Genomic DNA, 72,089 nt, shown 5'->3' on the forward strand with positions numbered 1-72,089 from the left:
GTCATTAGGAGGCCCTGATCGTTACAATTCACTATCAGTTTTTCGTCCGATTCGAAAATCTTTGAGTCACAGCAGGCCTGCCATAAGGTGCCCGAGGCAAAAATAGACCCATGGAGAAAAGTCTGCTGGAGGACGATGTATTGAATCGGGACGCAATTTGAGTGATTCATCGTCATTAGGTGGCCCTGAACGTTACAATTCACTATCAGTTTTTCATCCCATTCTATAATCTAGACTCACAGCAGTACGGCCATAAGGTGCCCGAGGCAGCAATAGTCCCATGGAGTCAAGTCGGCTAGTGGACGATGTACTGAATCGGGACGCAATTTGAGTGATCCATCGTCATTAGGTGGCCCTGAAAGTTACAATTCACTATCAGTTTTTCGTCCGATTCGAAAATCTTTGACTCACAGCAGAACGGCCATAAGGTGCCCGAGGCAGCAATCGACCCATGGAGACAAGTCTGCTGGAGGACGATGTATTGAATCGGGACGCAATTTGAGTGATCCATCGTCATTAGGTGGCCCTGAAAGTTACAATTCACTATCAGTTTTTCGTCCGATTCGAAAATCTTTGAGTCACAGCAGGCCTGCCATAAGGTGCCCGAGGCAGCAATAGACCCATGGAGACAAGTCTGCTGGAGGACGATGTATTGAATCGGGACGCAATTTGAGTGATCCATCGTCATTAGGTGGCCCTGAACGTTACAATTCACTATCAGTTTTTCGTCCCATTCGATAATCTAGACTCACAGCAGAACGGCCATAAGGTGCCCGAGGCAGCAATAGACCCATGGAGTCAAGTCGGCTGGAGGACGATGTATTGAATCGGGACGCAATTTGAGTGATCCATCGTCATTAGGTGGCCCTGAACGTTACAATTCACTATCAGTTTTTCGTCCCATTCGATAATCTAGACTCACAGCAGAACGGCCATAAGGTGCCCGAGGCAGCAATAGACCCATGGAGACAAGTCTGCTGGAGGACGATGTATTGAATCGGGACGCAATTTGAGTGATCCATCGTCATTAGGAGGACCTGAACGTTACAATTCACTATCAGTTTTTTGTCCCATTCGATAATATAGACTCACAGCAGAACGGCCATAAGGTGCCCGAGGCAGCAATAGACCCAAGGAGTCAAGTCGGCTGGAAGACGATGTATTGAATCGGGACGCAATTTGAGTGATCCATCGTCATTAGGTGGCCCTGAACGTTACAATTCACTATCAGTTTTTCGTCCGATTCGAAAATCTTTGAGTCACAGCAGGACTGCCATAAGGAGCCCGAGGCAGCAATAGACGCATGGAGACAAGTCTGCTGGAGGACGATGTATTGAATCGGGACGCAATTTGAGTGATCCATCGTCATTAGGAGGACCTGAACGTTACAATTCACTAAAAGTTTTTTGTCACATTCGATAATCTAGACTCACAGCAGAACGGCCATAAGGTGCCCGAGGCAGCAATAGACCCATGGAGACAAGTCTGCTGGAGGACGATGTATTGAATCGGGACGTAATTTGAGTGATCCATCGTCATTAGGTGGCCCTGAACGTTACAATTCACTATCAGTTTTTCATCCCATTCTATAATCTAGACTCACAGCAGAACGGCCATAAGGTGCCCGAGGCAGCAATAGTCCCATGGAGTCATGTCGGCTAATGGACGATGTACTGAATCGGGACGCAATTTTTGTGGTCCATCGTCATTAGGTGGCCCTGAATGTTACAAATAACTATCAGTTTTTCGTCCGATTCGAAAATCTTTGACTCACAGCAGAACGGCCATAAGGTGCCCGAGGCAGCAATCGACCCATGGAGACAAGTCTGCTGGAGGACGATGTATTGAATCGGGACGCAATTTGAGTGATCCATCGTCATTAGGTGGCCCTGAGAGTTACAATTCACTATCAGTTTTTCGTCCGATTCGAAAATCTTTGACTCACAGCAGAACGGCCATAAGGTGCCCGAGGCAGCAATAGACGCATGGAGACAAGTCTGCTGGAGGACGATGTATTGAATCGGGACGCAATATGAGTGTTCCATCGTCATTAGGAGGCCCTGAACGTTACAATTCACTATCAGTTTTTCGTCCGATTCGAAAATCTTTGAGTCACAGCAGGCCTTCCTTAAGGTGCCCGAGGCAGCAATAGACCCATGGAGACAAGTCTGCTGGAGGACGATGTATTGAATCGGGACGCAATTTGAGTGATCCATCGTCATTAGGTGGCCCTGAACGTTACAATTCACTATCAGTTTTTCATCCCATTCTATAATCTAGACTCACAGCAGAACGGCCATAAGGTGCCCGAGGCAGCAATAGTCCCATGGAGTCAAGTCGGCTAGTGGACGATGTACTGAATCGGGACGCAATTTGTGTGGTCCATCGTCATTAGGTGGCCCTGAATGTTACAAATCACTATAAGTTTTTCGTCCGATTCGAAAATCTTTGACTCACAGCAGAACGGCCATAAGGTGCCCGAGGCAGCAATCGACCCATGGAGACAAGTCTGCTGGAGGACGATGTATTGGATCGGGACGCAATTTGAGTGATCCATCGTCATTAGGTGGCCCTGAAAGTTACAATTCACTATCAGTTTTTCGTCCGATTCGAAAATCTTTGACTCACAGCAGAACGGCCATTAGGTGCCCGAGGCAGCAATCGACCCATGGAGACAAGTCTGCTGGAGGACGATGTATTGAATCGGGACGCAATTTGAGTGATCCATCGTCATTAGGTGGCCCTGAGAGTTACAATTCACTATCAGTTTTTGTCCGATTCGAAAATCTTTGACTCACAGCAGAACGGCCATAAGGTGCCCGAGGCAGCAATAGACGCATGGAGACAAGTCTGCTGGAGGACGATGTATTGAATCGGGACGCAATTTGAGTCTTCCATCGTCATTAGGAGGCCCTGAACGTTACAATTCACTATCAGTTTTTCGTCCGATTCGAAAATCTTTGAGTCACAGCGGGCCTGCCATAAGGTGCCCGAGGCAAAAATAGACCCATGGAGAAAAGTCTGCTGGAGGACCATGTATTGAATCGGGACGCAATTTGAGTGATTCATCGTCATTAGGTGGCCCTGAACGTTACAATTCACTATCAGTTTTTCATCCCATTCTATAATCTAGACTCACAGCAGTACGGCCATAAGGTGCCCGAGGCAGCAATAGTCCCATGGAGTCAAGTCGGCTAGTGGACGATGTACTGAATCGGGACGCAATTTGTGTGGTCCATCGTCATTAGGTGGCCCTGAATGTTACAAATCACTATCAGTTTTTCGTCCGATTCGAAAATCTTTGACTCACAGCAGAACGGCCATAAGGTGCCCGAGGCAGCAATCGACCCATGGAGACAAGTCTGCTGGAGGACGATGTATTGAATCGGGACGCAATTTGAGTGATCCATCGTCATTAGGTGGCCCTGAAAGTTACAATTCACTATCAGTTTTTCGTCCGATTCGAAAATCTTTGACTCACAGCAGAACGGCCATAAGGTGCCCGAGGCAGCAATCGACCCATGGAGACAAGTCTGCTGGAGGACGATGTATTGAATCGGGACGCAATTTGAGTGATCCATCGTCATTAGGTGGCCCTGAGAGTTACAATTCACTATCAGTTTTTCGTCCGATTCGAAAATCTCTGACTCACAGCAGAACGGCCATAAGGTGCCCGAGGCAGCAATAGACGCATGGAGACAAGTCTGCTGGAGGACGATGTATTGAATCGGGACGCAATTTGAGTGTTCCATCGTCATTAGGAGGCCCTGAACGTTACAATTCACTATCAGTTTTTCGTCCGATTCGAAAATCTTTGAGTCACAGCAGGCCTGCCATAAGGTGCCCGAGGCAAAAATAGACCCATGGAGAAAAGTCTGCTGGAGGACGATGTATTGAATCGGGACGCAATTTGAGTGATTCATCGTCATTAGGTGGCCCTGAACGTTACAATTCACTATCAGTTTTTCATCCCATTCTATAATCTAGACTCACAGCAGTACGGCCATAAGGTGCCCGAGGCAGCAATAGTCCTATGGAGTCAAGTCGGCTAGTGGACGATGTACTGAATCGGGACGCAGTTTGTGTGGTCCATCGTCATTAGGTGGCCCTGAATGTTACAAATCACTATCAGTTTTTCGTCCGATTCGAAAATCTTTGACTCACAGCAGAACGGCCATAAGGTGCCCGAGGCAGCAATCGACCCATGGAGACAAGTCTGCTGGAGGACGATGTATTGAATCGGGACGCAATTTGAGTGATCCATCGTCATTAGGTGGCCCTGAAAGTTACAATTCACTATCAGTTTTTCGTCCGATTCGAAAATCTTTGACTCACAGCAGAACGGCCATAAGGTGCCCGAGGCAGCAATCGACCCATGGAGACAAGTCTGCTGGAGGACGATGTATTGAATCGGGACGCAATTTGAGTGATCCATCGTCATTAGGTGGCCCTGAAAGTTACAATTCACTATCAGTCTTTCGTCCGATTCGAAAATCTTTGAGTCACAGCAGGCCTGCCATAAGGTGCCCGCGGCAGCAATAGACCCATGGAGACAAGTCTGCTGGAGGACGATGTATTGAATCGGGACGCAATTTGAGTGATCCATCGTCATTAGGTGGCCCTGAACGTTACAATTCACTATCAGTTTTTCGTCCCATTCGATAATCTAGACTCACAGCAGAACGGCCATAAGGTGCCCGAGGCAGCAATAGACCCATGGAGTCAAGTCGGCTGGAGGACGATGTATTGAATCGGGACGCAATTTGAGTGATCCATCGTCATTAGTTGGCCCTGAACGTTACAATTCACTATCAGTTTTTCGTCCCATTCGATAATCTAGACTCACAGCAGAACGGCCATAAGGTGCCCGAGGCAGCAATAGACCCATGGAGACAAGTCTGCTGGAGGACGATGTATTGAATCGGGACGCAATTTGAGTGATCCATCGTCATTAGGAGGACCTGAACGTTACAATTCACTAACAGTTTTTTGTCCCATTCGATAATCTAGACTCACAGCAGAACGGCCATAAGGTGCCCGAGGCAGCAATAGACCCATGGAGTCAAGTCGGCTGGAGGACGATGTATTGAATCGGGACGCAATTTGAGTGATCCATCGTCATTAGGTGGCCCTGAACGTTACAATTCACTATCATTTTTTCGTCCCATTCGATAATCTAGACTCACAGCAGAACGGCCATAAGGTGCCCGAGGCAGCAATAGACCCATGGAGACAAGTCTGCTGGAGGACGAGGTATTGAATCGGGACTCAATTTGAGTGAACCATCGTCATTAGGAGGACCTGAACGTTACAATTCACTATCAGTTTTTTGTCCCATTCGATAATATAGACTCACAGCAGAACGGCCATAAGGTGCCCGAGGCAGCAATAGACCCATGGAGTCAAGTCGGCTGGAAGACGATGTATTGAATCGGGACGCAATTTGAGTGATCCATCGTCATAAGGTGGCCCTGAACGTTACAATTCACTATCAGTTTTTCGTCGGATTTGAAAATCTTTGAGTCACAGCAGGACTGCCATAATGAGCCCGAGGCAGCAATAGACCCATGGAGACAAGTCTGCTGGAGGACGATGTATTGAATCGGGACGTAATTTGAGTGATCCATCGTCATTAGGTGGCCCTGAACGTTACAATTCACTATCAGTTTTTCGTCCAATTCGAAAATCTTTGAGTCACAGCAGGCCTGCCATAAGGTGCCCGAGGCAGCAATAGACCCATGGAGACAAGTCTGCTGGAGGACGATGTATTGAATCGGGACGCAATTTGAGTGATCCATCGTCATTAGGTGGCCCTGAACGTTACAATTCACTATCAGTTTTTCATCCCATTCTATAATCTAGACTCACAGCAGAACGGCCATAAGGTGCCCGAGGCAGCAATAGTCCCATGGAGTCAAGTCGGCTAGTGGACGATGTACTGAATCGGGACGCAATTTGTGTGGTCCATCGTCATTAGGTGGCCCTGAAAGTTACAATTCACTATCAGTTTTTCGTCCCATTCGATAATCTAGACTCACAGCAGAACGGCCATAAGGTGCCCGAGGCAGCAATAGACCCATGGAGACAAGTCGGCGGAGGAGGATGTATTGAATCGGGACGCAATTTGAGTGATCCATAGTCATTAGGTGGCCCTGAACGTTACAATTCACTACAAGTTTTTCGTCCCATTCGATAATCTAGATTCACAGCAGAACGGCCATAAGGGGCCCGAGGCAGCAATCGACCCATGGAGACAAGTCTGCTGGAGGACGATGTATTGAATCGGGACGCAATTTGAGTGATCCATCGTCATTAGGTGGCCCTGAGAGTTACAATTCACTATCAGTTTTTCGTCCGATTCGAAAATCTTTGACTCACAGCAGAACGGCCATAAGGTGCCCGAGGCAGCAATAGACGCATGGAGACAAGTCTGCTGGAGGACGATGTATTGAATCGGGACGCAATTTGAGTGTTCCATCGTCATTAGGAGGCCCTGAACGTTACAATTCACTATCAGTTTTTCGTCCGATTCGAAAATCTTTGAGTCACAGCAGGCCTGCCATAAGGTGCCCGAGGCAAAAATAGACCCATGGAGAAAAGTCTGCTGGAGGACGATGTATTGAATCGGGACGCAATTTGAGTGATTCATCGTCATTAGGTGGCCCTGAACGTTACAATTCACTATCAGTTTTTCATCCCATTCTATAATCTAGACTCACAGCAGTACGGCCATAAGGTGCCCGAGGCAGCAATAGTCCCATGGAGTCAAGTCGGCTAGTGGACGATGTACTGAATCGGGACGCAATTTGTGTGGTCCATCGTCATTAGGTGGCCCTGAATGTTACAAATCACTATCAGTTTTTCGTCCGATTCGAAAATCTTTGACTCACAGCAGAACGGCCATAAGGTGCCCGAGGCAGCAATCGACCCATGGAGACAAGTCTGCTGGAGGACGATGTATTGAATCGGGACGCAATTTGAGTGATCCATCGTCATTAGGTGGCCCTGAAAGTTACAATTCACTATCAGTTTTTCGTCCGATTCGAAAATCTTTGACTCACAGCAGAACGGCCATAAGGTGCCCGAGGCAGCAATCGACCCATGGAGACAAGTCTGCTGGAGGACGATGTATTGAATCGGGACGCAATTTGAGTGATCCATCGTCATTAGGTGGCCCTGAAAGTTACAATTCACTATCAGTTTTTCGTCCGATTCGAAAATCTTTGAGTCACAGCAGGCCTGCCATAAGGTGCCCGAGGCAGCAATAGACCCATGGAGACAAGTCTGCTGGAGGACGATGTATTGAATCGGGACGCAATTTGAGTGATCCATCGTCATTAGGTGGCCCTGAACGTTACAATTCACCATCAGTTTTTCGTCCCATTCGATAATCTAGACTCACAGCAGAACGGCCATAAGGTACCCGAGGCAGCAATAGACCCATGGAGTCAAGTCGGCTGGAGGACGATGTATTGAATCGGGACGCAATTTGAGTGATCCATCGTCATTAGGTGGCCCTGAACGTTACAATTCACTATCAGTTTTTCGTCCCATTCGATAATCTAGACTCACAGCAGTACGGCCATAAGGTGCCCGAGGCAGCAATAGACCCATGGAGACAAGTCTGCTGGAGGACGATGTATTGAATCGGGACGCAATTTGAGTGATCCATCGTCATTAGGAGGACCTGACCGTTACAATTCACTAACAGTTTTTTGTCCCATTCGATAATCTAGACTCACAGCAGAACGGCCATAAGGTGCCCGAGGCAGCAATAGACCCATGGAGTCAAGTCGGCTGGAGGACGATGTATTGAATCGGGACGCAATTTGAGTGATCCATCGTCATTAGGTGGCCCTGAACGTTACAATTCACTATCATTTTTTCGTCCCATTCGATAATCTAGACTCACAGCAGAACGGCCATAAGGTGCCCGAGGCAGCAATAGACCCATGGAGACAAGTCTGCTGGAGGACGAGGTATTGAATCGGGACTCAATTTGAGTGAACCATCGTCATTAGGAGGACCTTAACGTTACAATTCACTATCAGTTTTTTGTCCCATTCGATAATATAGACTCACAGCAGAACGGCCATAAGGTGCCCGAGGCAGCAATAGACCCATGGAGTCAAGTCGGCTGGAAGACGATGTATTGAATCGGGACGCAATTTGAGTGATCCATCGTCATTAGGTGGCCCTGAACGTTACAATTCACTATCAGTTTTTCGTCCGATTCGAAAATCTTTGAGTCACAGCAGGACTGCCATAAGGAGCCCGAGGCAGCAATAGACCCATGGAGACAAGTCTGCTGGAGGACGATGTATTGAATCGGGACGTAATTTGAGTGATCCATCGTCATTAGGTGGCCCTGAACGTTACAATTCACTATCAGTTTTTCGTCCAATTCGAAAATCTTTGAGTCACAGCAGGCCTGCCATAAGGTGCCCGAGGCAGCAATAGACCCATGGAGACAAGTCTGCTGGAGGACGATGTATTGAATCGGGACGCAATTTGAGTGATCCATCGTCATTAGGTGGCCCTGAACGTTACAATTCACTATCAGTTTTTCATCCCATTCTATAATCTAGACTCACAGCAGAACGGCCATAAGGTGCCCGAGGCAGCAATAGTCCCATGGAGTCAAGTCGGCTAGTGGACGATGTACTGAATCGGGACGCAATTTGTGTGGTCCATCGTCATTAGGTGGCCCTGAATGTTACAAATCACTATAAGTTTTTCGTCCGATTCGAAAATCTTTGACTCACAGCAGAACGGCCATAAGGTGCCCGAGGCAGCAATCGACCCATGGAGACAAGTCTGCTGGAGGACGATGTATTGGATCGGGACGCAATTTGAGTGATCCATCGTCATTAGGTGGCCCTGAAAGTTACAATTCACTATCAGTTTTTCGTCCGATTCGAAAATCTTTGACTCACAGCAGAACGGCCATAAGGTGCCCGTGGCAGCAATCGACCCATGGAGACAAGTCTGCTGGAGGACGATGTTTTGAATCGGGACGCAATTTGTGTGGTCCATCGTCATTAGGTGGCCCTGAATGTTACAAATCACTATCAGTTTTTCGTCCGATTCGAAAATCTTTGACTCACAGCAGAACGGCCATAAGGTGCCCGAGGCAGCAATCGACCCATGGAGACAAGTCTGCTGGAGGACGATGTATTGAATCGGGACGCAATTTGAGTGTTCCATCGTCATTAGGTGGCCCTGAAAGTTACAATTCACTATCAGTTTTTCGTCCCATTCGATAATCTAGACTCACAGCAGAACGGCCTTAAGGTGCCCGAGGCAGCAATAGACCCATGGAGTCAAGTCGGCTGGAGGACGATGTATTGAATCGGGACGCAATTTGAGTGATCCATCGTCATTAGGTGGCCCTGAACGTTACAATTCACCATCAGTTTTTCGTCCCATTCGATAATCTAGACTCACAGCAGTACGGCCATAAGGTGCCCGAGGCAGCAATAGACCCATGGAGACAAGTCTGCTGGAGGACGATGTATTGAATCGGGACGCAATTTGAGTGATCCATCGTCATTAGGAGGACCTGACCGTTACAATTCACTAACAGTTTTTTGTCCCATTCGATAATCTAGACTCACAGCAGAACGGCCATAAGGTGCCCGAGGCAGCAATAGACCCATGGAGTCAAGTCGGCTGGAGGACGATGTATTGAATCGGGACGCAATTTGAGTGATCCATCGTCATTAGGTGGCCCTGAACGTTACAATTCACTATCATTTTTTCGTCCCATTCGATAATCTAGACTCACAGCAGAACGGCCATAAGGTGCCCGAGGCAGCAATAGACCCATGGAGACAAGTCTGCTGGAGGACGAGGTATTGAATCGGGACTCAATTTGAGTGAACCATCGTCATTAGGAGGACCTTAACGTTACAATTCACTATCAGTTTTTTGTCCCATTCGATAATATAGACTCACAGCAGAACGGCCATAAGGTGCCCGAGGCAGCAATAGACCCATGGAGTCAAGTCGGCTGGAAGACGATGTATTGAATCGGGACGCAATTTGAGTGATCCATCGTCATTAGGTGGCCCTGAACGTTACAATTCACTATCAGTTTTTCGTCCGATTCGAAAATCTTTGAGTCACAGCAGGACTGCCATAAGGAGCCCGAGGCAGCAATAGACCCATGGAGACAAGTCTGCTGGAGGACGATGTATTGAATCGGGACGTAATTTGAGTGATCCATCGTCATTAGGTGGCCCTGAACGTTACAATTCACTATCAGTTTTTCGTCCAATTCGAAAATCTTTGAGTCACAGCAGGCCTGCCATAAGGTGCCCGAGGCAGCAATAGACCCATGGAGACAAGTCTGCTGGAGGACGATGTATTGAATCGGGACGCAATTTGAGTGATCCATCGTCATTAGGTGGCCCTGAACGTTACAATTCACTATCAGTTTTTCATCCCATTCTATAATCTAGACTCACAGCAGAACGGCCATAAGGTGCCCGAGGCAGCAATAGTCCCATGGAGTCAAGTCGGCTAGTGGACGATGTACTGAATCGGGACGCAATTTGTGTGGTCCATCGTCATTAGGTGGCCCTGAATGTTACAAATCACTATAAGTTTTTCGTCCGATTCGAAAATCTTTGACTCACAGCAGAACGGCCATAAGGTGCCCGAGGCAGCAATCGACCCATGGAGACAAGTCTGCTGGAGGACGATGTATTGGATCGGGACGCAATTTGAGTGATCCATCGTCATTAGGTGGCCCTGAAAGTTACAATTCACTATCAGTTTTTCGTCCGATTCGAAAATCTTTGACTCACAGCAGAACGGCCATAAGGTGCCCGTGGCAGCAATCGACCCATGGAGACAAGTCTGCTGGAGGACGATGTTTTGAATCGGGACGCAATTTGTGTGGTCCATCGTCATTAGGTGGCCCTGAATGTTACAAATCACTATCAGTTTTTCGTCCGATTCGAAAATCTTTGACTCACAGCAGAACGGCCATAAGGTGCCCGAGGCAGCAATCGACCCATGGAGACAAGTCTGCTGGAGGACGATGTATTGAATCGGGACGCAATTTGAGTGTTCCATCGTCATTAGGTGGCCCTGAAAGTTACAATTCACTATCAGTTTTTCGTCCCATTCGATAATCTAGACTCACAGCAGAACGGCCTTAAGGTGCCCGAGGCAGCAATAGACCCATGGAGACAAGTCGGCGGAGGAGGTTGTATTGAATCGGGACGCAATTTGAGTGATCCATAGTCATTAGGTGGCCCTGAACGTTACAATTCACTACAAGTTTTTCGTCCCATTCGATAATCTAGATTCACAGCAGAACGGCCATAAGGGGCCCGAGGCAGCAAATGACCCATGGAGACAAGTCTGCTGGAGGACGATGTATTGAATCGGGACGCAATTTGAGTGATCCATCGTCATTAGGTGGCCCTGAGAGTTACAATTCACTATCAGTTTTTCGTCCGATTCGAAAATCTTTGACTCACAGCAGAACGGCCATAAGGTGCCCGAGGCAGCAATAGACGCATGGAGACAAGTCTGCTGGAGGACGATGTATTGAATCGGGACGCAATTTGAGTGATTCATCGTCATTAGGTGGCCCTGAACGTTACAATTCACTATCAGTTTTTCATCCCATTCTATAATCTAGACTCACAGCAGTACGGCCATAAGGTGCCCGAGGCAGCAATAGTCCCATGGAGTCAAGTCGGCTAGTGGACGATGTACTGAATCGGGACGCTATTTGTGTGGTCCATCGTCATTAGGTGGCCCTGAATGTTACAAATCACTATCAGTTTTTCGTCCGATTCGAAAATCTTTGACTCACAGCAGAACGGCCATAAGGTGCCCGAGGCAGCAATCGACCCATGGAGACAAGTCTGCTGGAGGACGATGTATTGAATCGGGACGCAATTTGAGTGATCCATCGTCATTAGGTGGCCCTGAAAGTTACAATTCACTATCAGTTTTTCGTCCGATTCGAAAATCTTTGACTCACAGCAGAACGGCCATAAGGTGCCCGAGGCAGCAATCGACCCATGGAGACAAGTCTGCTGGAGGACGATGTATAGAATCGGGACGCAATTTGAGTGATCCATCGTCATTAGGTGGCCCTGAAAGTTACAATTCACTATCAGTTTTTCGTCCGATTCGAAAATCTTTGAGTCACAGCAGGCCTGCCATAAGGTGCCCGAGGCAGCAATAGACCCATGGAGACAAGTCTGCTGGAGGACGATGTATTGAATCGGGACGCAATTTGAGTGATCCATCGTCATTAGGTGGCCCTGAACGTTACAATTCACTATCAGTTTTTCGTCCCATTCGATAATCTAGACTCACAGCAGAACGGCCATAAGGTGCCCGAGGCAGCAATAGACCCATGGAGTCAAGTCGGCTGGAGGACGATGTATTGAATCGGGACGCAATTTGAGTGATCCATCGTCATTAGGTGGCCCTGAACGTTACAATTCACTATCATTTTTTCGTCCAATTCGAAAATCTTTGAGTCACAGCAGGCCTGCCATAAGGTGCCCGAGGCAGCAATAGACCCATGGAGACAAGTCTGCTGGAGGACGATGTATTGAATCGGGACGCAATTTGAGTGATCCATCGTCATTAGGTGGCCCTGAACGTTACAATTCACTATCAGTTTTTCATCCCATTCTATAATCTAGACTCACAGCAGAACGGCCATAAGGTGCCCGAGGCAGCAATAGTCCCATGGAGTCAAGTCGGCTAGTGGACGATGTACTGAATCGGGACGCAATTTGTGTGGTCCATCGTCATTAGGTGGCCCTGAATGTTACAAATCACTATAAGTTTTTCGTCCGATTCGAAAATCTTTGACTCACAGCAGAACGGCCATAAGGTGCCCGAGGCAGCAATCGACCCATGGAGACAAGTCTGCTGGAGGACGATGTATTGGATCGGGACGCAATTTGAGTGATCCATCGTCATTAGGTGGCCCTGAAAGTTACAATTCACTATCAGTTTTTCGTCCGATTCGAAAATCTTTGACTCACAGCAGAACGGCCATTAGGTGCCCGAGGCAGCAATCGACCCATGGAGACAAGTCGGCGGAGGAGGTTGTATTGAATCGGGACGCAATTTGAGTGATCCATAGTCATTAGGTGGCCCTGAACGTTACAATTCACTACAAGTTTTTCGTCCCATTCGATAATCTAGATTCACAGCAGAACGGCCATAAGGGGCCCGAGGCAGCAATCGACCCATGGAGACAAGTCTGCTGGAGGACGATGTATTGAATCGGGACGCAATTTGAGTGATCCATCGTCATTAGGTGGCCCTGAGAGTTACAATTCACTATCAGTTTTTCGTCCGATTCGAAAATCTTTGACTCACAGCAGAACGGCCATAAGGTGCCCGAGGCAGCAATAGACGCATGGAGACAAGTCTGCTGGAGGACGATGTATTGAATCGGGACGCAATTTGAGTGTTCCATCGTCATTAGGAGGCCCTGAACGTTACAATTCACTATCAGTTTTTCGTCCGATTCGAAAATCTTTGAGTCACAGCAGGCCTGCCATAAGGTGCCCGAGGCAAAAATAGACCCATGGAGAAAAGTCTGCTGGAGGACGATGTATTGAATCGGGACGCAATTTGAGTGATTCATCGTCATTAGGTGGCCCTGAACGTTACAATTCACTATCAGTTTTTCATCCCATTCTATAATCTAGACTCACAGCAGTACGGCCATAAGGTGCCCGAGGCAGCAATAGTCCCATGGAGTCAAGTCGGCTAGTGGACGATGTACTGAATCGGGACGCAATTTGTGTGGTCCATCGTCATTAGGTGGCCCTGAATGTTACAAATCACTATCAGTTTTTCGTCCGATTCGAAAATCTTTGACTCACAGCAGAACGGCCATAAGGTGCCCGAGGCAGCAATCGACCCATGGAGACAAGTCTGCTGGAGGACGATGTATTGAATCGGGACGCAATTTGAGTGATCCATCGTCATTAGGTGGCCCTGAAAGTTACAATTCACTATCAGTTTTTCGTCCGATTCGAAAATCTTTGACTCACAGCAGAACGGCCATAAGGTGCCCGAGGCAGCAATCGACCCATGGAGACAAGTCTGCTGGAGGACGATGTATTGAATCGGGACGCAATTTGAGTGATCCATCGTCATTAGGTGGCCCTGAAAGTTACAATTCACTATCAGTTTTTCGTCCGATTCGAAAATCTTTGAGTCACAGCAGGCCTGCCATAAGGTGCCCGAGGCAGCAATAGACCCATGGAGACAAGTCTGCTGGAGGACGATGTATTGAATCGGGACGCAATTTGAGTGATCCATCGTCATTAGGTGGCCCTGAACGTTACAATTCACTATCAGTTTTTCGTCCCATTCGATAATCTAGACTCACAGCAGAACGGCCATAAAGTGCCCGAGGCAGCAATAGACCCATGGAGTCAAGTCGGCTGGAGGACGATGTATTGAATCGGGACGCAATTTGAGTGATCCATCGTCATTAGGTGGCCCTGAACGTTACAATTCACTATCAGTTTTTCGTCCCATTCGATAATCTAGACTCACAGCAGAACGGCCATAAGGTGCCCGAGGCAACAATAGACCCATGGAGACAAGTCTGCTGGAGGACGATGTATTGAATCGGGACGCAATTTGAGTGATCCATCGTCATTAGGAGGACCTGAACGTTACAATTCACTAACAGTTTTTTGTCCCATTCGATAATCTAGACTCACAGCAGAACGGCCATAATGTGCCCGAGGCAGCAATAGACCCATGGAGTCAAGTCGGCTGGAGGACGATGTATTGAATCGGGACGCAATTTGAGTGATCCATCGTCATTAGGTGGCCCTGAACGTTACAATTCACTATCATTATTTCGTCCCATTCGATAATCTAGACTCACAGCAGAACGGCCATAAGGTGCCCGAGGCAGCAATAGACCCATGGAGACAAGTCTGCTGGAGGACGAGGTATTGAATCGGGACTCAATTTGAGTGAACCATCGTCATTAGGAGGACCTGAACGTTACAATTCACTATCAGTTTTTTGTCCCATTCGATAATATAGACTCACAGCAGAACGGCCATAAGGTGCCCGAGGCAGCAATAGACCCATGGAGTCAAGTCGGCTGGAAGACGAGGTATTGAATCGGGACGCAATTTGAGTGATCCATCGTCATTAGGTGGCCCTGAACGTTACAATTCACTATCAGTTTTTCGTCCGATTCGAAAATCTTTGAGTCACAGCAGGACTGCCATAAGGAGCCCGAGGCAGCAATAGACCCATGGAGACAAGTCTGCTGGAGGACGATGTATTGAATCGGGACGTAATTTGAGTGATCCATCGTCATTAGGTGGCCCTGAACGTTACAATTCACTATCAGTTTTTCATCCCATTCTATAATCTAGACTCACAGCAGAACGGCCATAAGGTGCCCGAGGCAGCAATAGTCCCATGGAGTCATGTCGGCTAATGGACGATGTACTGAATCGGGACGCAATTTGTGTGGTCCATCGTCATTAGGTGGCCCTGAATGTTACAAATAACTATCAGTTTTTCGTCCGATTCGAAAATCTTTGACTCACAGCAGAACGGCCATAAGGTGCCCGAGGCAGCAATCGACCCATGGAGACAAGTCTGCTGGAGGACGATGTATTGAATCGGGACGCAATTTGAGTGATCCATCGTCATTAGGTGGCCCTGAGAGTTACAATTCACTATCAGTTTTTCGTCCGATTCGAAAATCTTTGACTCACAGCAGAACGGCCATAAGGTGCCCGAGGCAGCAATCGACGCATGGAGACAAGTCTGCTGGAGGACGATGTATTGAATCGGGACGCAATTTGAGTGTTCCATCGTCATTAGGAGGCCCTGAACGTTACAATTCACTATCAGTTTTTCGTCCGATTCGAAAATCTTTGAGTCACAGCAGGCCTGCCTTAAGGTGCCCGAGGCAGCAATAGACCCATGGAGACAAGTCTGCTGGAGGACGATGTATTGAATCGGGACGCAATTTGAGTGATCCATCGTCATTAGGTGGCCCTGAACGTTACAATTCACTATCAGTTTTTCATCCCATTCTATAATCTAGACTCACAGCAGAACGGCCATAAGGTGCCCGAGGCAGCAATAGTCCCATGGAGTCAAGTCGGCTAGTGGACGATGTACTGAATCGGGACGCAATTTGTGTGGTCCATCGTCATTAGGTGGCCCTGAATGTTACAAATCACTATAAGTTTTTCGTCCGATTCGAAAATCTTTGACTCACAGCAGAACGGCCATAAGGTGCCCGAGGCAGCAATCGACCCATGGAGACAAGTCTGCTGGGGGACGATGTATTGGATCGGGACGCAATTTGAGTGATCCATCGTCATTAGGTGGCCCTGAAAGTTACAATTCACTATCAGTTTTTCGTCCGATTCGAAAATCTTTGACTCACAGCAGAACGGCCATTAGGTGCCCGAGGCAGCAATCGACCCATGGAGACAAGTCTGCTGGAGGACGATGTATTGAATCGGGACGCAATTTGAATGATCCATCGTCATTAGGTGGCCCTGAGAGTTACAATTCACTATCAGTTTTTCGTCCGATTCGAAAATCTTTGACTCACAGCAGAACGGCCATAAGGTGCCCGAGGCAGCAATAGTTGCATGGAGACAAGTCTGCTGGAGGACGATGTATTGAATCGGGACGCAATTTGAGTCTTCCATCGTCATTAGGAGGCCCTGAACGTTACAATTCACTATCAGTTTTTCATCCCATTCTATAATCTAGACTCACAGCAGAACGGCCATAAGGTGCCCGAGGCAGCAATAGTCCCATGGAGTCAAGTCGGCTAGTGGACGATGTACTGAATCGGGACGCAATTTGTGTGGTCCATCGTCATTAGGTTGCCCAGAATGTTACAAATCACTATCAGTTTTTCGTCCAATTCGAAAATCTTTGACTCACAGCAGAACGGCCATAAGGTGCCCGAGGCAGCAATCGACCCATGGAGACAAGTCTGCTGGAGGACGATGTATTGAATCGGGACGCAATTTGAGTGTTCCATCGTCATTAGGAGGCCCTGAACGTTACAATTCACTATCAGTTTTTCGTCCGATTCGATAATCTTTGAGTCATTGCAGGCCTGCCATAAGGTGCCCGAGGCAGCAATAGACCCATGGAGACAAGTCTGCTGGAGGACGACGTATTGGATCGGGTCGCAATTTGAGTGATCCATCGTCATTAGGTGGCCCTGAAAGTTACAATTCACTATCAGTTTTTCGTCCGATTCGAAAATCTTTGAATCACAGCAGAACGGCCATTAGGTGCCCGAGGCAGCAATCGACCCATGGAGACAAGTCTGCTGGAGGACGATGTATTGAATCGGGACGCAATTTGAGTGATCCATCGTCATTAGGAGGCCCTGAACGTTACAATTCACTATCAGTTTTTCGTCCCATTCGATAATCTAGACTCACAGCAGAACGGCCATAAGGTGCCCGAGGCAGCAATAGACCCATGGAGTCAAGTCGGCTGGAGGACGATGTATTGAATCGGGACGCAATTTGAGTGATCCATCGTCATTAGGTGGCCCTGAACGTTACAATTCACTATCAGTTTTCGTCCCATTCGATAATCTAGACTCACAGCAGAACGGCCATAAGGTGCCCGAGGCAGCAATAGACCCATGGAGACAAGTCTGCTGGAGGACGATGTATTGAATCGGGACGCAATTTGAGTGATCCATCGTCATTAGGAGGACCTGAACGTTACAATTCACTAACAGTTTTTTGTCCCATTCGATAAACTAGACTCACAGCAGAACGGCCATAAGGTGCCCGAGGCAGCAATAGACCCATGGAGTCAAGTCGGCTGGACGACGATGTATTGAATCGGGACGCAATTTGAGTGATCCATCGTCATTAGGTGGCCCTGAACGTTACAATTCACTATCATTTTTTCGTCCCATTCGATAATCTAGACTCACAGCAGAACGGCCATAAGGTGCCCGAGGCTGCAATAGACCCATGGAGACAAGTCTGCTGGAGGACGATGTATTGAATCGGGATACAATTTGAGTGAACCATCGTCATTAGGAGGACCTGAACGTTACAATTCACTATCAGTTTTTTGTCCAATTCGATAATATAGACTCACAGCAGAACGGCCATAAGGTGCCCGAGGCAGCAATAGACCCATGGAGTCAAGTCGGCTGGAGGACGATGTATTGAATCGGGACGCAATTTGAGTGATCCATCGTCATTAGGTGGCCCTGAACGTTACAATTCACTATCAGTTTTTCGTCCAATTCGAAAATCTTTGAGTCACAGCAGGACTGCCATAAGGAGCCCGAGGCAGCAATAGACCCATGGAGACAACTTTGCTGGAGGACGATGTATTGAATCGGGACGCAATTTGAGGGATCCAACGTCATTAGGTGGCCCTGAACGTTACAATTCACTATCAGTTTTCCTCCCATTCTATAATCTAGACTCACAGCAGAACGGCCATAAGGTGCCCGAGGCAGCAATAGTCCCATGGAGTCATGTCGGCTAATGGACGATGTACTGAATCGGGACGCAATTTTTGTGGTCCATCGTCATTAGGTGGCCCTGAATGTTACAAATAACTATCAGTTTTTCGACCGATTCGAAAATCTTTGACTCACAGCAGAACGGCCATAAGGTGCCCGAGGCAGCAATCGACCCATGGAGACAAGTCTGCTGGAGGACGATGTATTGAATCGGGACGCAATTTGAGTGATCCATCGTCATTAGGTGGCCCTGAGAGTTACAATTCACTATCAGTTTTTCGTCCGATTCGAAAATCTTTGACTCACAGCAGAACGGCCATAAGGTGCCCGAGGCAGCAATAGACGCATGGAGACAAGTCTGCTGGAGGACGATGTATTGAATCGGGACGCAATTTGAGTGTTCCATCGTCATTAGGAGGCCCTGAACGTTACAATTCACTATCAGTTTTTCGTCCGATTCGAAAATCTTTGAGTCACAGCAGGCCTGCCATAAGGTGCCCGAAGCAGCAATAGACCCATGGAGACAAGTCTGCTGGAGGACGATGTATTGAATCGGGACGAAATTTGAGTGATCCATCGTCATTAGGTGGCCCTGAACGTTACAATTCACTATCAGTTTTTCATCCCATTCTATAATCTAGACTCACAGCAGAACGGCCATAAGGTGCCCGAGGCAGCAATAGTCCCATGGAGTCAAGTCGGCTAGTGGACGATGTACTGAATCGGGACGCAATTTGTGTGGTCCATCGTCATTAGGTGGCCCTGAATGTTACAAATCACTATAAGTTTTTCGTCCGATTCGAAAATCTTTGACTCACAGCAGAACGGCCATAAGGTGCCCGAGGCAGCAATCGACCCATGGAGACAAGTCTGCTGGAGGACGATGTATTGGATCGGGACGCAATTTGAGTGATCCATCGTCATTAGGTGGACCTGAAAGTTACAATTCACTATCAGTTTTTCGTCCGATTCGAAAATCTTTGACTCACAGCAGAACGGCCATTAGGTGCCCGAGGCAGCAATCGACCCATGGAGACAAGTCTGCTGGAGGACGATGTATTGAATCGGGACGCAATTTGAGTCTTCCATCGTCATTAGGAGGCCCTGAACGTTACAATTCACTATCAGTTTTTCATCCCATTCTATAATCTAGACTCACAGCAGAACGGCCATAAGGTGCCCGAGGCAGCAATAGTCCCATGGAGTCAAGTCGGCTAGTGGACGATGTACTGAATCGGGACGCAATTTGTGTGGTCCATCGTCATTAGGTTGCCCAGAATGTTACAAATCACTATCAGTTTTCGTCCAATTCAAAAATCTTTGACTCACAGCAGAACGGCCATAAGGTGCCCGAGGCAGCAATCGACCCATGGAGACAAGTCTGCTGGAGGACGATGTATTGAATCGGGACGCAATTTGAGTGATCCATCGTCATAAGGTGGCCCTGAAAGTTACAATTCTCTATCAGTTTTTCGTCCGATTCGAAAATCTTTGACTCACAGCAGAACGGCCATAAGGTGCCCGAGGCATCAATAGACGCATGGAGACAAGTCTGCTGGAGGACGATGTATTGAATCGGGACGCAATTTGAGTGTTCCATCGTCATTAGGAGGCCCTGAACGTTACAATTCACTATCAGTTTTTCGTCCGATTCGAAAATCTTTGAGTCACAGCAGGCCTGCCATAAGGTGCCCGAGGCAAAAATAGACCCATGGTGAAAAGTCTGCTGGAGGACGATGTATTGAATCGGGACGCAATTTGAGTGATTCATCGTCATTAGGTGGCCCTGAACGTTACAATTCACTATCAGTTTTTCATCCCATTCTATAATCTAGACTCACAGCAGTACGGCCATAAGGTGCCCGAGGCAGCAATAGTCCCATGGAGTCAAGTCGGCTAGTGGACGATGTACTGAATCGGGACGCAATTTGTGTGGTCCATCGTCATTAGGTGGCCCTGAATGTTACAAATCACTATCAGTTTTTCGTCCGATTCGAAAATCTTTGACTCACAGCAGAACGGCCATAAGGTGCCCGAGGCAGCAATCGACCCATGGAGACAAGTCTGCTGGAGGACGATGTATTGAATCGGGACGCAATTTGAGTGATCCATCGTCATTAGGTGGCCCTGAAAGTTACAATTCACTATCAGTTTTTCGTCCGATTCGAAAATCTTTGACTCACAGCAGAACGGCCGTAAGGTGCCCGAGGCAGTAATCGACCCATGGAGACAAGTCTGCTGGAGGACGATGTATTGAATCGGGACGCAATTTGAGTGATACATCGTCATTAGGTGGCCCTGAAAGTTACAATTCACTATCAGTTTTTCGTCCGATTCGAAAATCTTTGAGTCACAGCAGGCCTGCCATAAGGTGCCCGAGGCAGCAATAGACCCATGGAGACAAGTCTGCTGGAGGACGATGTATTGAATCGGGACGCAATTTGAGTGATCCATCGTCATTAGGTGGCCCTGAACGTTACAATTCACTATCATTATTTCGTCCCATTCGATAATCTAGACTCACAGCAGAACGGCCATAAGGTGCCCGAGGCAGCAATAGACCCATGGAGACAAGTCTGCTGGAGGACGAGGTATTGAATCGGGACTCAATTTGAGTGAACCATCGTCATTAGGAGGACCTGAACGTTACAATTCACTATCAGTTTTTTGTCCCATTCGATAATATAGACTCACAGCAGAACGGCCATAAGGTGCCCGAGGCAGCAATAGACCCATGGAGTCAAGTCGGCTGGAAGACGATGTATTGAATCGGGACGCAATTTGAGTGATCCATCGTCATTAGGTGGCCCTGAACGTTACAATTCACTATCAGTTTTTCGTCCGATTCGAAAATCTTTGAGTCACAGCAGGACTGCCATAAGGAGCCCGAGGCAGCAATAGACCCATGGAGACAAGTCTGCTGGAGGACGATGTATTGAATCGGGACGTAATTTGAGTGATCCATCGTCATTAGGTGGCCCTGAACGTTACAATTCACTATCAGTTTTTCATCCCATTCTATAATCTAGACTCACAGCAGAACGGCCATAAGGTGCCCGAGGCAGCAATCGACCCATGGAGACAAGTCTGCTGGAGGACGATGTATTGAATCGGGACGCAATTTGAGTGATCCATCGTCATTAGGTGGCCCTGAGAGTTACAATTCACTATCAGTTTTTCGTCCGATTCGAAAATCTTTTACTCACAGCAGAACGGCCATAAGGTGCCCGAGGCAGCAGTCGACGCATGGAGACAAGTCTGCTGGAGGACGATGTATTGAATCGGGACGCAATTTGAGTGTTCCATCGTCATTAGGAGGCCCTGAACGTTACAATTCACTATCAGTTTTTCGTCCGATTCGAAAATCTTTGAGTCACAGCAGGCCTGCCTTAAGGTGCCCGAGGCAGCAATAGACCCATGGAGACAAGTCTGCTGGAGGACGATGTATTGAATCGGGACGCAATTTGAGTGATCCATCGTCATTAGGTGGCCCTGAACGTTACAATTCACTATCAGTTTTTCATCCCATTCTATAATCTAGACTCACAGCAGAACGGCCATAAGGTGCCCGAGGCAGCAATAGTCCCATGGAGTCAAGTCGGCTAGTGGACGATGTACTGAATCGGGACGCAATTTGTGTGGTCCATCGTCATTAGGTGGCCCTGAATGTTACAAATCACTATAAGTTTTTCGTCCGATTCGAAAATCTTTGACTCACAGCAGAACGGCCATAAGGTGCCCGAGGCAGCAATCGACCCATGGAGACAAGTCTGCTGGAGGACGATGTATTGGATCGGGACGCAATTTGAGTGATCCATCGTCATTAGGTGGCCCTGAAAGTTACAATTCACTATCAGTTTTTCGTCCGATTCGAAAATCTTTGACTCACAGCAGAACGGCCATTAGGTGCCCGATGCAGCAATCGACCCATGGAGACAAGTCTGCTGGAGGACGATGTATTGAATCGGGACGCAATTTGAATGATCCATCGTCATTAGGTGGCCCTGAGAGTTACAATTCACTATCAGTTTTTCGTCCGATTCGAAAATCTTTGACTCACAGGAGAACGGCCATAAGGTGCCCGAGGCAGCAATAGTTGCATGGAGACAAGTCTGCTGGAGGACGATGTATTGAATCGGGACGCAATTTGAGTCTTCCATCGTCATTAGGAGGCCCTGAACGTTACAATTCACTATCAGTTTTTCATCCCATTCTATAATCTAGACTCACAGCAGAACGGCCATAAGGTGCCCGAGGCAGCAATAGTCCCATGGAGTCAAGTCGGCTAGTGGACGATGTACTGAATCGGGACGCAATTTGTGTGGTCCATCGTCATTAGGTTGCCCAGAATGTTACAAATCACTATCAGTTTTTCGTCCAATTCGAAAATCTTTGACTCACAGCAGAACGGCCATAAGGTGCCCGAGGCAGCAATCGACCCATGGAGACAAGTCTGCTGGAGGACGATGTATTGAATCGGGACGCAATTTGAGTGATCCATCGTCATAAGGTGGCCCTGAAAGTTACAATTCTCTATCAGTTTTTCGTCCGATTCGAAAATCTTTGACTCACAGCAGAACGGCCATAAGGTGCCCGAGGCAGCAATAGACGCATGGAGACAAGTCTGCTGGAGGACGATGTATTGAATCGGGACGCAATTTGAGTGTTCCATCGTCATTAGGAGGCCCTGAACGTTACAATTCACTATCAGTTTTTCGTCCGATTCGATAATCTTTGAGTCATTGCAGGCCTGCCATAAAGTGCCCGAGGCAGCAATAGACCCATGGAGACAAGTCTGCTGGAGGACGATGTATTGGATCGGGTCGCAATTTGAGTGATCCATCGTCATTAGGTGGCCCTGAAAGTTACAATTCACTATCAGTTTTTCGTCCGATTCGAAAATCTTTGACTCACAGCAGAACGGCCATTAGGTGCCCGAGGCAGCAATCGACCCATGGAGACAAGTCTGCTGGAGGACGATGTATTGAATCGGGACGCAATTTGAGTGATCCATCGTCATTAGGAGGCCCTGAACGTTACAATTCACTATCAGTTTTTCGTCCCATTCGATAATCTAGACTCACAGCAGAACGGCCATAAGGTGCCCGAGGCAGCAATAGACCCATGGAGTCAAGTCGGCTGGAGGACGATGTATTGAATCGGGACGCAATTTGAGTGATCCATCGTCATTAGGTGGCCCTGAACGTTACAATTCACTATCAGTTTTCGTCCCATTCGATAATCTAGACTCACAGCAGAACGGCCATAAGGTGCCCGAGGCAGCAATAGACCCATGGAGACAAGTCTGCTGGAGGACGATGTATTGAATCGGGACGCTATTTCAGTGATCCATCGTCATTAGGAGGACCTGAACGTTACAATTCACTAACAGTTTTTTGTCCCATTCGATAATCTAGACTCACAGCAGAACGGCCATAAGGTGCCCGAGGCAGCAATAGACCCATGGAGTCAAGTCGGCTGGACGACGATGTATTGAATCGGGACGCAATTTGAGTGATCCATCGTCATTAGGTGGCCCTGAACGTTACAATTCACTATCATTTTTTCGTCCCATTCGATAATCTAGACTCACAGCAGAACGGCCATAAGGTGCCCGAGGCTGCAATAGACCCATGGAGACAAGTCTGCTGGAGGACGATGTATTGAATCGGGACTCAATTTGAGTGAACCATCGTCATTAGGAGGACCTGAACGTTACAATTCACTATCAGTTTTTTGTCCCATTCGATAATATAGACTCACAGCAGAACGGCCATAAGGTGCCCGAGGCAGCAATAGACCCATGGAGTCAAGTCGGCTGGAGGACGATGTATTGAATCGGGACGCAATTTGAGTGATCCATCGTCATTAGGTGGCCCTGAAGGTTACAATTCACTATCAGTTTTTCGTCCGATTCGAAAATCTTTGAGTCACAGCAGGACTGCCATAAGGAGCCCGAGGCAGCAATAGACCCATGGAGACAAGTTTGCTGGAGGACGATGTATTGAATCGGGACGCAATTTGAGGGATCCAACGTCATTAGGTGGCCCTGAACGTTACAATTCACTATCGGTTTTCCTCCCATTCTATAATCTAGACTCACAGCAGAACGGCCATAAGGTGCCCGAGGCAGCAATAGTCTCATGGAGTCATGTCGGCTAATGGACGATGTACTGAATCGGGACGCAATTTTTGTGGTCCATCGTCATTAGGTGGCCCTGAATGTTACAAATAACTATCAGTTTTTCGTCCGATTCGAAAATCTTTGACTCACAGCAGAACGGCCATAAGGTGCCCGAGGCAGCAATCGACCCATGGAGACAAGTCTGCTGGAGGACGATGTATTGAATCGGGACGCAATTTGAGTGATCCATCGTCATTAGGTGGCCCTGAGAGTTACAATTCACTATCAGTTTTTCGTCCGATTCGAAAATCTTTGACTCACAGCAGAACGGCCATTAGGTGCCCGAGGCAGCAATCGACCCATGGAGACAAGTCTGCTGGAGGACGATGTATTGAATCGGGACGCAATTTGAGTCTTCCATCGTCATTAGGAGGCCCTGAACGTTACAATTCACTATCAGTTTTTCATCCCATTCTATAATCTAGACTCACAGCAGAACGGCCATAAGGTGCCCGAGGCAGCAATAGTCCCATGGAGTCAAGTCGGCTAGTGGACGATGTACTGAATCGGGACGCAATTTGTGTGGTCCATCGTCATTAGGTTGCCCAGAATGTTACAAATCACTATCAGTTTTCGTCCAATTCGAAAATCTTTGACTCACAGCAGAACGGCCATAAGGTGCCCGAGGCAGCAATCGACCCATGGAGACAAGTCTGCTGGAGGACGATGTATTGAATCGGGACGCAATTTGAGTGATCCATCGTCATAAGGTGGCCCTGAAAGTTACAATTCTCTATCAGTTTTTCGTCCGATTCGAAAATCTTTGACTCACAGCAGAACGGCCATAAGGTGCCCGAGGCAGCAATAGACGCATGGAGACAAGTCTGCTGGAGGACGATGTATTGAATCGGGACGCAATTTGAGTGTTCCATCGTCATTAGGAGGCCCTGAACGTTACAATTCACTATCAGTTTTTCGTCCGATTCGAAAATCTTTGAGTCACAGCAGGCCTGCCATAAGGTGCCCGAGGCAGCAATAGACCCATGGAGACAAGTCTGCTGGAAGACGATGTATTGAATCAGGACGCAATTTGAGTGACCCATCGTCATTAGGTGGCCCTGAACGTTACAATTCACTATCAGTTTTTCATCCCATTCTATAATCTAGACTCACAGCAGAACGGCAATAAGGTGCCCGAGGCAGCAATTGTCCCATGGAGTCAAGTCGGCTAGTGGACGATGTACTGAATCGGGACGCAATTTGTGTGGTCCATCGTCATTAGGTGTCCCTGAATGTTACAAATCACTATCAGTTTTTCGTCCGATTCGAAAATCTTTGACTCACAGCAGAACGGCCATAAGGTGCCCGAGGCAGCAATAGACGCATGGAGACAAGTCTGCTGGAGGACGATGTATTGAATCGGGACGCAATTTGAGTGTTCCATCGTCATTAGGAGGCCCTGAACGTTACAATTCACTATCAGTTTTTCGTCCGATTCGATAATCTTTGAGTCATTGCAGGCCTGCCATAAGGTGCCCGAGGCAGCAATAGACCCATGGAGACAAGTCTGCTGGAGGACGATGTATTGGATCGGGTCGCAATTTGAGTGATCCATCGTCATTAGGTGGCCCTGAAAGTTACAATTCACTATCAGTTTTTCGTCCGATTCGAAAATCTTTGACTCACAGCAGAACGGCCATTAGGTGCCCGAGGCAGCAATCGACCAATGGAGACAAGTCTGCTGGAGGACGATGTATTGAATCGGGACGCAATTTGAGTGATCCATCGTCATTAGGAGGCCCTGAACGTTACAAATCACTATCAGTTTTTCGTCCCATTCGATAATCTAGACTCACAGCAGAACGGCCATAAGGTGCCCGAGGCAGCAATAGACCCATGGAGTCAAGTCGGCTGGAGGACGATGTATTGAATCGGGACGCAATTTGAGTGATCCATCGTCATTAGGTGGCCCTGAAGGTTACAATTCACTATCAGTTTTTCGTCCGATTCGAAAATCTTTGAGTCACAGCAGGACTGCCATAAGGAGCCCGAGGCAGCAATAGACCCATGGAGACAAGTTTGCTGGAGGACGATGTATTGAATCGGGACGCAATTTGAGGGATCCAACGTCATTAGGTGGCCCTGAACGATACAATTCACTATCAGTTTTCCTCCCATTCTATAATCTAGACTCACAGCAGAACGGCCATAAGGTGCCCGAGGCAGCAATAGTCCCATGGAGTCATGTCGGCTAATGGACGATGTACTGAATCGGGACGCAATTTTTGTGGTCCATCGTCATTAGGTGGCCCTGAATGTTACAAATAACTATCAGTTTTTCGTCCGATTCGAAAATCTTTGACTCACAGCAGAACGGCCATAAGGTGCCCGAGGCAGCAATCGACCCATGGAGACAAGTCTGCTGGAGGACGATGTATTGAATCGGGACGCAATTTGAGTGATCCATCGTCATTAGGTGGCCCTGAGAGTTACAATTCACTATCAGTTTTTCGTCCGATTCGAAAATCTTTGACTCACAGCAGAACGGCCATTAGGTGCCCGAGGCAGCAATCGACCCATGGAGACAAGTCTGCTGGAGGACGATGTATTGAATCGGGACGCAATTTGAGTCTTCCATCGTCATTAGGAGGCCCTGAACGTTACAATTCACTATCAGTTTTTCATCCCATTCTATAATCTAGACTCACAGCAGAACGGCCATAAGGTGCCCGAGGCAGCAATAGTCCCATGGAGTCAAGTCGGCTAGTGGACGATGTACTGAATCGGGACGCAATTTGTGTGGTCCATCGTCATTAGGTTGCCCAGAATGTTACAAATCACTATCAGTTTTCGTCCAATTCGAAAATCTTTGACTCACAGCAGAACGGCCATAAGGTGCCCGAGGCAGCAATCGACCCATGGAGACAAGTCTGCTGGAGGACGATGTATTGAATCGGGACGCAATTTGAGTGATCCATCGTCATAAGGTGGCCCTGAAAGTTACATTTCTCTATCAGTTTTTCGTCCGATTCGAAAATCTTTGACTCACAGCAGAACGGCCATAAGGTGCCCGAGGCAGCAATAGACGCATGGAGACAAGTCTGCTGGAGGACGATGTATTGAATCGGGACGCAATTTGAGTGTTCCATCGTCATTAGGAGGCCCTGAACGTTACAATTCACTATCAGTTTTTCGTCCGATTCGAAAATCTTTGAGTCACAGCAGGCCTGCCATAAGGTGCCCGAGGCAGCAATAGACCCATGGAGACAAGTCTGCTGGAAGACGATGTATTGAATCAGGACGCAATTTGAGTGACCCATCGTCATTAGGTGGCCCTGAACGTTACAATTCACTATCAGTTTTTCATCCCATTCTATAATCTAGACTCACAGCAGAACGGCAATAAGGTGCCCGAGGCAGCAATTGTCCCATGGAGTCAAGTCGGCTAGTGGACGATGTACTGAATCGGGACGCAATTTGTGTGGTCCATCGTCATTAGGTGTCCCTGAATGTTACAAATCACTATCAGTTTTTCGTCCGATTCGAAAATCTTTGACTCACAGCAGAACGGCCATAAGGTGCCCGAGGCAGCAATAGACGCATGGAGACAAGTCTGCTGGAGGACGATGTATTGAATCGGGACGCAATTTGAGTGTTCCATCGTCATTAGGAGGCCCTGAACGTTACAATTCACTATCAGTTTTTCGTCCGATTCGATAATCTTTGGGTCATTGCAGGCCTGCCATAAGGTGCCCGAGGCAGCAATAGACCCATGGAGACAAGTCTGCTGGAGGACGATGTATTGGATCGGGTCGCAATTTGAGTGATCCATCGTCATTAGGTGGCCCTGAAAGTTACAATTCACTATCAGTTTTTCGTCCGATTCGAAAATCTTTGACTCACAGCAGAACGGCCATTAGGTGCCCGAGGCAGCAATCGACCAATGGAGACAAGTCTGCTGGAGGACGATGTATTGAATCGGGACGCAATTTGAGTGATCCATCGTCATTAGGAGGCCCTGAACGTTACAAATCACTATCAGTTTTTCGTCCCATTCGATAATCTAGACTCACAGCAGAACGGCCATAAGGTGCCCGAGGCAGCAATAGACCCATGGAGTCAAGTCGGCTGGAGGACGATGTATTGAATCGGGACGCAATTTGAGTGATCCATCGTCATTAGGTGGCCCTGAACGTTACAATTCACTATCAGTTTTCGTCCCATTCGATAATCTAGACTCACAGCAGAACGGCCATAAGGTGCCCGAGGCAGCAATAGACCCATGGAGACAAGTCTGCTGGAGGACGATGTATTGAATCGGGACGCAATTTGAGTGATCCATCGTCATTAGGAGGACCTGAACGTTACAATTCACTAACAGTTTTTTGTCCCATTCGATAATCTAGACTCACAGCAGAACGGCCATAAGGTGCCCGAGGCAGCAATAGACCCATGGAGTCAAGTCGGCTGGACGACGATGTATTGAATCGGGACGCATTTTGAGTGATCCATCGTCATTAGGTGGCCCTGAACGTTACAATTCACTATCATTTTTTCGTCCCATTCGATAATCTAGACTCACAGCAGAACGGCCATAAGGTGCCCGAGGCTGCAATAGACCCATGGAGACAAGTCTGCTGGAGGACGATGTATTGAATCGGGACTCAATTTGAGTGGACCATCGTCATTAGGAGGACCTGAACGTTACAATTCACTATCAGTTTTTTGTCCCATTCGATAATATAGACTCACAGCAGAACGGCCATAAGGTGCCCGAGGCAGCAATAGACCCATGGAGTCAAGTCGGCTGGAGGACGATGTATTGAATCGGGACGCAATTTGAGTGTTCCATCGTCATTAGGAGGCCCTGAACGTTACAATTCACTATCAGTTTTTCGTCCGATTCGAAAATCTTTGAGTCACAGCAGGCCTGCCATAAGGTGCCCGGGGCAAAAATAGACCCATGGAGAAAAGTCTGCTGGAGGACGATGTATTGAATCGGGACGCAATTTGAGTGATACATCGTCATTAGGTGGCCCTGAACGTTACAATTCACTATCAGTTTTTCATCCCATTCTATAATCTAGACTCACAGCAGTACGGCCATAAGGTGCCCGAGGCAGCAATAGTCCCATGGAGTCAAGTCGGCTAGTGGACGATGTACTGAATCGGGACGCAATTTGTGTGGTCCATCGTCATTAGGTGGCCCTGAATGTTACAAATCACTATCAGTTTTTCGTCCGATTCGAAAATCTTTGACTCTCAGCAGAACGGCCATAAGGTGCCCGAGGCAGCAATCGACCCATGGAGACAAGTCTGCTGGAGGACGATGTATTGAATCGGGACGCAATTTGAGTGATCCATCGTCATTAGGTGGCCCTGAAAGTTACAATTCACTATCAGTTTTTCGTCCGATTCGAAAATCTTTGACTCACAGCAGAACGGCCGTAAGGTGCCCGAGGCAGCAATCGACCCATGGAGACAAGTCTGCTGGAGGACGATGTATTGAATCGGGACGCAATTTGAGTGATCCATCGTCATTAGGTGGCCCTGAAAGTTACAATTCACTATCAGTTTTTCGTCCGATTCGAAAATCTTTGACTCACAGCAGAACGGCCATAAGGTGCCCGAGGCAGCAATAGACGCATGGAGACAAGTCTGCTGGAGGACGATGTATTGAATCGGGACGCAATTTGAGTGTTCCATCGTCATTAGGAGGCCCTGAACGTTACAATTCACTATCAGTTTTTCGTCCGATTCGAAAATCTTTGAGTCACAGCAGGCCTGCCATAAGGTGCCCGAGGCAGCAATAGACCCATGGAGACAAGTCTGCTGGAGGACGATGTATTGAATCGGGACGCAATTTCAGTGATCCATCGTCATTAGGTGGCCCTGATCGTTACAATTCACTATCAGTTTTTCGTCCCATTCGATAATCTAGACTCACAGCAGCACGGCCATAAGGTGCCCGAGGCAGCAATAGACCCATGGAGTCAAGTCAGCTGGAGGACGATGTATTGAATCGGGACGCAATTTGAGTGATCCATCGTCATTAGGTGGCCCTGAACGTTTCAATTCACTATCAGTTTTTCGTCCCATTCGATAATCTAGACTCACAGCAGAACGGCCATAAGGTGCCCGAGGCAGCAATAGACCCATGGAGACAAGTCTGCTGGAGGACGATGTACAGAATCGGGACGTAATTTGAGTGATCCATCGTCATTAGGAGGACCTGAACGTTACAATTCACTAACAGTTTTTTGTCCCATTCGATAATCTAGACTCACAGCAGAACGGCCATAGGGTGCCCGAGGCAGCAATAGACCCATGGAGTCAAGTCGGCTGGAGGACGATGTATTGAATCGGGACGCAATTTGAGTGATCCATCGTCATTAGGTGGCCCTGAACGTTACAATTCACTATCAGTTTTTCGTCCCATTCGATAATCTAGAGTCACAGCAGAACGGCCATAAGGTGCCCGAGGCAGCAATAGACCCATGGAGACAAGTCTGCTGGAGGACGATGTATTGAATCGGGACTCAATTTGAGTGAACCATCGTCATTAGGAGGACCTGAACGTTACAATTCACTATCAGTCTTTTGTCCCATTCGATAATATAGACTCACAGCAGAACGGCCATAAGGTGCCCGAGGCAGCAATAGACCCATGGAGTCAAGTCGGCTGGAGGACGATGTATTGAATCGGGACGCAATTTGAGTGATCCATCGTCATTAGGTGGCCCTGAACGTTACAATTCACTATCAGTTTTTCATCCCATTCTATAATCTAGACTCACAGCAGAACGGCCATAAGGTGCCCGAGGCAGCAATAGTCCCATGGAGTCATGTCGGCTAATGGACGATGTACTGAATCGGGACGCAATTTGTGTGGTCCATCGTCATTAGGTGGCCCTGAATGTTACAAATAACTATCAGTTTTTCGTCCGATTCGAAAATCTTTGACTCACAGCAGAACGGCCATAAGGTGCCCGAGGCAGCAATCGACCCATGGAGACAAGTCTGCTGGAGGACGATGTATTGAATCGGGACGCAATTTGAGTGATCCATCGTCATTAGGTGGCCCTGAGAGTTACAATTCACTATCAGTTTTTCGTCCGATTCGAAAATCTTTGACTCACAGCAGAACGGCCATAAGGTGCCCGAGGCAGCAATAGACGCATGGAGACAAGTCTGCTGGAGGACGATGTATTGAATCGGGACGCAATTTGAGTGTTCCATCGTCATTAGGAGGCCCTGAACGTTACAATTCACTATCAGTTTTTCGTCCGATTCGAAAATCTTTGAGTCACAGCAGGCCTGCCATAAGGTGCCCGAGGCAGCAATAGACCCATGGAGACAAGTCTGCTGGAGGACGATGTATTGAATCGGGACGCAATTTGAGTGATCCATCGTCATTAGGTGGCCCTGAACGTTACAATTCACTATCAGTTTTTCATCCCATTCTATAATCTAGACTCACAGCAGAACGGCCATAAGGTGCCCGAGGCAGCAATAGTCCCATGGAGTCAAGTCGGCTAGTGGACGATGTACTGAATCGGGACGCAATTTGTGTGGTCCATCGTCATTAGGTGGCCCTGAATGTTACAAATCACTATCAGTTTTTCGTCCGATTCGAAAATCTTTGACTCACAGCGGAACGGCCATAAGGTGCCCGAGGCAGCAATCGACCCATGGAGACAAGTCTGCTGGAGGACGATGTACTGAATCGGGACGCAATTTGTGTGGTCCATCGTCATTAGGTGGCCCTGAATGTTACAAATCACTATCAGTTTTTCGTCCGATTCGAAAATCTTTGACTCACAGCAGAACGGCCATAAGGTGCCCGAGGCAGCAATAGACGCATGGAGACAAGTCTGCTGGAGGACGATGTATTGAATCGGGACGCAATTTGAGTGTTCCATCGTCATTAGGTGGCCAGTTTTTCATCCCATTCTATAATCTAGACTCACAGCAGTACGGCCATAAGGTGCCCGAGGCAGCAATAGTCCCATGGAGTCAAGTCGGCTAGTGGACGATGTACTGAATCGGGACGCAATTTGTGTGGTCCATCGTCATTAGGTGGCCCTGAATGTTACAAATCACTATCAGTTTTTCGTCCGATTCGAAAATCTTTGACTCACAGCAGAACGGCCATAAGGTGCCCGAGGCAGCAATCGACCCATGGAGACAAGTCTGCTGGAGGACGATGTATTGAATCGGGACGCAATTTGAGTGATCCATCGTCATTAGGTGGCCCTGAAAGTTACAATTCACTATCAGTTTTTCGTCCGATTCGAAAATCTTTGACTCACAGCAGAACGGCCATAAGGTGCCCGAGGCAGCAATAGACGCATGGAGATAAGTCTGCTGGAGGACGATGTATTGAATCGGGACGCAATTTGAGTGTTCCATCGTCATTAGGAGGCCCTGAACGTTACAATTCACTATCAGTTTTTCGTCCGATTCGAAAATCTTTGAGTCACAGCAGGCCTGCCATAAGGTGCCCGAGGCAGCAATAGACCCATGGAGACAAGTCTGCTGGAGGACGATGTATTGAATCGGGACGCAATTTGAGTGATCCATCGTCATTAGGTGGCCCTGAACGTTACAATCCACTATCAGTTTTTCGTCCCATTCGATAATCTAGACTCACAGCAGAACGGCCATAAGGTGCCCGAGGCAGCAATAGACCCATGGAGTCAAGTCGGCTGGAGGACGATGTATTGAATCGGGACGCAATTTGAGTGATCCATCGTCATTAGGTGGCCCTGAACGTTACAATTCACTATCAGTTTTTCGTCCCATTCGATAATCTAGACTCACAGCAGAACGGCCATAAGGTGCCCGAGGCAGCAATAGACCCATGGAGACAAGTCTGCTGGAGGACGATGTATTGAATCGGGACGCAATTTGAGTGATCCATCGTCATTAGGAGGACCTGAACGTTACAATTCACTAACAGTTTTTTGTCCCATTCGATAATCTAGACTCACAGCAGAACGGCCATAAGGTGCCCGAGGCAGCAATAGACCCATGGAGTCAAGTCGGCTGGAGGACGATGTATTGAATCGGGACGCAATTTGAGTGATCCATCGTCATTAGGTGGCCCTGAACGTTACAATTCACTATCAGTTTTTCGTCCCATTCGATAATCTAGACTCACAGCAGAACGGCCATAAGGTGCCCGAGGCAGCAATAGACCCATGGAGACAAGTCTGCTGGAGGACGATGTATTGAATCGGGACTCAATTTGAGTGAACCATCGTCATTAGGAGGACCTGTACGTTACAATTCACTATCATTTTTTTGTCCCATTCGATAATATAGACTCACAGCAGAACGGCCATAAGGTGCCCGAGGCAGCAATAGACCCATGGAGTCAAGTCGGCTGGAGGACGATGTATTGAATCGGGAGGCAATTTGAGTGATCCATCGTCATTACGTGGCCCTGAACGTTACAATTCACTATCAGTTTTTCATCCCATTCTATAATCTAGACTCACAGCAGAACGGCCATAAGGTGCCCGAGGCAGCAATAGTCCCATGGAGTCATGTCGGCTAATGGACGATGTACTGAATCGGGACGCAATTTGTGTGGTCCATCGTCATTAGGTGGCCCTGAATGTTACAAATAACTATCAGTTTTGCGTCCGATTCGAAAATCTTTGACTCACAGCAGAACGGCCATAAGGTGCCCGAGGCAGCAATCGACCCATGGAGACAAGTCTGCTGGAGGACGATGTATTGAATCGGGACGCAATTTGAGTGATCCATCGTCATTAGGTGGCCCTGAGAGTTACAATTCACTATCAGTTTTTCGTCCGATTCGAAAATCTTTGACTCACAGCAGAACGGCCATAAGGTGCCCGAGGCAGCAATAGACGCATGGAGACAAGTCTGCTGGAGGACGATGTATTGAATCGGGACGCAATTTGAGTGTTCCATCGTCATTAGGAGGCCCTGAACGTTACAATTCACTATCTGTTTTTCGTCCGATTCGAAAATCTTTGAGTCACAGCAGGCCTGCCATAAGGTGCCCGAGGCAGCAATAGACCCATGGAGACAAGTCTGCTGGAGGACGAGGTATTGAATCGGGACGCAATTTGAGTGATCCATCGTCATTAGGTGGCCCTGAACGTTACAATTCACTATCAGTTTTTCATCCCATTCTATAATCTAGACTCACAGCAGAACGGCCATAAGGTGCCCGAGGCAGCAATAGTCCCATGGAGTCAAGTCGGCTAGTGGACGATGTACTGAATCGGGACGCAATTTGTGTGGTCCATCGTCATTAGGTGGCCCTGAATGTTACAAATCACTATCAGTTTTTCGTCCGATTCGAAAATCTTTGACTCACAGCAGAACGGCCATAAGGTGCCCGAGGCAGCAATCGACCCATGGAGACAAGTCTGCTGGAGGACGATGTATTGAATCGGGACGCAATTTGAGTGATCTATCGTCATTAGGTGGCCCTGATAGTTACAATTCACTATCAGTTTTTCGTCCGATTCGAAAATCTTTGACTCACAGCAGAACGGCCATAAGGTGCCCGAGGCAGCAATAGACGCATGGAGACAAGTCTGCTGGAGGACGATGTTTTGAATCGGGACTCAATTTGAGTGTTCCATCGTCATTAGGAGGCCCTGAACGTTACAATTCACTATCAGTTTTTCGTCCGATTCGAAAATCTTTGAGTCACAGCAGGCCTGCCATAAGGTGCCCGAGGCAGCAATAGACCCATGGAGACAAGTCTGCTGGAGGACGATGTATTGAATCGGGACGCAATTTGAGTGATCCATCGTCATTAGGTGGCCCTGAACGTTACAATTCACTATCAGTTTTTCATCCCATTCTATAATCTAGACTCACAGCAGAACGGCCATAAGGTGCCCGAGGTAGCAATAAGCCCATGGAGTCAAGTCGGCTAGTGGACGATGTACTGAATCGGGACGCAATTTGTGTGGTCCATCGTCATTAGGTGGCCCTGAATGTTACAAATCACTATCAGTTTTTCGTCCGATTCGAAAATCTTTGACTCACAGCAAAACGGCCATAAGGTGCCCGAGGCAGCAATCGACCCATGGAGACAAGTCTGCTGGAGGACGATGTATTGGATCGGGACGCAATTTGAGTGATCCATCGTCATTAGGTGGCCCTGAAAGTTACAATTCACTATCAGTTTTTCGTCCGATTCGAAAATCTTTGACTCACAGCAGATCGGCCATTAGGTGCCCGAGGCAGCAATCGACCCATGGAGACAAGTCTGCTGGAGGACGATGTATTGAATCGGGACTCAATTTGAGTTTTCCATCGTCATTAGGAGGCCCTGAACGTTACAATTCACTATCAGTTTTTCGTCCGATTCGAAAATCTTTGAGTCACAGCAGGCCTGCCATAAGGTGCCCGAGGCAGCAATAGACCCATGGAGACAAGTCTGCTGGAGGACGATGTATTGAATCGGGACGCAATTTGAGTGATCCATCGTCATTAGGTGGCCCTGAACGTTACAATTCACTATCAGTTTTTCATCCCATTCTATAATCTAGACTCACAGCAGAACGGCCATAAGGTGCCCGAGGTAGCAATAAGCCCATGGAGTCAAGTCGGCTAGTGGACGATGTACTGAATCGGGACGCAATTTGTGTGGTCCATCGTCATTAGGTGGCCCTGAATGTTACAAATCACTATCAGTTTTTCGTCCGATTCGAAAATCTTTGACTCACAGCAAAACGGCCATAAGGTGCCCGAGGCAGCAATCGACCCATGGAGACAAGTCTGCTGGAGGACGATGTATTGGATCGGGACGCAATTTGAGTGATCCATCGTCATTAGGTGGCCCTGAAAGTTACAATTCACTATCAGTTTTTCGTCCGATTCGAAAATCTTTGACTCACAGCAGATCGGGCATTAGGTGCCCGAGGCAGCAATCGACCCATGGAGACAAGTCTGCTGGAGGACGATGTATTGAATCGGGACGCAATTTGAGTGATCCATCGTCATTAGGAGGCCCTGAACGTTACAATTCACTATCAGTTTTTCGTCCCATTCGATAATCTAGACTCACAGCAGAACGGCCATAAGGTGCCCGAGGCAGCAATAGACCCATGGAGTCAAGTCGGCTGGAGGACGATGTATTGAATCGGGACGCAATTTGAGTGATCCATCGTCATTAGGTGGCCCTGAACGTTACAATTCACTATCAGTTTTTCGTCCCATTCGATAATCTAGACTCACAGCAGAACGGCCATAAGGTGCCCGAGGCAGCAATAGACCCATGGAGACAAGTCTGCTGCAGGACGATGTATTGAATCGGGACGCAATTTGAGTGATCCATCGTCATTAGGAGGACCTGAACATTACAATTCACTAACAGTTTTTTGTCCCATTCGATAATCTAGACCCACAGCAGAACGGCCATAAGGTGCCCGAGGCAGCAATAGACCCATGGAGTCAAGTCGGCTGGAGGACGATGTATTGAATCGGGACGCAATTTGAGTGATCCATCGTCATTAGGTGGCCCTCAACGTTACAATTCACTATCAGTTTTTCGTCCGATTCGAAAATCTTTGACTCACAGCAGAACGGCCATAAGGTGCCCGAGGCAGCAATCGACCCATGGAGACAAGTCTGCTGGAGGACGATGTATTGAATCGGGACGCAATTTGAGTGTTCCATCGTCATTAGGTGGCCCTGAAAGTTACAATTCACTATCAGTTTTTCGTCCCATTCGATAATCTAGACTCACAGCAGAACGGCCATAAGGTGCCCGAGGCAGCAATAGACCCATGGAGACAAGTCGGCTGGAGGAGGTTGTATTGAATCGGGACGCAATTTGAGTGATCCATAGTCATTAGGTGGCCCTGAACGTTACAATTCACTACCAGTTTTTCGTCCCATTCGATAATCTAGATTCACAGCAGAACGGCCATAAGGGGCCCGAGGCAGCAATCGACCCATGGGGACAAGTCTGCTGGAGGACGATGTATTGAATCGGGACGCAATTTGAGTGATCCATCGTCATTAGGTCTCTGAGAGTTACAATTCACTATCAGTTTTTCGTCCGATTCGAAAATCTTTGACTCACAGCAGAACGGCCATGAGGTGCCCGAGGCAGCAATCGACCCATGGAGACAAGTCTGCTGGAGGACGATGTATTGAATCGGGACGCAATTTGAGTGATCCCTCGTCATTAGGAGGACCTGAACGTTACAATTCACTATCAGTTTTTCATCCCATTCTATAATCTAGACTCACAGCAGAACGGCCATAAGGTGCCCGAGGCAGCAATAGTCCCATGGAGTCAAGTCGGCTAGTGGACGATGTACTGAATCGGGACGCAATTTGTGTGGTCCATCGTCATTAGGTGGCCCTGAATGTTACAAATCACTATCAGTTTTTCGTCCGATTCGAAAATCTTTGACTCACAGCAGAACGGCCATAAGGTGCCCGAGGCAGCAATCGACCCATGGAGACAAGTCTGCTGGAGGACGATGTATTGAATCGGGACGCAATTTGAGTGATCCATCGTCATTAGGTGGCCCTCAGAACGGCCATAAGGTGCCCGAGGCAGCAATAGTCCCATGGAGTCAAGTCGGCTAATGGACGATGTACTGAATCGGGACGCAATTTGTGTGGTCCATCGTCATTAGGTGGCCCTGAGAGTTACAAATCACTATCAGTTTTTCGTCCGATTCGAAAATCTTTGACTCACAGCAGAACGGCCATAATGTGCCCGAGGCAGCAATCGACCCATGGAGACAAGTCTGCTGGAGGACGATGTATTGAATCGGGACGCAATTTGAGTGATCCATCGTCATTAGGTGGCCCTGAGAGTTACAATTCACTATCAGTTTTTCGTCCGATTCGAAAATCTTTGACTCACAGCAGAACGGCCATAAGGTGCCCGAGGCAGCAATAGACGCATGGAGTCAAGTCGGCTAGTGGACGATGTACTGAATCGGGACGCAATTTGTGTGGTCCATCGTCATTAGGTGGCCCTGAATGTTACAAATCACTATCAGTTTTTCGTCCGATTCGAAAATCTTTGACTCACAGCAGAACGGCCATAATGTGCCCGAGGCAGCAATCGACCCATGGAGACAAGTCTGCTGGAGGACGATGTATTGAATCGGGACGCAATTTGAGTGATCCATCGTCATTAGGTGGCCCTGAGAGTTACAATTCACTATCAGTTTTTCGTCCGATTCGAAAATCTTTGACTCACAGCAGAACGGCCATAAGGTGCCCGAGGCAGCAATAGACGCATGGAGACAAGTCTGCTGGAGGACGATGTATTGAATCGGGGCGCAAATTGAGTGTTCCATCGTCATTAGGAGGCCCTGAACGTTACAATTCACTATCAGTTTTTCGTCCGATTCGAAAATCTTTGAGTCACAGCAGGCCTGCCATAAGGTGCCCGAGGCAGCAATAGACCCATGGAGACAAGTCTGCTGGAGGACGATGTATTGAATCGGGACGCAATTTGAGTGATCCATCGTCATTAGGTGGCCCTGAACGTTACAATTCACTATCAGTTTTTCATCCTATTCTATAATCTAGACTCACAGCAGAACGGCCATAAGGTGCCCGAGGCAGCAATAGTCCCATGGAGTCAAGTCGGCTAGTGGACGATGTACTGAATCGGGACGCAATTTGTGTGGTCCATCGTCATTAGGTGGCCCTGAATGTTACAAATCACTATCAGTTTTTCGTCCGATTCGAAAATCTTTGACTCACAGCAGAACGGCCATAAGGTGCCCGAGGCAGCAATCGACCCATGGAGACAAGTCTGCTGGAGGACGATGTATTGAATCGGGACGCAATTTGAGTGATCTATCGTCATTAGGTGGCCCTGATAGTTACAATTCACTATCAGTTTTTCGTCCGATTCGAAAATCTTTGACTCACAGCAGAACGGCCATAAGGTGCCCGAGGCAGCAATAGACGCATGGAGACAAGTCTGCTGGAGGACGATGTATTGAATCGGGACTCAATTTGAGTGTTCCATCGTCATTAGGAGGCCCTGAACGTTACAATTCACTATCAGTTTTTCGTCCGATTCGAAAATCTTTGAGTGACAGCAGGCCTGCCATAAGATGCCCGAGGCAGCAATAGACCCATGGAGACAAGTCTGCTGGAGGACGATGTATTGAATCGGGACGCAATATGAGTGATCCATCGTCATTAGGTGGCCCTGAACGTTACAATTCACTATCAGTTTTTCATCCCATTCTATAATCTAGACTCACAGCAGAACGGCCATAAGGTGCCCGAGGTAGCAATAAGCCCATGGAGTCAAGTCGGCTAGTGGACGATGTACTGAATCGGGACGCAATTTGTGTGGTCCATCGTCATTAGGTGGCCCTGAATGTTACAAATCACTATCAGTTTTTCGTCCGATTCGAAAATCTTTGACTCACAGCAGAACGGCCATAAGGTGCCCGAGGCAGCAATCGACCCATGGAGTCAAGTCGGCTGGAGGACGATGTATTGAATCGGGACGCAATTTGAGTGATCCATCGTCATTAGGTGGCCCTCAACGTTACAATTCATTATCAGTTTTTCGTCCGATTCGAAAATCTTTAACTCACAGCAGAACGGCCATAAGGTGCCCGAGGCAGCAATCGACCCATGGAGACAAGTCTGCTGGAGGACGATGTATTGAATCGGGACGCAATTTGAGTGTTCCATCGTCATTAGGTGGCCCTGAAAGTTACAATTCACTATCAGTTTTTCGTCCCATTCGATAATCTAGACTCACAGCAGAACGGCCATAAGGTGCCCGTGGCAGCAATAGACCCATGGAGACAAGTCGGCTGGAGGAGGTTGTATTGAATCGGGACGCAATTTGAGTGATCCATAGTCATTAGGTGGCCCTGAACGTTACAATTCACTACCAGTTTTTCGTCCCATTCGATAATCTAGATTCACAGCAGAACGGCCATAAGGGGCCCGAGGCAGCAATCGACCCATGGAGACAAGTCTGCTGGAGGACGATGTATTGAATCGGGACGCAATTTGAGTGATCCATCGTCATTAGGTGGCCCTGAACGTTACAATTCACTATCAGTTTTTCGTCCGATTCGAAAATCTTTGAGTCACAGCAGGCCTGCCATAAGGTGCCCGAGGCAGCAATAGACCCATGGAGACAAGTCTGCTGGAGGACGATGTATTGAATCGGGACGCAATTTGAGTGATCCATCGTCATTAGGTGGCCCTGAACGTTACAATTCACTATCAGTTTTTCATCCCATTCTATAATCTAGACTCACAGCAGAACGGCCATAAGGTGCCCGAGGCAGCAATAGTCCCATGGAGTCCATTCGGCTAGTGGACGATGTACTGAATCGGGACGCAATTTGTGTGGTCCATCGTCATTAGGTGGCCCTGAATCTTACAAATCACTATAAGTTTTTCGTCCGATTCGAAAATCTTTGACTCACAGCAGATTGGCCATCAGGTGCCCGAGGCAGCAATCGACCCATGGAGACAAGTCTGCTGGAGGACGATGTATTGGATCGGGACGCAATTTGAGTGATCCATCGTCATTAGGTGGCCCTGAAAGTTACAATTCACTATCAGTTTTTCGTCCGATTCGAAAATCTTTGACTCACAGCAGATCGGCCATTAGGTGCCCGAGGCAGCAATCGACCCATGGAGACAAGTCTGCTGGAGGACGATGTATTGAATCGTGACGCAATTTGAGTGATCCATCGTCATTAGGAGGCCCTGAACGTTACAATTCACTATCAGTTTTTCGTCCCATTCGATAATCTAGACTCACAGCAGAACGGCCATAAGGTGCCCGAGGCAGCAATAGACCCATGGAGACAAGTCGGCTGGAGGAGGTTGTATTGAATCGGGACGCAATTTGAGTGATCCATAGTCATTAGGTGGATCTGAACGTTACAATTCACTACCAGTTTTTCGTCCCATTCGATAATCTACATTCACAGCAGAACGGCCATAAGGGGCCCGAGGCAGCAATCGACCCATGGAGACAAGTCTGCTGGAGGACGATGTATTGAATCGGGACGCAATTTGAGTGATCCATCGTCATTAGGTGGCCCTGAGAGTTACAATTCACTATCAGTTTTTCGTCCGATTCGAAAATCTTTGACTTACAGCAGAACGGCCATAAGGTGCCCGAGGCAGCAATCGACCCATGGAGACAAGTCTGCTGGAGGACGATGTATTGAATCGGGACGCAATTTGAGTGATCCATCGTCATTAGGTGGCCCTGAAAGTTGCAATTCACTATCAGTTTTTCGTCCGATTCGAAAATCTTTGACTCACAGCAGAACGGCCATAAGGTGCCCGAGGCAGCAATAGACGCATGGAGACAAGTCTGCTGGAGGACGATGTATTGAATCGGGACGCAATTTGAGTGATCCCTCGTCATTAGGAGGACCTGAACGTTACAATTCACTATCAGTTTTTCATCCCATTCTATAATCTAGACTCACAGCAGAACGGCCATAAGGTGCCCCAGGCAGCAATAGTCCCATGGAGTCAAGTCGGCTAGTGGACGATGTACTGAATCGGGACGCAATTTGTGTGGTCCATCGTCATTAGGTGGCCCTGAATGTTACAAATCACTATCAGTTTTTCGTCCGATTCGAAAATCTTTGACTCACAGCAGAACGGCCATAAGGTGCCCGAGGCAGCAATCGACCCATGGAGACAAGTCTGCTGGAGGACGATGTATTGAATCGGGACGCAATTTGAGTGATCTATCGTCATTAGGTGGCCCTGATAGTTACAATTCACTATCAGTTTTTCGTCCGATTCGAAAATCTTTGACTCACAGCAGAACGGCCATAAGGTGCCCGAGGCAGCAATAGACGCATGGAGACAAGTCTGCTGGAGGACGATGTATTGAATCGGGACTCAATTTGAGTGATCCATCGTCATTAGGAGGCCCTGAACGTTACAATTCACTATCAGTTTTTCGTCCGATTCGAAAATCTTTGAGTCACAGCAGGCCTGCCATAAGGTGCCCGAGGCAGCAATAGACCCATGGAGACAAGTCTGCTGGAGGACGATGTATTGAATCGGGACGCAATTTGAGTGATCCATCGTCATTAGGTGGCCCTGAACGTTACAATTCACTATCAGTTTTTCATCCCATTCTATAATCTAGACTCACAGCAGAACGGCCATAAGGTGCCCGAGGCAGCAATAGTCCCATGGAGTCAAGTCGGCTAGTGGACGATGTACTGAATCGGGACGCAATTTGTGTGGTCCATCGTCATTAGGTGGCCCTGAAAGTTACAATTCACTATCAGTTTTTCGTCCGATTCGAAAATCTTTGACTCACAGCAGATCGGCCATTAGGTGCCCGAGGCAGCAATCGACCCATGGAGACAAGTCTGCTGGAGGACGATGTATTGAATCGGGACGCAATTTGAGTGATCCATCGTCATTAGGAGGCCCTGAACGTTACAATTCACTATCAGTTTTTCGTCCCATTCGATAATCTAGACTCACAGCAGAACGGCCATAAGGTGCCCGAGGCAGCAATAAACCCATGGAGTCAAGTCGGCTGGAGGACGATGTATTGAATCGGGACGCAATTTGAGTGATCCATCGTGATTAGGTGGCCCTCAACGTTACAATTCACTATCAGTTTTTCGTCCGATTCGAAAATCTTTGACTCACAGCAGAACGGCCATAAGGTGCCCGAGGCAGCAATCGACCCATGGAGACAAGTCGGCTGGAGGAGGTTGTATTGAATCGGGACGCAATTTGAGTGATCCATAGTCATTAGGTGGATCTGAACGTTACAATTCACTACCAGTTTTTCGTCCCATTCGATAATCTAGATTCATAGCAGAACGGCCATAAGGGGCCCGAGGCAGCAATCGACCCATGGAGACAAGTCTGCTGGAGGACGATGTATTGAATCGGGACGCAATTTGAGTGATCCATCGTCATTAGGTGGCCCTGAGAGTTACAATTCACTATCAGTTTTTCGTCCGATTCGAAAATCTTTGACTTACAGCAGAACGGCCATAAGGTGCCCGAGGCAGCAATCGACCCATGGAGACAAGTCTGCTGGAGGACGATGTATTGAATCGGGACGCAATTTGAGTGATCCATCGTCATTAGGTGGCCCTGAAAGTTACAATTCACTATCAGTTTTTCGTCCGATTCGAAAATCTTTGACTCACAGCAGAACGGCCATAAGGTGCCCGAGGCAGCAATAGACGCATGGAGACAAGTCTGCTGGAGGACGATGTATTGAATCGGGACGCAATTTGAGTGTTCCATCGTCATTAGGAGGCCCTGAACGTTACAATTCACTATCAGTTTTTCGTCCGATTCGAAAATCTTTGAGTCACAGCAGGCCTGCCATAAGGTGCCCGAGGCAGCAATAGACCCATGGAGACAAGTCTGCTGGAGGACGATGTATTGAATCGGGACGCAATTTGAGTGATCCATCGTCATTAGGTGGCCCTGAACGTTACAATTCACTATCAGTTTTTCGTCCCATTCGATAATCTAGACTCACAGCAGAACGGCCATAAGGTGCCCGAGGCAGCAATAGACCCATGGAGTCAAGTCGGCTGGAGGACGATGTATTGAATCGGGACGCAATTTGAGTGATCCATCGTTATTAGGTGGCCCTGAACGTTACAATTCACTATCAGTTTTTCGTCCCATTCGATAATCTAGACTCACAGCAGAACGGCCATAAGGTGCCAGAGGCATGGAGACAAGTCTGCTGGAGGACGATGTATTGAATCGGGACGCAATTTGAGTGATCCATCGTCATTAGCAGGACCTGAACGTTACAATTCACTAACAGTTTTTTGTCCCATTCGATAATCTAGACTCACAGCAGAACGGCCATAAGGTGCCCGAGGCAGCAATAGACCCATGGAGTCAAGTCGGCTGGAGGACGATGTATTGAATCGGGACGCAATTTGAGTGATCCATCGTCATTAGGTGGCCCTGAACGTTACAATTCACTATCAGTTTTTCGTCCCATTCGATAATCTAGACTCACAGCAGAACGGCCATAAGGTGCCCGAGGCAGCAATAGACCCATGGAGTCAAGTCGGCTGGAGGACGATGTATTGAATCGGGACGCAATTTGAGTGATCCATCGTCATTAGGTGGCCCTCAACGTTACAATTCACTATCAGTTTTTCGTCCGATTCGAAAATCTTTGACTCACAGCAGTACGGCCTTAAGGTGCCCGAGGCAGCAATCGACCCATGGAGACAAGTCTGCTGGAGGACGATGTATTGGATCGGGACGCAATTTGAGTGATCCATCGTCATTAGGTGGCCCTGAAAGTTACAATTCACTATCAGTTTTTCGTCCGATTCGAAAATCTTTGACTCACAGCAGATCGGGCATTAGGTGCCCGAGGCAGCAATCGACCCATGGAGACAAGTCTGCTGGAGGACGATGTATTGAATCGGGACGCAATTTGAGTGATCCATCGTCATTAGGAGGCCCTGAACGTTACAATTCACTATCAGTTTTTCGTCCCATTCGATAATCTAGACTCACAGCAGAACGGCCATAAGGTGCCCGAGGCAGCAATAGACCCATGGAGTCAAGTCGGCTGGAGGACGATGTATTGAATCGGGACGCAATTTGAGTGATCCATCGTCATTAGGTGGCCCTGAACGTTACAATTCACTATCAGTTTTTCGTCCCATTCGATAATCTAGACTCACAGCAGAACGGCCATAAGGTGCCCGAGGCAGCAATAGACCCATGGAGACAAGTCTGCTGCAGGACGATGTATTGAATCGGGACGCAATTTGAGTGATCCATCGTCATTAGGTGGCCCTGAAAGTTACAATTCACTATCAGTTTTTCGTCCGATTCGAAAATCTTTGACTCACAGCAGATCGGCCATTAGGTGCCCGAGGCAGCAATCGACCCATGGAGACAAGTCTGCTGGAGGACGATGTATTGAATCGTGACGCAATTTGAGTGATCCATCGTCATTAGGAGGCCCTGAACGTTACAATTCACTATCAGTTTTTCGTCCCATTCGATAATCTAGACTCACAGCAGAACGGCCATAAGGTGCCCGAGGCAGCAATAGACCCATGGAGACAAGTCGGCTGGAGGAGGTTGTATTGAATCGGGACGCAATTTGAGTGATCCATAGTCATTAGGTGGATCTGAACGTTACAATTCACTACCAGTTTTTCGTCCCATTCGATAATCTACATTCACAGCAGAACGGCCATAAAGGGCCCGAGGCAGCAATCGACCCATGGAGACAAGTCTGCTGGAGGACGATGTATTGAATCGGGACGCAATTTGAGTGATCCATCGTCATTAGGTGGCCCTGAGAGTTACAATTCACTATCAGTTTTTCGTCCGATTCGAAAATCTTTGACTTACAGCAGAACGGCCATAAGGTGCCCGAGGCAGCAATCGACCCATGGAGACAAGTCTGCTGGAGGACGATGTATTGAATCGGGACGCAATTTGAGTGATCCATCGTCATTAGGTGGCCCTGAAAGTTGCAATTCACTATCAGTTTTTCGTCCGATTCGAAAATCTTTGACTCACAGCAGAACGGCCATAAGGTGCCCGAGGCAGCAATAGACGCATGGAGACAAGTCTGCTGGAGGACGATGTATTGAATCGGGACGCAATTTGAGTGATCCCTCGTCATTAGGAGGACCTGAACGTTACAATTCACTATCAGTTTTTCATCCCATTCTATAATCTAGACTCACAGCAGAACGGCCATAAGGTGCCCCAGGCAGCAATAGTCCAATGGAGTCAAGTCGGCTAGTGGACGATGTACTGAATCGGGACGCAATTTGTGTGGTCCATCGTCATTAGGTGGCCCTGAATGTTACAAATCACTATCAGTTTTTCGTCCGATTCGAAAATCTTTGACTCACAGCAGAACGGCCATAAGGTGCCCGAGGCAGCAATCGACCCATGGAGACAAGTCTGCTGGAGGACGATGTATTGAATCGGGACGCAATTTGAGTGATCTATCGTCATTAGGTGGCCCTGATAGTTACAATTCACTATCAGTTTTTCGTCCGATTCGAAAATCTTTGACTCACAGCAGAACGGCCATAAGGTGCCCGAGGCAGCAATAGACGCATGGAGACAAGTCTGCTGGAGGACGATGTATTGAATCGGGACTCAATTTGAGTGATCCATCGTCATTAGGAGGCCCTGAACGTTACAATTCACTATCAGTTTTTCGTCCGATTCGAAAATCTTTGAGTCACAGCAGGCCTGCCATAAGGTGCCCGAGGCAGCAATAGACCCATGGAGACAAGTCTGCTGGAGGACGATGTATTGAATCGGGACGCAATTTGAGTGATCCATCGTCATTAGGTGGCCCTGAACGTTACAATTCACTATCAGTTTTTCATCCCATTCTATAATCTAGACTCACAGCAGAACGGCCATAAGGTGCCCGAGGCAGCAATAGTCCCATGGAGTCAAGTCGGCTAGTGGACGATGTACTGAATCGGGACGCAATTTGTGTGGTCCATCGTCATTAGGTGGCCCTGAATGTTACAAATCACTATAAGTTTTTCGTCCGATTCGAAAATCTTTGACTCACAGCAGATTGGCCATCAGGTGCCCGAGGCAGCAATCGACCCATGGAGACAAGTCTGCTGGAGGACGATGTATTGGATCGGGACGCAATTTGAGTGATCCATCGTCATTAGGTGGCCCTGAAAGTTACAATTCACTATCAGTTTTTCGTCCGATTCGAAAATCTTTGACTCACAGCAGATCGGCCATTAGGTGCCCGAGGCAGCAATCGACCCATGGAGACAAGTCTGCTGGAGGACGATGTATTGAATCGGGACGCAATTTGAGTGATCCATCGTCATTAGGAGGCCCTGAACGTTACAATTCACTATCAGTTTTTCGTCCCATTCGATAATCTAGACTCACAGCAGAACGGCCATAAGGTGCCCGAGGCAGCAATAAACCCATGGAGTCAAGTCGGCTGGAGGACGATGTATTGAATCGGGACGCAATTTGAGTGATCCATCGTGATTAGGTGGCCCTCAACGTTACAATTCACTATCAGTTTTTCGTCCGATTCGAAAATCTTTGACTCACAGCAGAACGGCCATAAGGTGCCCGAGGCAGCAATCGACCCATGGAGACAAGTCGGCTGGAGGAGGTTGTATTGAATCGGGACGCAATTTGAGTGATCCATAGTCATTAGGTGGATCTGAACGTTACAATTCACTACCAGTTTTTCGTCCCATTCGATAATCTAGATTCACAGCAGAACGGCCATAAGGGGCCCGAGGCAGCAATCGACCCATGGAGACAAGTCTGCTGGAGGACGATGTATTGAATCGGGACGCAATTTGAGTGATCCATCGTCATTAGGTGGCCCTGAGAGTTACAATTCACTATCAGTTTTTCGTCCGATTCGAAAATCTTTGACTTACAGCAGAACGGCCATAAGGTGCCCGAGGCAGCAATCGACCCATGGAGACAAGTCTGCTGGAGGACGATGTATTGAATCGGGACGCAATTTGAGTGATCCATCGTCATTAGGTGGCCCTGAAAGTTACAATTCACTATCAGTTTTTCGTCCGATTCGAAAATCTTTGACTCACAGCAGAACGGCCATAAGGTGCCCGAGGCAGCAATAGACGCATGGAGACAAGTCTGCTGGAGGACGATGTATTGAATCGGGACTCAATTTGAGTGATCCATCGTCATTAGGAGGCCCTGAACGTTACAATTCACTATCAGTTTTTCGTCCGATTCGAAAATCTTTGAGTCACAGCAGGCCTGCCATAAGGTGCCCGAGGCAGCAATAGACCCATGGAGACAAGTCTGCTGGAGGACGATGTATTGAATCGGGACGCAATTTGAGTGATCCATCGTCATTAGGTGGCCCTGAACGTTACAATTCACTATCAGTTTTTCATCCCATTCTATAATCTAGACTCACAGCAGAACGGCCATAAGGTGCCCGAGGCAGCAATAGTCCCATGGAGTCAAGTCGGCTAGTGGACGATGTACTGAATCGGGACGCAATTTGTGTGGTCCATCGTCATTAGGTGGCCCTGAATGTTACAAATCACTATAAGTTTTTCGTCCGATTCGAAAATCTTTGACTCACAGCAGATTGGCCATCAGGTGCCCGAGGCAGCAATCGACCCATGGAGACAAGTCTGCTGGAGGACGATGTATTGGATCGGGACGCAATTTGAGTGATCCATCGTCATTAGGTGGCCCTGAAAGTTACAATTCACTATCAGTTTTTCGTCCGATTCGAAAATCTTTGACTCACAGCAGATCGGCCATTAGGTGCCCGAGGCAGCAATCGACCCATGGAGACAAGTCTGCTGGAGGACGATGTATTGAATCGGGACGCAATTTGAGTGATCCATCGTCATTAGGAGGCCCTGAACGTTACAATTCACTATCAGTTTTTCGTCCCATTCGATAATCTAGACTCACAGCAGAACGGCCATAAGGTGCCCGAGGCAGCAATAAACCCATGGAGTCAAGTCGGCTGGAGGACGATGTATTGAATCGGGACGCAATTTGAGTGATCCATCGTGATTAGGTGGCCCTCAACGTTACAATTCACTATCAGTTTTTCGTCCGATTCGAAAATCTTTGACTCACAGCAGAACGGCCATAAGGTGCCCGAGGCAGCAATCGACCCATGGAGACAAGTCGGCTGGAGGAGGTTGTATTGAATCGGGACGCAATTTGAGTGATCCATAGTCATTAGGTGGATCTGAACGTTACAATTCACTACCAGTTTTTCGTCCCATTCGATAATCTAGATTCACAGCAGAACGGCCATAAGGGGCCCGAGGCAGCAATCGACCCATGGAGACAAGTCTGCTGGAGGACGATGTATTGAATCGGGACGCAATTTGAGTGATCCATCGTCATTAGGTGGCCCTGAGAGTTACAATTCACTATCAGTTTTTCGTCCGATTCGAAAATCTTTGAGTCACAGCAGGCCTGCCATAAGGTGCCCGGGGCAAAAATAGACCCATGGAGAAAAGTCTGCTGGAGGACGATGTATTGAATCGGGACGCAATTTGAGTGATACATCGTCATTAGGTGGCCCTGAACGTTACAATTCACTATCAGTTTTTCATCCCATTCTATAATCTAGACTCACAGCAGTACGGCCATAAGGTGCCCGAGGCAGCAATAGTCCCATGGAGTCAAGTCGGCTAGTGGACGATGTACTGAATCGGGACGCAATTTGTGTGGTCCATCGTCATTAGGTGGCCCTGAATGTTACAAATCACTATCAGTTTTTCGTCCGATTCGAAAATCTTTGACTCTCAGCAGAACGGCCATAAGGTGCCCGAGGCAGCAATCGACCCATGGAGACAAGTCTGCTGGAGGACGATGTATTGAATCGGGACGCAATTTGAGTGATCCATCGTCATTAGGTGGCCCTGAAAGTTACAATTCACTATCAGTTTTTCGTCCGATTCGAAAATCTTTGACTCACAGCAGAACGGCCGTAAGGTGCCCGAGGCAGCAATCGACCCATGGAGACAAGTCTGCTGGAGGACGATGTATTGAATCGGGACGCAATTTGAGTGATCCATCGTCATTAGGTGGCCCTGAAAGTTACAATTCACTATCAGTTTTTCGTCCGATTCGAAAATCTTTGACTCACAGCAGAACGGCCATAAGGTGCCCGAGGCAGCAATAGACGCATGGAGACAAGTCTGCTGGAGGACGATGTATTGAATCGGGACGCAATTTGAGTGTTCCATCGTCATTAGGAGGCCCTGAACGTTACAATTCACTATCAGTTTTTCGTCCGATTCGAAAATCTTTGAGTCACAGCAGGCCTGCCATAAGGTGCCCGAGGCAGCAATAGACCCATGGAGACAAGTCTGCTGGAGGACGATGTATTGAATCGGGACGCAATTTCAGTGATCCATCGTCATTAGGTGGCCCTGATCGTTACAATTCACTATCAGTTTTTCGTCCCATTCGATAATCTAGACTCACAGCAGCACGGCCATAAGGTGCCCGAGGCAGCAATAGACCCATGGAGTCAAGTCAGCTGGAGGACGATGTATTGAATCGGGACGCAATTTGAGTGATCCATCGTCATTAGGTGGCCCTGAACGTTTCAATTCACTATCAGTTTTTCGTCCCATTCGATAATCTAGACTCACAGCAGAACGGCCATAAGGTGCCCGAGGCAGCAATAGACCCATGGAGACAAGTCTGCTGGAGGACGATGTACAGAATCGGGACGTAATTTGAGTGATCCATCGTCATTAGGAGGACCTGAACGTTACAATTCACTAACAGTTTTTTGTCCCATTCGATAATCTAGACTCACAGCAGAACGGCCATAGGGTGCCCGAGGCAGCAATAGACCCATGGAGTCAAGTCGGCTGGAGGACGATGTATTGAATCGGGACGCAATTTGAGTGATCCATCGTCATTAGGTGGCCCTGAACGTTACAATTCACTATCAGTTTTTCGTCCCATTCGATAATCTAGAGTCACAGCAGAACGGCCATAAGGTGCCCGAGGCAGCAATAGACCCATGGAGACAAGTCTGCTGGAGGACGATGTATTGAATCGGGACTCAATTTGAGTGAACCATCGTCATTAGGAGGACCTGAACGTTACAATTCACTATCAGTCTTTTGTCCCATTCGATAATATAGACTCACAGCAGAACGGCCATAAGGTGCCCGAGGCAGCAATAGACCCATGGAGTCAAGTCGGCTGGAGGACGATGTATTGAATCGGGACGCAATTTGAGTGATCCATCGTCATTAGGTGGCCCTGAACGTTACAATTCACTATCAGTTTTTCATCCCATTCTATAATCTAGACTCACAGCAGAACGGCCATAAGGTGCCCGAGGCAGCAATAGTCCCATGGAGTCATGTCGGCTAATGGACGATGTACTGAATCGGGACGCAATTTGTGTGGTCCATCGTCATTAGGTGGCCCTGAATGTTACAAATAACTATCAGTTTTTCGTCCGATTCGAAAATCTTTGACTCACAGCAGAACGGCCATAAGGTGCCCGAGGCAGCAATCGACCCATGGAGACAAGTCTGCTGGAGGACGATGTATTGAATCGGGACGCAATTTGAGTGATCCATCGTCATTAGGTGGCCCTGAGAGTTACAATTCACTATCAGTTTTTCGTCCGATTCGAAAATCTTTGACTCACAGCAGAACGGCCATAAGGTGCCCGAGGCAGCAATAGACGCATGGAGACAAGTCTGCTGGAGGACGATGTATTGAATCGGGACGCAATTTGAGTGTTCCATCGTCATTAGGAGGCCCTGAACGTTACAATTCACTATCAGTTTTTCGTCCGATTCGAAAATCTTTGAGTCACAGCAGGCCTGCCATAAGGTGCCCGAGGCAGCAATAGACCCATGGAGACAAGTCTGCTGGAGGACGATGTATTGAATCGGGACGCAATTTGAGTGATCCATCGTCATTAGGTGGCCCTGAACGTTACAATTCACTATCAGTTTTTCATCCCATTCTATAATCTAGACTCACAGCAGAACGGCCATAAGGTGCCCGAGGCAGCTATAGTCCCATGGAGTCAAGTCGGCTAGTGGACGATGTACTGAATCGGGACGCAATTTGTGTGGTCCATCGTCATTAGGTGGCCCTGAATGTTACAAATCACTATCAGTTTTTCGTCCGATTCGAAAATCTTTGACTCACAGCGGAACGGCCATAAGGTGCCCGAGGCAGCAATCGACCCATGGAGACAAGTCTGCTGGAGGACGATGTACTGAATCGGGACGCAATTTGTGTGGTCCATCGTCATTAGGTGGCCCTGAATGTTACAAATCACTATCAGTTTTTCGTCCGATTCGAAAATCTTTGACTCACAGCAGAACGGCCATAAGGTGCCCGAGGCAGCAATAGACGCATGGAGACAAGTCTGCTGGAGGACGATGTATTGAATCGGGACGCAATTTGAGTGTTCCATCGTCATTAGGTGGCCAGTTTTTCATCCCATTCTATAATCTAGACTCACAGCAGTACGGCCATAAGGTGCCCGAGGCAGCAATAGTCCCATGGAGTCAAGTCGGCTAGTGGACGATGTACTGAATCGGGACGCAATTTGTGTGGTCCATCGTCATTAGGTGGCCCTGAATGTTACAAATCACTATCAGTTTTTCGTCCGATTCGAAAATCTTTGACTCACAGCAGAACGGCCATAAGGTGCCCGAGGCAGCAATCGACCCATGGAGACAAGTCTGCTGGAGGACGATGTATTGAATCGGGACGCAATTTGAGTGATCCATCGTCATTAGGTGGCCCTGAAAGTTACAATTCACTATCAGTTTTTCGTCCGATTCGAAAATCTTTGACTCACAGCAGAACGGCCATAAGGTGCCCGAGGCAGCAATAGACGCATGGAGATAAGTCTGCTGGAGGACGATGTATTGAATCGGGACGCAATTTGAGTGTTCCATCGTCATTAGGAGGCCCTGAACGTTACAATTCACTATCAGTTTTTCGTCCGATTCGAAAATCTTTGAGTCACAGCAGGCCTGCCATAAGGTGCCCGAGGCAGCAATAGACCCATGGAGACAAGTCTGCTGGAGGACGATGTATTGAATCGGGACGCAATTTGAGTGATCCATCGTCATTAGGTGGCCCTGAACGTTACAATCCACTATCAGTTTTTCGTCCCATTCGATAATCTAGACTCACAGCAGAACGGCCATAAGGTGCCCGAGGCAGCAATAGACCCATGGAGTCAAGTCGGCTGGAGGACGATGTATTGAATCGGGACGCAATTTGAGTGATCCATCGTCATTAGGTGGCCCTGAACGTTACAATTCACTATCAGTTTTTCGTCCCATTCGATAATCTAGACTCACAGCAGAACGGCCATAAGGTGCCCGAGGCAGCAATAGACCCATGGAGACAAGTCTGCTGGAGGACGATGTATTGAATCGGGACGCAATTTGAGTGATCCATCGTCATTAGGAGGACCTGAACGTTACAATTCACTAACAGTTTTTTGTCCCATTCGATAATCTAGACTCACAGCAGAACGGCCATAAGGTGCCCGAGGCAGCAATAGACCCATGGAGTCAAGTCGGCTGGAGGACGATGTATTGAATCGGGACGCAATTTGAGTGATCCATCGTCATTAGGTGGCCCTGAACGTTACAATTCACTATCAGTTTTTCGTCCCATTCGATAATCTAGACTCACAGCAGAACGGCCATAAGGTGCCCGAGGCAGCAATAGACCCATGGAGACAAGTCTGCTGGAGGACGATGTATTGAATCGGGACTCAATTTGAGTGAACCATCGTCATTAGGAGGACCTGTACGTTACAATTCACTATCATTTTTTTGTCCCTTTCGATAATATAGACTCACAGCAGAACGGCCATAAGGTGCCCGAGGCAGCAATAGACCCATGGAGTCAAGTCGGCTGGAGGACGATGTATTGAATCGGGAGGCAATTTGAGTGATCCATCGTCATTACGTGGCCCTGAACGTTACAATTCACTATCAGTTTTTCATCCCATTCTATAATCTAGACTCACAGCAGAACGGCCATAAGGTGCCCGAGGCAGCAATAGTCCCATGGAGTCATGTCGGCTAATGGACGATGTACTGAATCGGGACGCAATTTGTGTGGTCCATCGTCATTAGGTGGCCCTGAATGTTACAAATAACTATCAGTTTTGCGTCCGATTCGAAAATCTTTGACTCACAGCAGAACGGCCATAAGGTGCCCGAGGCAGCAATCGACCCATGGAGACAAGTCTGCTGGAGGACGATGTATTGAATCGGGACGCAATTTGAGTGATCCATCGTCATTAGGTGGCCCTGAGAGTTACAATTCACTATCAGTTTTTCGTCCGATTCGAAAATCTTTGACTCACAGCAGAACGGCCATAAGGTGCCCGAGGCAGCAATAGACGCATGGAGACAAGTCTGCTGGAGGACGATGTATTGAATCGGGACGCAATTTGAGTGTTCCATCGTCATTAGGAGGCCCTGAACGTTACAATTCACTATCTGTTTTTCGTCCGATTCGAAAATCTTTGAGTCACAGCAGGCCTGCCATAAGGTGCCCGAGGCAGCAATAGACCCATGGAGACAAGTCTGCTGGAGGACGAGGTATTGAATCGGGACGCAATTTGAGTGATCCATCGTCATTAGGTGGCCCTGAACGTTACAATTCACTATCAGTTTTTCATCCCATTCTATAATCTAGACTCACAGCAGAACGGCCATAAGGTGCCCGAGGCAGCAATAGTCCCATGGAGTCAAGTCGGCTAGTGGACGATGTACTGAATCGGGACGCAATTTGTGTGGTCCATCGTCATTAGGTGGCCCTGAATGTTACAAATCACTATCAGTTTTTCGTCCGATTCGAAAATCTTTGACTCACAGCAGAACGGCCATAAGGTGCCCGAGGCAGCAATCGACCCATGGAGACAAGTCTGCTGGAGGACGATGTATTGAATCGGGACGCAATTTGAGTGATCTATCGTCATTAGGTGGCCCTGATAGTTACAATTCACTATCAGTTTTTCGTCCGATTCGAAAATCTTTGACTCACAGCAGAACGGCCATAAGGTGCCCGAGGCAGCAATAGACGCATGGAGACAAGTCTGCTGGAGGACGATGTTTTGAATCGGGACTCAATTTGAGTGTTCCATCGTCATTAGGAGGCCCTGAACGTTACAATTCACTATCAGTTTTTCGTCCGATTCGAAAATCTTTGAGTCACAGCAGGCCTGCCATAAGGTGCCCGAGGCAGCAATAGACCCATGGAGACAAGTCTGCTGGAGGACGATGTATTGAATCGGGACGCAATTTGAGTGATCCATCGTCATTAGGTGGCCCTGAACGTTACAATTCACTATCAGTTTTTCATCCCATTCTATAATCTAGACTCACAGCAGAACGGCCATAAGGTGCCCGAGGTAGCAATAAGCCCATGGAGTCAAGTCGGCTAGTGGACGATGTACTGAATCGGGACGCAATTTGTGTGGTCCATCGTCATTAGGTGGCCCTGAATGTTACAAATCACTATCAGTTTTTCGTCCGATTCGAAAATCTTTGACTCACAGCAAAACGGCCATAAGGTGCCCGAGGCAGCAATCGACCCATGGAGACAAGTCTGCTGGAGGACGATGTATTGGATCGGGACGCAATTTGAGTGATCCATCGTCATTAGGTGGCCCTGAAAGTTACAATTCACTATCAGTTTTTCGTCCGATTCGAAAATCTTTGACTCACAGCAGATCGGCCATTAGGTGCCCGAGGCAGCAATCGACCCATGGAGACAAGTCTGCTGGAGGACGATGTATTGAATCGGGACTCAATTTGAGTTTTCCATCGTCATTAGGAGGCCCTGAACGTTACAATTCACTATCAGTTTTTCGTCCGATTCGAAAATCTTTGAGTCACAGCAGGCCTGCCATAAGGTGCCCGAGGCAGCAATAGACCCATGGAGACAAGTCTGCTGGAGGACGATGTATTGAATCGGGACGCAATTTGAGTGATCCATCGTCATTAGGTGGCCCTGAACGTTACAATTCACTATCAGTTTTTCATCCCATTCTATAATCTAGACTCACAGCAGAACGGCCATAAGGTGCCCGAGGTAGCAATAAGCCCATGGAGTCAAGTCGGCTAGTGGACGATGTACTGAATCGGGACGCAATTTGTGTGGTCCATCGTCATTAGGTGGCCCTGAATGTTACAAATCACTATCAGTTTTTCGTCCGATTCGAAAATCTTTGACTCACAGCAAAACGGCCATAAGGTGCCCGAGGCAGCAATCGACCCATGGAGACAAGTCTGCTGGAGGACGATGTATTGGATCGGGACGCAATTTGAGTGATCCATCGTCATTAGGTGGCCCTGAAAGTTACAATTCACTATCAGTTTTTCGTCCGATTCGAAAATCTTTGACTCACAGCAGATCGGGCATTAGGTGCCCGAGGCAGCAATCGACCCATGGAGACAAGTCTGCTGGAGGACGATGTATTGAATCGGGACGCAATTTGAGTGATCCATCGTCATTAGGAGGCCCTGAACGTTACAATTCACTATCAGTTTTTCGTCCCATTCGATAATCTAGACTCACAGCAGAACGGCCATAAGGTGCCCGAGGCAGCAATAGACCCATGGAGTCAAGTCGGCTGGAGGACGATGTATTGAATCGGGACGCAATTTGAGTGATCCATCGTCATTAGGTGGCCCTGAACGTTACAATTCACTATCAGTTTTTCGTCCCATTCGATAATCTAGACTCACAGCAGAACGGCCATAAGGTGCCCGAGGCAGCAATAGACCCATGGAGACAAGTCTGCTGCAGGACGATGTATTGAATCGGGACGCAATTTGAGTGATCCATCGTCATTAGGAGGACCTGAACATTACAATTCACTAACAGTTTTTTGTCCCATTCGATAATCTAGACCCACAGCAGAACGGCCATAAGGTGCCCGAGGCAGCAATAGACCCATGGAGTCAAGTCGGCTGGAGGACGATGTATTGAATCGGGACGCAATTTGAGTGATCCATCGTCATTAGGTGGCCCTCAACGTTACAATTCACTATCAGTTTTTCGTCCGATTCGAAAATCTTTGACTCACAGCAGAACGGCCATAAGGTGCCCGAGGCAGCAATCGACCCATGGAGACAAGTCTGCTGGAGGACGATGTATTGAATCGGGACGCAATTTGAGTGTTCCATCGTCATTAGGTGGCCCTGAAAGTTACAATTCACTATCAGTTTTTCGTCCCATTCGATAATCTAGACTCACAGCAGAACGGCCATAAGGTGCCCGAGGCAGCAATAGACCCATGGAGACAAGTCGGCTGGAGGAGGTTGTATTGAATCGGGACGCAATTTGAGTGATCCATAGTCATTAGGTGGCCCTGAACGTTACAATTCACTACCAGTTTTTCGTCCCATTCGATAATCTAGATTCACAGCAGAACGGCCATAAGGGGCCCGAGGCAGCAATCGACCCATGGGGACAAGTCTGCTGGAGGACGATGTATTGAATCGGGACGCAATTTGAGTGATCCATCGTCATTAGGTCTCTGAGAGTTACAATTCACTATCAGTTTTTCGTCCGATTCGAAAATCTTTGACTCACAGCAGAACGGCCATAATGTGCCCGAGGCAGCAATCGACCCATGGAGACAAGTCTGCTGGAGGACGATGTATTGAATCGGGACGCAATTTGAGTGATCCATCGTCATTAGGTGGCCCTGAGAGTTACAATTCACTATCAGTTTTTCGTCCGATTCGAAAATCTTTGACTCACAGCAGAACGGCCATAAGGTGCCCGAGGCAGCAATAGACGCATGGAGTCAAGTCGGCTAGTGGACGATGTACTGAATCGGGACGCAATTTGTGTGGTCCATCGTCATTAGGTGGCCCTGAATGTTACAAATCACTATCAGTTTTTCGTCCGATTCGAAAATCTTTGACTCACAGCAGAACGGCCATAATGTGCCCGAGGCAGCAATCGACCCATGGAGACAAGTCTGCTGGAGGACGATGTATTGAATCGGGACGCAATTTGAGTGATCCATCGTCATTAGGTGGCCCTGAGAGTTACAATTCACTATCAGTTTTTCGTCCGATTCGAAAATCTTTGACTCACAGCAGAACGGCCATAAGGTGCCCGAGGCAGCAATAGACGCATGGAGACAAGTCTGCTGGAGGACGATGTATTGAATCGGGGCGTAAATTGAGTGTTCCATCGTCATTAGGAGGCCCTGAACGTTACAATTCACTATCAGTTTTTCGTCCGATTCGAAAATCTTTGAGTCACAGCAGGCCTGCCATAAGGTGCCCGAGGCAGCAATAGACCCATGGAGACAAGTCTGCTGGAGGACGATGTATTGAATCGGGACGCAATTTGAGTGATCCATCGTCATTAGGTGGCCCTGAACGTTACAATTCACTATCAGTTTTTCATCCCATTCTATAATCTAGACTCACAGCAGAACGGCCATAAGGTGCCCGAGGCAGCAATAGTCCCATGGAGTCAAGTCGGCTAGTGGACGATGTACTGAATCGGGACGCAATTTGTGTGGTCCATCGTCATTAGGTGGCCCTGAATGTTACAAATCACTATCAGTTTTTCGTCCGATTCGAAAATCTTTGACTCACAGCAGAACGGCCATAAGGTGCCCGAGGCAGCAATCGACCCATGGAGACAAGTCTGCTGGAGGACGATGTATTGAATCGGGACGCAATTTGAGTGATCTATCGTCATTAGGTGGCCCTGATAGTTACAATTCACTATCAGTTTTTCGTCCGATTCGAAAATCTTTGACTCACAGCAGAACGGCCATAAGGTGCCCGAGGCAGCAATAGACGCATGGAGACAAGTCTGCTGGAGGACGATGTATTGAATCGGGACTCAATTTGAGTGTTCCATCGTCATTAGGAGGCCCTGAACGTTACAATTCACTATCAGTTTTTCGTCCGATTCGAAAATCTTTGAGTGACAGCAGGCCTGCCATAAGATGCCCGAGGCAGCAATAGACCCATGGAGACAAGTCTGCTGGAGGACGATGTATTGAATCGGGACGCAATATGAGTGATCCATCGTCATTAGGTGGCCCTGAACGTTACAATTCACTATCAGTTTTTCATCCCATTCTATAATCTAGACTCACAGCAGAACGGCCATAAGGTGCCCGAGGTAGCAATAAGCCCATGGAGTCAAGTCGGCTAGTGGACGATGTACTGAATCGGGACGCAATTTGTGTGGTCCATCGTCATTAGGTGGCCCTGAATGTTACAAATCACTATCAGTTTTTCGTCCGATTCGAAAATCTTTGACTCACAGCAGAACGGCCATAAGGTGCCCGAGGCAGCAATCGACCCATGGAGTCAAGTCGGCTGGAGGACGATGTATTGAATCGGGACGCAATTTGAGTGATCCATCGTCATTAGGTGGCCCTCAACGTTACAATTCATTATCAGTTTTTCGTCCGATTCGAAAATCTTTAACTCACAGCAGAACGGCCATAAGGTGCCCGAGGCAGCAATCGACCCATGGAGACAAGTCTGCTGGAGGACGATGTATTGAATCGGGACGCAATTTGAGTGTTCCATCGTCATTAGGTGGCCCTGAAAGTTACAATTCACTATCAGTTTTTCGTCCCATTCGATAATCTAGACTCACAGCAGAACGGCCATAAGGTGCCCGTGGCAGCAATAGACCCATGGAGACAAGTCGGCTGGAGGAGGTTGTATTGAATCGGGACGCAATTTGAGTGATCCATAGTCATTAGGTGGCCCTGAACGTTACAATTCACTACCAGTTTTTCGTCCCATTCGATAATCTAGATTCACAGCAGAACGGCCATAAGGGGCCCGAGGCAGCAATCGACCCATGGAGACAAGTCTGCTGGAGGACGATGTATTGAATCGGGACGCAATTTGAGTGATCCATCGTCATTAGGTGGCCCTGAGAGTTACAATTCACTATCAGTTTTTCGTCCGATTCGAAAATCTTTGAGTCACAGCAGGCCTGCCATAAGGTGCCCGAGGCAGCAATAGACCCATGGAGACAAGTCTGCTGGAGGACGATGTATTGAATCGGGACGCAATTTGAGTGATCCATCGTCATTAGGTGGCCCTGAACGTTACAATTCACTATCAGTTTTTCATCCCATTCTATAATCTAGACTCACAGCAGAACGGCCATAAGGTGCCCGAGGCAGCAATAGTCCCATGGAGTCCATTCGGCTAGTGGACGATGTACTGAATCGGGACGCAATTTGTGTGGTCCATCGTCATTAGGTGGCCCTGAATCTTACAAATCACTATAAGTTTTTCGTCCGATTCGAAAATCTTTGACTCACAGCAGATTGGCCATCAGGTGCCCGAGGCAGCAATCGACCCATGGAGACAAGTCTGCTGGAGGACGATGTATTGGATCGGGACGCAATTTGAGTGATCCATCGTCATTAGGTGGCCCTGAAAGTTACAATTCACTATCAGTTTTTCGTCCGATTCGAAAATCTTTGACTCACAGCAGATCGGCCATTAGGTGCCCGAGGCAGCAATCGACCCATGGAGACAAGTCTGCTGGAGGACGATGTATTGAATCGTGACGCAATTTGAGTGATCCATCGTCATTAGGAGGCCCTGAACGTTACAATTCACTATCAGTTTTTCGTCCCATTCGATAATCTAGACTCACAGCAGAACGGCCATAAGGTGCCCGAGGCAGCAATAGACCCATGGAGACAAGTCGGCTGGAGGAGGTTGTATTCAATCGGGACGCAATTTGAGTGATCCATAGTCATTAGGTGGATCTGAACGTTACAATTCACTACCAGTTTTTCGTCCCATTCGATAATCTACATTCACAGCAGAACGGCCATAAGGGGCCCGAGGCAGCAATCGACCCATGGAGACAAGTCTGCTGGAGGACGATGTATTGAATCGGGACGCAATTTGAGTGATCCATCGTCATTAGGTGGCCCTGAGAGTTACAATTCACTATCAGTTTTTCGTCCGATTCGAAAATCTTTGACTTACAGCAGAACGGCCATAAGGTGCCCGAGGCAGCAATCGACCCATGGAGACAAGTCTGCTGGAGGACGATGTATTGAATCGGGACGCAATTTGAGTGATCCATCGTCATTAGGTGGCCCTGAAAGTTGCAATTCACTATCAGTTTTTCGTCCGATTCGAAAATCTTTGACTCACAGCAGAACGGCCATAAGGTGCCCGAGGCAGCAATAGACGCATGGAGACAAGTCTGCTGGAGGACGATGTATTGAATCGGGACGCAATTTGAGTGATCCCTCGTCATTAGGAGGACCTGAACGTTACAATTCACTATCAGTTTTTCATCCCATTCTATAATCTAGACTCACAGCAGAACGGCCATAAGGTGCCCCAGGCAGCAATAGTCCCATGGAGTCAAGTCGGCTAGTGGACGATGTACTGAATCGGGACGCAATTTGTGTGGTCCATCGTCATTAGGTGGCCCTGAATGTTACAAATCACTATCAGTTTTTCGTCCGATTCGAAAATCTTTGACTCACAGCAGAACGGCCATAAGGTGCCCGAGGCAGCAATCGACCCATGGAGACAAGTCTGCTGGAGGACGATGTATTGAATCGGGACGCAATTTGAGTGATCTATCGTCATTAGGTGGCCCTGATAGTTACAATTCACTATCAGTTTTTCGTCCGATTCGAAAATCTTTGACTCACAGCAGAACGGCCATAAGGTGCCCGAGGCAGCAATAGACGCATGGAGACAAGTCTGCTGGAGGACGATGTATTGAATCGGGACTCAATTTGAGTGATCCATCGTCATTAGGAGGCCCTGAACGTTACAATTCACTATCAGTTTTTCGTCCGATTCGAAAATCTTTGAGTCACAGCAGGCCTGCCATAAGGTGCCCGAGGCAGCAATAGACCCATGGAGACAAGTCTGCTGGAGGACGATGTATTGAATCGGGACGCAATTTGAGTGATCCATCGTCATTAGGTGGCCCTGAACGTTACAATTCACTATCAGTTTTTCATCCCATTCTATAATCTAGACTCACAGCAGAACGGCCATAAGGTGCCCGAGGCAGCAATAGTCCCATGGAGTCAAGTCGGCTAGTGGACGATGTACTGAATCGGGACGCAATTTGTGTGGTCCATCGTCATTAGGTGGCCCTGAATGTTACAAATCACTATAAGTTTTTCGTCCGATTCGAAAATCTTTGACTCACAGCAGATTGGCCATCAGGTGCCCGAGGCAGCAATCGACCCATGGAGACAAGTCTGCTGGAGGACGATGTATTGGATCGGGACGCAATTTGAGTGATCCATCGTCATTAGGTGGCCCTGAAAGTTACAATTCACTATCAGTTTTTCGTCCGATTCGAAAATCTTTGACTCACAGCAGATCGGCCATTAGGTGCCCGAGGCAGCAATCGACCCATGGAGACAAGTCTGCTGGAGGACGATGTATTGAATCGGGACGCAATTTGAGTGATCCATCGTCATTAGGAGGCCCTGAACGTTACAATTCACTATCAGTTTTTCGTCCCATTCGATAATCTAGACTCACAGCAGAACGGCCATAAGGTGCCCGAGGCAGCAATAAACCCATGGAGTCAAGTCGGCTGGAGGACGATGTATTGAATCGGGACGCAATTTGAGTGATCCATCGTGATTAGGTGGCCCTCAACGTTACAATTCACTATCAGTTTTTCGTCCGATTCGAAAATCTTTGACTCACAGCAGAACGGCCATAAGGTGCCCGAGGCAGCAATCGACCCATGGAGACAAGTCGGCTGGAGGAGGTTGTATTGAATCGGGACGCAATTTGAGTGATCCATAGTCATTAGGTGGATCTGAACGTTACAATTCACTACCAGTTTTTCGTCCCATTCGATAATCTAGATTCATAGCAGAACGGCCATAAGGGGCCCGAGGCAGCAATCGACCCATGGAGACAAGTCTGCTGGAGGACGATGTATTGAATCGGGACGCAATTTGAGTGATCCATCGTCATTAGGTGGCCCTGAGAGTTACAATTCACTATCAGTTTTTCGTCCGATTCGAAAATCTTTGACTTACAGCAGAACGGCCATAAGGTGCCCGAGGCAGCAATCGACCCATGGAGACAAGTCTGCTGGAGGACGATGTATTGAATCGGGACGCAATTTGAGTGATCCATCGTCATTAGGTGGCCCTGAAAGTTACAATTCACTATCAGTTTTTCGTCCGATTCGAAAATCTTTGACTCACAGCAGAACGGCCATAAGGTGCCCGAGGCAGCAATAGACGCATGGAGACAAGTCTGCTGGAGGACGATGTATTGAATCGGGACGCAATTTGAGTGTTCCATCGTCATTAGGAGGCCCTGAACGTTACAATTCACTATCAGTTTTTCGTCCGATTCGAAAATCTTTGAGTCACAGCAGGCCTGCCATAAGGTGCCCGAGGCAGCAATAGACCCATGGAGACAAGTCTGCTGGAGGACGATGTATTGAATCGGGACGCAATTTGAGTGATCCATCGTCATTAGGTGGCCCTGAACGTTACAATTCACTATCAGTTTTTCGTCCCATTCGATAATCTAGACTCACAGCAGAACGGCCATAAGGTGCCCGAGGCAGCAATAGACCCATGGAGTCAAGTCGGCTGGAGGACGATGTATTGAATCGGGACGCAATTTGAGTGATCCATCGTTATTAGGTGGCCCTGAACGTTACAATTCACTATCAGTTTTTCGTCCCATTCGATAATCTAGACTCACAGCAGAACGGCCATAAGGTGCCAGAGGCATGGAGACAAGTCTGCTGGAGGACGATGTATTGAATCGGGACGCAATTTGAGTGATCCATCGTCATTAGCAGGACCTGAACGTTACAATTCACTAACAGTTTTTTGTCCCATTCGATAATCTAGACTCACAGCAGAACGGCCATAAGGTGCCCGAGGCAGCAATAGACCCATGGAGTCAAGTCGGCTGGAGGACGATGTATTGAATCGGGACGCAATTTGAGTGATCCATCGTCATTAGGTGGCCCTGAACGTTACAATTCACTATCAGTTTTTCGTCCCATTCGATAATCTAGACTCACAGCAGAACGGCCATAAGGTGCCCGAGGCAGCAATAGACCCATGGAGACAAGTCTGCTGGAGGACGATGTATTGAATCGGGACGCAATTTGAGTGATCCATCGTCATTAGGAGGACCTGAACGTTACAATTCACTAACAGTTTTTTGTCCCATTCGATAATCTAGACTCACAGCAGAACGGCCATAAGGTGCCCGAGGCAGCAATAGACCCATGGAGTCAAGTCGGCTGGAGGACGATGTATTGAATCGGGACGCAATTTGAGTGATCCATCGTCATTAGGTGGCCCTCAACGTTACAATTCACTATCAGTTTTTCGTCCGATTCGAAAATCTTTGACTCACAGCAGAACGGCCTTAAGGTGCCCGAGGCAGCAATCGACCCATGGAGACAAGTCTGCTGGAGGACGATGTATTGGATCGGGACGCAATTTGAGTGATCCATCGTCATTAGGTGGCCCTGAAAGTTACAATTCACTATCAGTTTTTCGTCCGATTCGAAAATCTTTGACTCACAGCAGATCGGGCATTAGGTGCCCGAGGCAGCAATCGACCCATGGAGACAAGTCTGCTGGAGGACGATGTATTGAATCGGGACGCAATTTGAGTGATCCATCGTCATTAGGAGGCCCTGAACGTTACAATTCACTATCAGTTTTTCGTCCCATTCGATAATCTAGACTCACAGCAGAACGGCCATAAGGTGCCCGAGGCAGCAATAGACCCATGGAGTCAAGTCGGCTGGAGGACGATGTATTGAATCGGGACGCAATTTGAGTGATCCATCGTCATTAGGTGGCCCTGAACGTTACAATTCACTATCAGTTTTTCGTCCCATTCGATAATCTAGACTCACAGCAGAACGGCCATAAGGTGCCCGAGGCAGCAATCGACCCATGGAGACAAGTCTGCTGGAGGACGATGTATTGAATCGGGACGCAATTTGAGTGATCCATCGTCATTAGGTGGCCCTGAAAGTTGCAATTCACTATCAGTTTTTCGTCCGATTCGAAAATCTTTGACTCACAGCAGAACGGCCATAAGGTGCCCGAGGCAGCAATAGACGCATGGAGACAAGTCTGCTGGAGGACGATGTATTGAATCGGGACGCAATTTGAGTGATCCCTCGTCATTAGGAGGACCTGAACGTTACAATTCACTATCAGTTTTTCATCCCATTCTATAATCTAGACTCACAGCAGAACGGCCATAAGGTGCCCCAGGCAGCAATAGTCCAATGGAGTCAAGTCGGCTAGTGGACGATGTACTGAATCGGGACGCAATTTGTGTGGTCCATCGTCATTAGGTGGCCCTGAATGTTACAAATCACTATCAGTTTTTCGTCCGATTCGAAAATCTTTGACTCACAGCAGAACGGCCATAAGGTGCCCGAGGCAGCAATCGACCCATGGAGACAAGTCTGCTGGAGGACGATGTATTGAATCGGGACGCAATTTGAGTGATCTATCGTCATTAGGTGGCCCTGATAGTTACAATTCACTATCAGTTTTTCGTCCGATTCGAAAATCTTTGACTCACAGCAGAACGGCCATAAGGTGCCCGAGGCAGCAATAGACGCATGGAGACAAGTCTGCTGGAGGACGATGTATTGAATCGGGACTCAATTTGAGTGATCCATCGTCATTAGGAGGCCCTGAACGTTACAATTCACTATCAGTTTTTCGTCCGATTCGAAAATCTTTGAGTCACAGCAGGCCTGCCATAAGGTGCCCGAGGCAGCAATAGACCCATGGAGACAAGTCTGCTGGAGGACGATGTATTGAATCGGGACGCAATTTGAGTGATCCATCGTCATTAGGTGGCCCTGAACGTTACAATTCACTATCAGTTTTTCATCCCATTCTATAATCTAGACTCACAGCAGAACGGCCATAAGGTGCCCGAGGCAGCAATAGTCCCATGGAGTCAAGTCGGCTAGTGGACGATGTACTGAATCGGGACGCAATTTGTGTGGTCCATCGTCATTAGGTGGCCCTGAATGTTACAAATCACTATAAGTTTTTCGTCCGATTCGAAAATCTTTGACTCACAGCAGATTGGCCATCAGGTGCCCGAGGCAGCAATCGACCCATGGAGACAAGTCTGCTGGAGGACGATGTATTGGATCGGGACGCAATTTGAGTGATCCATCGTCATTAGGTGGCCCTGAAAGTTACAATTCACTATCAGTTTTTCGTCCGATTCGAAAATCTTTGACTCACAGCAGATCGGCCATTAGGTGCCCGAGGCAGCAATCGACCCATGGAGACAAGTCTGCTGGAGGACGATGTATTGAATCGGGACGCAATTTGAGTGATCCATCGTCATTAGGAGGCCCTGAACGTTACAATTCACTATCAGTTTTTCGTCCCATTCGATAATCTAGACTCACAGCAGAACGGCCATAAGGTGCCCGAGGCAGCAATAAACCCATGGAGTCAAGTCGGCTGGAGGACGATGTATTGAATCGGGACGCAATTTGAGTGATCCATCGTGATTAGGTGGCCCTCAACGTTACAATTCACTATCAGTTTTTCGTCCGATTCGAAAATCTTTGACTCACAGCAGAACGGCCATAAGGTGCCCGAGGCAGCAATCGACCCATGGAGACAAGTCGGCTGGAGGAGGTTGTATTGAATCGGGACGCAATTTGAGTGATCCATAGTCATTAGGTGGATCTGAACGTTACAATTCACTACCAGTTTTTCGTCCCATTCGATAATCTAGATTCACAGCAGAACGGCCATAAGGGGCCCGAGGCAGCAATCGACCCATGGAGACAAGTCTGCTGGAGGACGATGTATTGAATCGGGACGCAATTTGAGTGATCCATCGTCATTAGGTGGCCCTGAGAGTTACAATTCACTATCAGTTTTTCGTCCGATTCGAAAATCTTTGACTTACAGCAGAACGGCCATAAGGTGCCCGAGGCAGCAATCGACCCATGGAGACAAGTCTGCTGGAGGACGATGTATTGAATCGGGACGCAATTTGAGTGATCCATCGTCATTAGGTGGCCCTGAAAGTTACAATTCACTATCAGTTTTTCGTCCGATTCGAAAATCTTTGACTCACAGCAGAACGGCCATAAGGTGCCCGAGGCAGCAATAGACGCATGGAGACAAGTCTGCTGGAGGACGATGTATTGAATCGGGACGCAATTTGAGTGTTCCATCGTCATTAGGAGGCCCTGAACGTTACAATTCACTATCAGTTTTTCGTCCGATTCGAAAATCTTTGAGTCACAGCAGGCCTGCCATAAGGTGCCCGAGGCAGCAATAGACCCATGGAGACAAGTCTGCTGGAGGACGATGTATTGAATCGGGACGCAATTTGAGTGATCCATCGTCATTAGGTGGCCCTGAACGTTACAATTCACTATCAGTTTTTCGTCCCATTCGATAATCTAGACTCACAGCAGAACGGCCATAAGGTGCCCGAGGCAGCAATAGACCCATGGAGTCAAGTCGGCTGGAGGACGATGTATTGAATCGGGACGCAATTTGAGTGATCCATCGTTATTAGGTGGCCCTGAACGTTACAATTCACTATCAGTTTTTCGTCCCATTCGATAATCTAGACTCACAGCAGAACGGCCATAAGGTGCCAGAGGCATGGAGACAAGTCTGCTGGAGGACGATGTATTGAATCGGGACGCAATTTGAGTGATCCATCGTCATTAGCAGGACCTGAACGTTACAATTCACTAACAGTTTTTTGTCCCATTCGATAATCTAGACTCACAGCAGAACGGCCATAAGGTGCCCGAGGCAGCAATAGACCCATGGAGTCAAGTCGGCTGGAGGACGATGTATTGAATCGGGACGCAATTTGAGTGATCCATCGTCATTAGGTGGCCCTGAACGTTACAATTCACTATCAGTTTTTCGTCCCATTCGATAATCTAGACTCACAGCAGAACGGCCATAAGGTGCCCGAGGCAGCAATAGACCCATGGAGACAAGTCTGCTGGAGGACGATGTATTGAATCGGGACGCAATTTGAGTGATCCATCGTCATTAGGAGGACCTGAACGTTACAATTCACTAACAGTTTTTTGTCCCATTCGATAATCTAGACTCACAGCAGAACGGCCATAAGGTGCCCGAGGCAGCAATAGACCCATGGAGTCAAGTCGGCTGGAGGACGATGTATTGAATCGGGACGCAATTTGAGTGATCCATCGTCATTAGGTGGCCCTCAACGTTACAATTCACTATCAGTTTTTCGTCCGATTCGAAAATCTTTGACTCACAGCAGAACGGCCTTAAGGTGCCCGAGGCAGCAATCGACCCATGGAGACAAGTCTGCTGGAGGACGATGTATTGGATCGGGACGCAATTTGAGTGATCCATCGTCATTAGGTGGCCCTGAAAGTTACAATTCACTATCAGTTTTTCGTCCGATTCGAAAATCTTTGACTCGCAGCAGATCGGGCATTAGGTGCCCGAGGCAGCAATCGACCCATGGAGACAAGTCTGCTGGAGGACGATGTATTGAATCGGGACGCAATTTGAGTGATCCATCGTCATTAGGAGGCCCTGAACGTTACAATTCACTATCAGTTTTTCGTCCCATTCGATAATCTAGACTCACAGCAGAACGGCCATAAGGTGCCCGAGGCAGCAATAGACCCATGGAGTCAAGTCGGCTGGAGGACGATGTATTGAATCGGGACGCAATTTGAGTGATCCATCGTCATTAGGTGGCCCTGAACGTTACAATTCACTATCAGTTTTTCGTCCCATTCGATAATCTAGACTCACAGCAGAACGGCTATAAGGTGCCCGAGGCAGCAATAGACCCATGGAGACAAGTCTGCTGCAGGACGATGTATTGAATCGGGACTCAATTTGAGTTTTCCATCGTCATTAGGAGGCCCTGAACGTTACAATTCACTATCAGTTTTTCGTCCGATTCGAAAATCTTTGAGTCACAGCAGGCCTGCCATAAGGTGCCCGAGGCAGCAATAGACCCATGGAGACAAGTCTGCTGGAGGACGATGTATTGAATCGGGACTCAATTTGAGTTTTCCATCGTCATTAGGAGGCCCTGAACGTTACAATTCACTATCAGTTTTTCGTCCGATTCGAAAATCTTTGAGTCACAGCAGGCCTGCCATAAGGTGCCCGAGGCAGCAATAGACCCATGGAGACAAGTCTGCTGGAGGACGATGTATTGAATCGGGACGCAATTTGAGTGATCCATCGTCATTAGGTGGCCCTGAACGTTACAATTCACTATCAGTTTTTCATCCCATTCTATAATCTAGACTCACAGCAGAACGGCCATAAGGTGCCCGAGGTAGCAATAAGCCCATGGAGTCAAGTCGGCTAGTGGACGATGTACTGAATCGGGACGCAATTTGTGTGGTCCATCGTCATTAGGTGGCCCTGAATGTTACAAATCACTATCAGTTTTTCGTCCGATTCGAAAATCTTTGACTCACAGCAAAACGGCCATAAGGTGCCCGAGGCAGCAATCGACCCATGGAGACAAGTCTGCTGGAGGACGATGTATTGGATCGGGACGCAATTTGAGTGATCCATCGTCATTAGGTGGCCCTGAAAGTTACAATTCTCTATCAGTTTTTCGTCCGATTCGAAAATCTTTGACTCACAGCAGATCGGGCATTAGGTGCCCGAGGCAGCAATCGACCCATGGAGACAAGTCTGCTGGAGGACGATGTATTGAATCGGGACGCAATTTGAGTGATCCATCGTCATTAGGAGGCCCTGAACGTTACAATTCACTATCAGTTTTTCGTCCCATTCGATAATCTAGACTCACAGCAGAACGGCCATAAGGTGCCCGAGGCAGCAATAGACCCATGGAGTCAAGTCGGCTGGAGGACGATGTATTGAATCGGGACGCAATTTGAGTGATCCATCGTCATTAGGTGGCCCTGAACGTTACAATTCACTATCAGTTTTTCGTCCCATTCGATAATCTAGACTCACAGCAGAACGGCCATAAGGTGCCCGAGGCAGCAATAGACCCATGGAGACAAGTCTGCTGCAGGACGATGTATTGAATCGGGACGCAATTTGAGTGATCCATCGTCATTAGGAGGACCTGAACATTACAATTCACTAACAGTTTTTTGTCCCATTCGATAATCTAGACCCACAGCAGAACGGCCATAAGGTGCCCGAGGCAGCAATAGACCCATGGAGTCAAGTCGGCTGGAGGACGATGTATTGAATCGGGACGCAATTTGAGTGATCCATCGTCATTAGGTGGCCCTCAACGTTACAATTCACTATCAGTTTTTCGTCCGATTCGAAAATCTTTGACTCACAGCAGAACGGCCATAAGGTGCCCGAGGCAGCAATCGACCCATGGAGACAAGTCTGCTGGAGGACGATGTATTGAATCGGGACGCAATTTGAGTGTTCCATCGTCATTAGGTGGCCCTGAAAGTTACAATTCACTATCAGTTTTTCGTCCCATTCGATAATCTAGACTCACAGCAGAACGGCCATAAGGTGCCCGAGGCAGCAATAGACCCATGGAGACAAGTCGGCTGGAGGAGGTTGTATTGAATCGGGACGCAATTTGAGTGATCCATAGTCATTAGGTGGCCCTGAACGTTACAATTCACTACCAGTTTTTCGTCCCATTCGATAATCTAGATTCACAGCAGAACGGCCATAAGGGGCCCGAGGCAGCAATCGACCCATGGAGACAAGTCTGCTGGAGGACGATGTATTGAATCGGGACGCAATTTGAGTGATCCATCGTCATTAGGTGGCCCTGAGAGTTACAATTCACTATCAGTTTTTCGTCCGATTCGAAAATCTTTGACTCACAGCAGAACGGCCATGAGGTGCCCGAGGCAGCAATCGACCCATGGAGACAAGTCTGCTGGAGGACGATGTATTGAATCGGGACGCAATTTGAGTGATCCCTCGTCATTAGGAGGACCTGAACGTTACAATTCACTATCAGTTTTTCATCCCATTCTATAATCTAGACTCACAGCAGAACGGCCATAAGGTGCCCGAGGCAGCAATAGTCCCATGGAGTCAAGTCGGCTAGTGGACGATGTACTGAATCGGGACGCAATTTGTGTGGTCCATCGTCATTAGGTGGCCCTGAATGTTACAAATCACTATCAGTTTTTCGTCCGATTCGAAAATCTTTGACTCACAGCAGAACGGCCATAAGGTGCCCGAGGCAGCAATCGACCCATGGAGACAAGTCTGCTGGAGGACGATGTATTGAATCGGGACGCAATTTGAGTGATCCATCGTCATTAGGTGGCCCTCAGAACGGCCATAAGGTGCCCGAGGCAGCAATAGTCCCATGGAGTCAAGTCGGCTAATGGACGATGTACTGAATCGGGACGCAATTTGTGTGGTCCATCGTCATTAGGTGGCCCTGAATGTTACAAATCACTATCAGTTTTTCGTCCGATTCGAAAATCTTTGACTCACAGCAGAACGGCCATAATGTGCCCGAGGCAGCAATCGACCCATGGAGACAAGTCTGCTGGAGGACGATGTATTGAATCGGGACGCAATTTGAGTGATCCATCGTCATTAGGTGGCCCTGAGAGTTACAATTCACTATCAGTTTTTCGTCCGATTCGAAAATCTTTGACTCACAGCAGAACGGCCATAAGGTGCCCGAGGCAGCAATAGACGCATGGAGACAAGTCTGCTGGAGGACGATGTATTGAATCGGGACGCAATTTGAGTGTTCCATCGTCATTAGGAGGCCCTGAACGTTACAATTCACTATCAGTTTTTCGTCCGATTCGAAAATCTTTGAGTCACAGCAGGCCTGCCATAAGGTGCCCGAGGCAGCAATAGACCCATGGAGACAAGTCTGCTGGAGGACGATGTATTGAATCGGG

Source organism: Schistocerca cancellata, unplaced genomic scaffold (genome assembly GCF_023864275.1).
Source record: "Schistocerca cancellata isolate TAMUIC-IGC-003103 unplaced genomic scaffold, iqSchCanc2.1 HiC_scaffold_1114, whole genome shotgun sequence".
NCBI lineage: Eukaryota > Metazoa > Arthropoda > Insecta > Orthoptera > Acrididae > Schistocerca > Schistocerca cancellata.